General features: G+C 38.1%; 2 protein-coding genes, 1 long non-coding RNA gene and 2 pseudogenes across 3 annotated transcripts in view; 1 reads left to right on the top strand and 4 right to left on the bottom strand.

Annotated features, from left to right (window-relative positions):
• Window positions 1–8,591: 8,591 nt before the first annotated feature.
• LOC149831063 (uncharacterized) lies at window positions 8,592–9,397 on the bottom strand. Its single transcript, XR_016432983.1, has 3 exons — window positions 9,333–9,397; window positions 9,113–9,155; window positions 8,592–8,931 (listed from the first exon to the last, which is right to left on the bottom strand). It is a non-coding gene; the product is annotated as an uncharacterized LOC149831063 (long non-coding RNA).
• A 3,595-nt stretch (window positions 9,398–12,992) lies between these two features.
• On the bottom strand, window positions 12,993–14,585 carry LOC149831062 (pentatricopeptide repeat-containing protein At1g15510, chloroplastic pseudogene; annotated as a pseudogene).
• Window positions 14,586–24,283: 9,698 nt separating this feature from the next.
• On the bottom strand, window positions 24,284–49,037 carry LOC149831061 (uncharacterized). Its single transcript, XM_090011960.1, has 9 exons — window positions 48,896–49,037; window positions 46,832–46,997; window positions 41,296–41,361; window positions 41,020–41,154; window positions 37,977–38,193; window positions 34,397–34,583; window positions 34,045–34,229; window positions 31,170–31,287; window positions 24,284–24,919 (listed from the first exon to the last, which is right to left on the bottom strand). Exons 1-9 carry the CDS (start codon window positions 49,005–49,007, stop codon window positions 24,771–24,773), a joined length of 1,335 nt encoding a protein of 444 aa, XP_089868086.1. The 5' UTR covers window positions 49,008–49,037; the 3' UTR covers window positions 24,284–24,770.
• A 5,384-nt stretch (window positions 49,038–54,421) lies between these two features.
• Window positions 54,422–55,735, top strand: LOC149831060 (myb family transcription factor IPN2-like; annotated as a pseudogene).
• Window positions 55,736–61,313: 5,578 nt separating this feature from the next.
• Window positions 61,314–72,089, bottom strand: part of LOC149831059 (uncharacterized) — an 18,063-nt gene continuing 7,287 nt past the window's right edge. Inside the window, exons 3-8 of the mRNA XM_090013640.1 lie at window positions 71,233–71,517; window positions 69,395–70,881; window positions 67,848–68,429; window positions 65,763–66,885; window positions 62,327–62,614; window positions 61,314–62,013 (exon numbers count right to left, since the gene is read on the bottom strand). Coding sequence (XP_089869766.1) covers window positions 61,621–62,013; window positions 62,327–62,614; window positions 65,763–66,885; window positions 67,848–68,429; window positions 69,395–70,881; window positions 71,233–71,517 — 4,158 coding nt within the window. The 3' untranslated portion in view covers window positions 61,314–61,620. The remainder of the gene's footprint in view (window positions 62,014–62,326; window positions 62,615–65,762; window positions 66,886–67,847; window positions 68,430–69,394; window positions 70,882–71,232; window positions 71,518–72,089) is intronic.

The raw sequence follows: 72,089 nt of genomic DNA, 5'->3' as shown, positions 1-72,089 counted from the left end.
ATAGCTAAGAAGAATTAAGCACACCGAAAAAGGTGGGTGAGGAGAAATCACCCACAAGAAAAATAAAAATGACTCAACTTCACAATTAATATATTAGAATCCCAAGCACCCAACATCAATAATTGAAAATTATATAGTTGAGTTCAAAAAACAAATTTGAATTTGCATACTTAAAATTAAATTTAAGTTCAAAAATCAAATTTAAATTAAAGTGTAACTTAGATATTTCAAATCAAATTAAAATTTGAAATGAGGAGATCAACTTTTCTTAGAAAAATTAGAACTTTTATGCCCAAAATAATAATGGTGTTGTGGTGGCCTGTCTAGGGGATGAGGGTGTGGCCATTTCAGTGGCCGTGCTCCTCTCCCTAGTTCCTCAGGTAGGTCATCAAATGACTCGAGTGCAGTCAGTTCTTAGATCATGTCTGTTTTGTGATAAGGTCGGTCATACGGCCAAAACATGTCAGCAAATCAATTCGGAGTTCCAATCTGGTCCTCCTTATGCTTATCATGCATCTTTGGTGGTGATGGGAGATGATTCATATGGTACCCCCTTCAGGTAACTCACACCACATTTTACAGTACTTGAATGCTTTACTGATTCGCTCGGGCTATCAGGGAAGTGATTCAGTGAAAATCAACCATGAAAAAAGTTTAAAAATCTCTTATATGGGCAACTCTACTTTTCATTCACCCAACCAAATGATCAGACTCATTAAGAGTACCAAGGTCCACGTCTGATCTCTACGTAGAGCATTCATCTCCTCTGCATGGTTAGAACCGACTTTGGTTCCTGATGAACTTTCGGTTTTCGTGTCCCATCTTGAGAGATTGTGATCATAGGATGGGTGCGGAGAGGATATTGGCTTGACAGATCAACAAGGTTACCCTGAATAAAAACTATACCAGTTTTTAAACATTCATTTAAGGATGGCTCATGGACAAGTGAAGGCTCTCTACTGTTACACAACCGTTCAGGTTAAAGTAAAAAAAAAAAACAGTAGACAAAGAAAAAAAAAAAAAAACAGAAGAATATGTAACATGGTTCGGTCAATGTGACAAACATTCATGGTGTACGTTGGTTTTTTTCTTTTGTTCTCTCACATACAGGCTGAATAAGTTCAATTTAGCAAGATGAGAATCAAAAGATTTACAAGGGGAGGAGGATGATAGTCCTTGATTCGTCTTTTTTCCAAAATATGCAGGTCTTTAAGTTTCTCTCAGCATGAAGACCACCTAGGATTGCCTTGGGCATGTTTTTTTTTTCCTTGACTTATCAAAGTGTACTGTTTCTTTGACTTATCAAAGACTTCGTTTAACAACTTGCAAATGAGCAAATGTGGGATCATGCATGAACTAACTAAACATAGTTACCACTAAAAGATATTTTGGGTCCAGTAATGATCAAGTATTGCAAGGCATCAAACAAGCTTTTGCACATAGCGGGATCATGAAATCGTTCATAGAGATTAGATTGGCATTTTTGAGCCATAGGATTAGCAATGACCTTACAATCTTGCATTCGTTCCCGTTCCAATAGATCCTTGGTATATTTTTCTTGACACAATAACATTCCTTGGTTATCGTAGTCAACCTCAATACCCAAAAAAAATGAAGAGGACCCAAATCCTTAACAGGGAACTCCTGTACGATTTTTTCAATAAACCTTTTCATGAGTTCGGTATTGTTCTTCGTCAAAATCATATCATCAATGTATATGAGTAAAATAAGAGTTTCGCAGGTCTTGTGACTAATAAATATAGAAGGATCAGTAGTGCTACAAAGAAATCCTAAATTTGCAAGAAAAACACTTAGTCTGTGAAACTAGGTCGTTGAGGCTTGTTTAAGTCTATAGTGGGCCTTCTTAACTTGAAACATACTCAGGATTAGTAACATCTTTGCATCGAAGAGGCTCTTTCATGAGAACTTCCACTTTCAAAATATAGTGGAAAAAAACATTTTTAACGTCGAGTTGACTATTGTCTCACCCTTTGATAGTAGCAACAGTAAGGATCTCCAGCAGCTCATATGGAGCCAGCGAATTAGACCTCTGTTGAATAGTCTTGACAACATGATCTGATGCTTCTTTGACAACAGGGTCATGACCCATGTTTGTCTAGTTTAGAGAAACCAAACTATTACTACATAATTACTTTGCATTGGCAACATATCAAACATCAGAAAACATGATATTATGTTTCTTGAACAAGCACAAAACCTATCCCAATAACTTGAACAGACATTAACCATAAGAAATTGTTTGGGTCATGAAATAGTTCCAACATCAAAAGCAAAATGGACAGGAATTCCATATATGCAGAAAACAAAGGCACGAACTACACCATCAACAAAATGATGCCATAGTTTATGAGGAAACAAGAAGGCTAGTTATATCTTTTTCAAGCATCAACGACACTCAAGTAGATAAACCAACCAACAATAAGGCATGCTTGACAAAGAGAATGGTGGTGAACGAAGAAAGCCAATCAATAACATTGGCTTGCTACATCAATATCTTATAAATAAAACAAGAGAAACATGAAACAAAACCCAGCAAACAAGAAGAAAAGAATACCAACGAAAAAAAATTAAAAAGATGGTTGAGGCAAGAAAGATATACGAAGCCCTAACATTAGAGCATCAGGTGAAGGGAGAGATCGATTGAGAGAAAGAGGGCACACTTGACCTCCAACGGTTAAGGGTTTGTCGCCGCTCTGGTGACGATCTGCTAGGGTTTCTACAGGCAACGGGTGAGTCCTTCGATGGTTGCAGAGAAGGAGAGGGGAGAGCGAAATGGGAGAAAGAGGGAGATTGCAGGGTGTTGTAGCGAGGGAGAGGGAGAGGGGGTGAAGAAGGACAGGTGATGTGGGCAGGAGGGGCGAAGGGGTGACAGGGAGGGGAGTAGAGCGGTGGGCAAGCGAGAGAGAGAGAGAGAGAGAGAGAGAGGAAGGCAATGGTGGTTACGGCAATAGCACCTGGCTTTGATCGGCTACGGATGGGGAAGGGGGGGATTTGGGGTTAATCATAGAAAGAGAGAGAGAGGGAGAAAGGGAGAATTTCGCACCCATTTTTTTATCGAAAAGTAGCGACAGAACAATTCTATCTCAAAATCCAAAACAATTACTATATATATATTAGTCAACCTAGGTTGACTTTATCTAGCTGTTGGAGGCTAGTCTAATGGCTAGATTGGTGCTCTCTTTATTCCCTCTTCTCTCCTGTTTCTCTACAAATGTGTGGGTGATTGTATGTGTGAAGGTCGAGAGAGTGATGGGTAGACTTAGGCTCTTTTAAGTGCTTTGAGTGTTTTGTATTTTGGTTCTTTGTATTTTGAATTTCATTCTTAACGAAATTATTCATTCATAATACTTGTGTTCCTTTTTTATTTCTTATGGTTAGTTTGTATTCAAATACATTATATTTGGGTTCTTGGTGTTCATTTTGGAGTGCATCGGGATCTGTATCATTTTGCGACACAAGGCTACAGGAGGGCCTTAATATGCTAAAGGTAAGACACCTTATATACACAAGAATGGCAGACAGAGTTCATTTCTACCAACAACTAATGAGGAACCTGCCTCATCCTGAAACCACACATAGAATATGCCAAGTCCTAACCTCTGCAAAAGTATCATGGGTACCAACGGGGGGCTCTGCGTGGTTGGTAGGAGCTGTCAGGTTCAAACCCAGTGGTACGTTGAATAAAAAACTGGTAGGGGTCTGCCTAACCCCAACATGCATTTCAATAAAAAAAAAACATCATGTCTAAACCGTTTGTAGCAGTTGACCATAAAGCATGAAGAAGGTGAAGTGCTGGTATGCAGAGGAAACATACCATAATAATCCAAGGACAAACGATCCATGAACATATGAAAATTTTATGACACAACTCTCAATTGCCAATTTACATAAGGGCTGTACATCAAAGGTAGAAAAAGAGATGAGGGAGGGGAGGAGGAGGAAGCAGAGGTGAGGGATAGGAAGGTGGAAGATAAAAAGGAGAAGATGGACAACAAGAGGAGGTGGGTTGGATAGGAAGGAGCAGAGGAAGAGGAGGGGTGAAAAGAGAAGCAGATGGATTGGGGCAGAAGAAGAAGGTGAAGCACAAATATATATATATATATATATATATATATATATATATATATATATATATATATATATATATATATATAGAGAGAGAGAGAGAGAGAGAGAGAGAGAGAGAGAGAGAGAAAGTATTGGGCTTGACCCCTGACCCATTGTGCTTTAACTTCTAAAAGGAAAAAAATGACAACTAGGATAGCCTAGTCAGTCAACCTGACTAGGAGACTTAGACCTACTCGACAAGCTAATTCTTAGCTCAACTAGACACCTAGTTGATCAACTATGTGCACAGTTAAACATTAAGGTGCACATGACATACAAAATCCAACCAAACTTCACACCCTTTTGGAAAACAACCATATTGTGCTTGTCATACCCATGTCATAACATATACCAACACCCATTACTATGCAATGAGCCTATTAAAGAGAATCCATTTGAACTCCGTAAGTGATAACAACAATCTCAAGGAACCCAAGGCACTGCCCAGCCAAGGAACAGGAAGTCAAGAACAAAGAGGCATACTATTTACCCAACCCAACAATAACCATAAAGGAATTAAAACTGTTTTTCATTAAGTGATTATATGCAATGAGAAGTAAATCATGCACAAAAAATGTGTAAACTATCGTATAAAGATATTGCACTGCTGATCTAACGTGCATATGGTTTTATTTTAAAAGAACCTATGAACACCATTTAGGGTCGCAATAATCGAGTTCATATAGTTCAATGTTCAAACAATTGTTACAAGACAAGAGTCTATAATAAACAGTTAAACCTTAATACTTGTGTAACAAACTGTGGACTGCCCATAACTCCAAGATGTAAAGGTAAATTAAAGATCAACCAAGATGGCAGTTAAAATGGAAAAGGGAATTATGAAAAGGCCAAAGAGCTCTAGCATCACAAACAATAGGAATTGTAAATAAATCCTATACACATCCTTCAATTATGACTGTTATATGATACTAATATGTATCATATTGCATCATAACATCGTTTCGTACATAAGATATAGATGTGATAGCTTGCTAAAACTAGTTTTGAGGATGCATTGTATCTTATTATTAGCCTTCCACATTCCAGTATTGCAATGTATTTCACAAGACATTACAAATTATACAACTTTGGTGACAACTTAACTTTCAGGTCATAAAATCTGTATCTATTGAAGACAATATCAAATAAGCACACATTTAACAAACTGATTATCTTGTTTGTGACAAAAGTAGTGCAAGAGCATGACAGGCTACCTAAACATAGGGCTGGTAAATGAGTTGAACAAGCGAAGCCTGAAGTGTTCAAGCTGGCTTGTTTATAGAAAAAATACATTGGTCTAGAGCTGGTAGAAATAGGATTACAAAAGGATACATGTAAAATATATGTAAAATAAATCTAAAACACATTTTTTAATACCTAACGAGCTTATAAGAGTCAAGCCGAGCTGAGTACCTCTTGTTCATATTCAGCTTGCCGAGCCTATTTTACAAGTTTGAACAAGCTCTTTACGAGCAGAACATGAGCCGAGCCACGAGCGGCTTGGCTTGTTTCCCAGCCTTACATTAACATGCCTAAGATGACCAAGGTGGTTTCAACTTTCAACCATGACCCAATTTTTGGCAGGAAAAAATTTTCCATGACTTTATTGTGACAATTTCATAGATCATGATCTTTCCAACAAAAGATAAATTTACCAGCCCATTTCACGATATTGTGATTTCACCATGATTTTAATGTGAGTTCATTGCAATATTTTTTTATTTTCTTTATGCTCTGAAGAGTTTTTCATTTCTGATTTGTATTCAATCTTATTATTTTTTGAATTTAGCAAGCTTTTCTCATTATTTTCCTTAAAGACAAAGTTTTATCTACTGCAAATTTTCCTTAAGCCCAAGAATACGATTTGTTGGATCTTCCAAAAAATTCCTGCAAATGGTTTCGACCATCGTACAATTAACAAGGAAAATAAAGTTGGAAACTTATCAAAAACACAGGGCATTTTCTAGTATAAACTTGTTCAAGCCTATAATGCCATATGTGCACATTCACAAACACACTACATTAGATATAAATAGAAGGAGATGCTTTATCACCGCAGTTTTGATGAAGCACCAAAAAATCATGATCCTTGGCCAAAACATATTCAAGCATGATTTTATGATGCCTTTCTGTTTACTCAATAGAATCATGCACATTATAGGAGGAAATGTTCTCTAACGAGAAAGGAAAAGGCATAAAATGCACATCGTAGAAGGAAAATATCATAAACTAATTAATAATTTGATGTCCAAGATATCCAAACTATGACCCAACATAAAAAATTCCTTCAAAGGCTATTATCCTGAGAAATTTTGGTGTACTAATAAACCAATGGCTTAAGAAGGCTCTATCTTCTATGTCAAGAGGCCATCCTGAACACACCTAATTGATAATATTATCAGCAAGGTTGTAAATTGTAACTTCACCATTTCCATAGGAGATTGATGAAGGCTAACCAGTTATTAGTTTCATTTCCCTAAAGGTCTCTCCTCAACTCCATATACCAGCCACTGCTTGCTAACCATGATGAACCAACTTGATTTGTTTCTTACTACAATAAATAGAAATGGGAATAAATTTTCAATAGGATCTAATCCACAAAATGAATCCCTACAATATGACAAGTAGGAGCAATTCCAAGCTTTACCCTGATTCTCTTTGAAATATAATATCCTCATCCAACTTTCCCAAAACCCTAGTGTTGTTAACATATTAATCACTTGTACTCAAGAATAAAAAGCAAAACATCTTAGCATGCTAAAGGGGCTTTACTACAGCTCTATGTAGCAAATATTGGTGATATTTTGACATATAGAATGATTTTATCTTGATATTTTCAAACTATTACTTTTTCTCAAAATATCGCATTTTATCATGAACATTAATGCAATAAAAACACTCCTTTTGGTAATTTCATGATTACATTTTCCTTTTTTTCATTTTTATACTTGTACATTTCTATATTGCTGATATTTCTTGAGATTTCCTCAAAGCAACAAAATATTTCAAGCTATTTCTAGATTTTCCCTCATTGAGATTTCCATCCTACCAAGACTCATGAATTGATACACCTCTACCGGTCCATTATATTACTCTGTCAAATAAATCAGCTCATTCATCAAACCCATGGCAAAAGCTGGATCATCTTAATATGGACCACAATTTTGAAATCCTAGATCTCATTCAATATTTTGCTTATGGCTAGTTTTTTTTATAATTAAAAAAAATAGTGGAATACAACAGATGCACCAGAAACTTCTTAACAAACTGAAAAGTGACTGAACCAGAAAAGGATGCAAATTCTCCCATGGCAGGTTAGAAGAAACAACCCATTGAACAATGGCTGAAGTTCAAGTCTCAACTCTTAGGTACGGTGAACACGAAAGATAGCGAATTTGTCAAAGTAAACAAGACAAAATAAAACATTACAACACATCCCCAAAAAACAGAAACAAAGTTAAAGTAGTTGATCTTGAACCATCCATCAGTTCATCCCAAGGTTGCCAAACTAAGAAGCAGAAGCAGAAAACGATACGAGAAGCGGAAGCGAGGCATTTTAAAATTTATAGGAAGCGGGAAGCGAAGTATCAATTTAAAAGCGAAATATTAAAAAAAAATGAAGCAATATGGTAATTGAATAGGAATCGAACAAGAAACAAATAAAAACTAAAATAAAATTGACCATTCTTATATTTCATGATTTTTCAGTAAAAGAATCTATGTAACAGGGATTCGGCTAGCAGGGTGCCGCACACGCGTCAACATGACTCAATGCGGGTGCAGCACCGGGTGCATTGACTGCACCCAGGGTCATTTCGGTCCATTTTTTGGATTTTTAAAAAAAAAAATTTGCCCTATGAAATGGGCTGCGGAATTTTAAAAAAAAATCTTGGGGGAGGGGGGTGCTGCCCCCCTATAACCCCCAGCCAGGGGCGGCCCCCCTTGGACCCCCGCTCGATGACCGCGCAGCGGGACCCGCACCGGGGGAACCCCCTTCTATATATATATTTACATTTTTGCCCCTGCCGCACCCATGGTTTTTGAAAGTGCCGCACCCCCCGCCCCCGCACCCGCACCCATGTGACATAGAAAAGAATTATATTTTTGTTAAAATCTAACAATGGTGGTTACTAATTTAAAGAAAATACATGGAAAGTGAGTGAAAGAGTGAGAGAAAATACATGAAAAAAATGTGAGAAAAGCATATAGGAAGCATAGACCGTGATTGGGAAGCATAGAAAAAGTGTGGGAGAATCGAGATTTTCGAAAGAGATGAGTATCGTGCTTCCTAAGCGAGTTTCCGGGAAGTGAGTTTCCTACCTACCTAAGAAACTTCCGGTAACTCTGGTTCATCATCCATAAGCCTCAGAAACGACAACGACTTACTAAAATCTATGCCAGTGGCGATGGTAACTGTAAGAACTCGAAGATTACCCCTACACACAGTTACTGGAACAATGATCTAGCATTCCAAACATACTAGATAACTCATTATTCCATGTCACATCACAAGATGTACTTTTTGGCCATGGCATATAGCTTCAACTAACAAAACACTAATGAAAGCCGAAAGGGAACCAACAAGGAAACCAAATAAAAGCCTGCCGGTAGCCACCACAACCATCATTCCCTCCCACTAAACGATACGACTAAGAAAACAGCCAAGAACAATTTCAAAATTATTCCCGCGCCAGCGCCAATAAAAATACCGCAATCCTCAACGCCGAAGTCGCAAGTCTCATCCGCATCGCCGCTTGGAAAAAATAAAGGACCAGCATGGAAAACTCACAGAACCGCGATACCCTAGTTCAGGAAGAAGAAGACCAATAACAACAAAATGATCAAGGGGAAGATCAACATGATCAACAACAGCAGAAATCGCAAAAAAACACGGTTTTCTCCTGAACATCAATCTCGAGAACTAATAACACACTCCAACATCGAGAAAAAAGTAAAAACAACAGGCAGTCTAGAACAAACATACCTCTTGAAACAGCGAAAAAACAAACCTCAGAAAATCCTTCAATCTGCAAGAACCAAAGAAAAAAGAAAGAAAGATAAAAAAAGAAACAGATTAGGGTTTCAAGGAACACTGGAAAAACAACAATCAAGAACCAAGAGAAATCAAAAGAAGAATATCGTTTAATAACTCTCTCTATATATATTTGAAATAAAAAAATAAAAGAAATAGAAGAAAAAAGTACCTCCAGGCTCAGCAGAGAAGCCCATGGAGAAGGAGAGAAAGTGTGCCTTCTAAATTGGGTGCCCGTTTTGGGCCAATAACGAAAGGGAACAGAATAGAAATGTTTTTATTTTTTTGGGGATAGTTTGGGGTTTCCACTGAAAAAGCAAAAGCATTGAGGCTTTTTCAAGTCGACACGTTTCAAGACATTGACACGTGGCCGGAGCTGACGGCGGTGATGGTACGGACGGAAGGTGCTGGTTTTTGGTCGTTCGTGGCGGGCCCCACTCGCGTCAGTGGGATGTGGGCGGGTTCCAGCCGTCGTCACCATATCGCCGATATTTTGAAAATATCAGGGTATTATAGGTTTCTTTTTTTCGCAACAGATGATGAAAGTTAAAAAAATCGTGATGTTTTGAAATTATCGGTAAAACATAAATATCGCTATACGTAATGAAATAATACCACGATATTTTTAAGTTATTGAATTGGTACTTTGTGCGTGAGGGTAATCTCAACGGGTTGGATTTGTGATTGGATACGCAGCCGATTGGGATCCGTAATCTTGGGTTTGTAAACAATGAAGACCCTGATAAAAAACATAACGGGTTTTAGGACCTATTGTTTTGAGCTCGACTAGATTCGGGTCCGGATATGAGCAGCTTATAAAGAGATCATTCCAGATACTCACATGAATATATAATATGATTTTAAGAATTGGATCGGATATCCAATTCATACCCACATATACTAAACCTTAAAAACGATCCAAGACAATGGTGAGATACACGGGAACGCACAGTCATTACGCCAACGTATTTTTCATGGATAATTGTGTAAGAAATTTATACATACTAAGCTCTGTCACAAAGACACATGGACACGAGGATGCGTGATGCGGGTTCCACTCTCAAGTTCGAAAATCTTTTGAAAAATAGGACACGAGGACACAAATTGTTTTAAATTTTTAATCAATAAAAATCTATTTTTTTGTACTTTAATGATAAAAATGTATTTTTATTAAAATAAAAAATTAAAACATTAAAAAAAATGTTAAAATATTATAAGCATGTGTCTGTATCAGTGTCCACGTGTCCTAACGTGTCACTAGAGACACAGCGAAACTGGTATGTCGATGAGACATAGATACTAAGCATAGTTGCTAAATCTCAACTTAAATTTTACATGATCTCACTTCTCTAATCGACCAGTGAGCTCTCTCGTATCTTATCTGGGCCAACAACTGCTTGAACCTGGCTAAGGGTGTCAACAGGTCGGGTTTACCCGGACTAAACCCTATAGAGTTCGGGTATGATGACAAATAAGAAGACCTTATTAAGCCCTAGGTCCGATCAGACCCGGGCTCAACCCGAGTTCCAATTAAGACCCACAAATTTTTAATATAAAAATGATAAAAAATATTATTTTACCGGGTATGGTGCGAGTCTGGTTTATATAGTTCTTATCGAGTTCGAGTATGATTTTTATTATAGCAGACTTGATTAGACTCGGGTCTGAACCCAATACCATACCTAAAAATCTAGTCCAAGTTTGGTTTCATTTGGATCCAAACCAAACCCGACCCCTTGACACCCCTTAACCTGGCCACAAGGGCTTTGCACACTTAGCTAGGTGGGTTGACTTGAGGCTTTCAAGTTGAAGGGTGCATGCAAGTAAAAAGAGAAACTGTCCCTAATGGGTCAGAGGGAGAATACTCATGAAGTTTTACAGAATCAGCACCGACTCATATCCACATGGTGACAGCTCTCGGGCCCGTAATATAACGTCCAAACTATGGTAGTAGTTTTCACACATTAACCAAAAAAGAAAAGAAAAGAAAACTATCCGAACCTGAATTCTAGCTTGATTGTGCACTATATAAAAAGGAAAATTTTCCAATAGCTTCAAACTTTTGAGTCTAATTGATGTGCACACCAAAAATTTGAGAGTTTGCAAATTCACACAAAAGTTTTTACTTGGGTTAATCAAATTCCCCCGATCATGAATTAACATTCTTAGTTATTACCTTTGTAACTCATGAGATGAATTACCAATGGGGCTCAGCGTGGTTGGTAAGAGCTGTCAGTGCAACGTCTCCTTGTGATGAGAGGGTGCACGTTCAAAACCCACTGGTACGTTGAAATGAACTAGTAACTGGTGGGGTCTGGTTAACCCCAGCTAGACTTTCCAAAAAAAACCCTCATGAGATGAATTAGTACTTTGTAACTCATAAAATGAATTACTAATTTACCCTTACTCTAGAAGTATAAACAAAGTTTGACGATAAAATGTCAACCAAATGTATTTAACATAAAAAGTCTATTGATTGCAATGATACTCAAACTCTTAACCTCCCAAATATAAAACAAAACATAAACCAGTACAACAAATGTCAACCCTGTTGATTTTGTTGACAGTCCTACTGTCAAACTTTGTTCATCAGCACATGAGCAGGTCATATACTTCACCTGTTGACAGCCCGAATGAGCATCATGACGAGTGCACATAGGGATGCAAACAAGTCGGAGATGGTTTAGGTCATAGAGGAGCCAATACTGAATTTGATTTTAGATCTGGATTTTTCTTGAATCTCATAATGAAGTTCTAAATTCAGATAAGACATAAGACTTTGCGGCACTAGCATATGCTGAAAATGGGTAAAAGTAGACTTTTAGATAAGAAAGACAAAATGGCCGGGTTAAATCCAGCTTCAACAGGACCTAGGCTTATATGCTTATCTTATTTCAATCTGATTCAAATATACTTGACTATACTTGATTTGAGTAAAAAAATATAGGTGAACGATCATGTTCGCAAAAACCAAGTTTTATTATTGGTTAAGGAAGCCGATTTATTTGCTCTTATTATCGTAAATTTATCTAATCTATCCAATAAGCTTCCTTAGTTAAGCCGAATAAATAATCAAAACATACCATAGGACAATTAATTGTTTATATCCTGAGCCTAGCTAAACTCTTCCACACCAAGTAGGCGTAAATATTTGCTACAATTGAAGGTACCGAAATATTGAACTAGAAATCACAGGTGCAAGTAATATTATTCAATCTAACCACAACAACAACAAAACAACAACTACGCCTTCATCCCACAACAATTGGGGTCGGAGATATGAACTAAAAAAGAAAATCATTCTGGGTCTTTGAATCCTTCTCCAAATTCAATCTAACCACAATGATGTTTTAAAGTAATTTGCTTACTACAAAGTTGGGATCAAGTTTTACACAACTTTATCAATCATAATCTTTCTTTCAAAAAAATAAACTTTCTGAATCGTAAAAGAGGAGATCCAGTGATCCGGTAGAGTACCTTGCGACCAGTCAATACTGTATGATGCTTGATTCCATGCCATCCAGTCATTGTGCAACAGTGCAAGGTACCCGGCCAATGACTGAATCAGCTCTCCAAACATTGCCATTATCAGGGGTCAGATCAGGTGACAACTCAAAACGCAAATTCTTTTGTGTCCTGAATTCATCACCGTAGTGGGGCCCACCAAAAAAGCTGATGTCATCATTATACAAAGATGAAGGCTATGGACGGTGATGATTTCAAAACACAAAAAGACTGTGTTTTGACATATCACCTGATCTGATCTCCCACTATCCTGACTGACATCAAGATCATATGCCTTTAACCATATCCACTAAAAAACCCATCAATGTCAATTCTCGAAGGATGCATGCTCACAGGGGATACCACCCTCTCCTTTACAACAACTCGAACCCGTTTGCTTCCTCAACCCATTGTCCCTCATCATAGTCCTCACCTTAGCTGCATCTCCCCATCTGCCTCCATCTGCATATATGTTTGAAAGTAGCACACAGTTAGCAGCATTGTCAGGTTCTATTTCAAACAACTTCTTTGCATCTATCTCAGCTACCAGTACATTTTTATGAACTCTGCATGCCCCAAGAAGTGATCCCCATACAACTGGACTGGGCTTGCACTGCATATGCTCTGCATATTTCAATGCCTCTTCTAAGCGGCCTGCTCGACCTAAAAGATCAACTACACAGGCGTGATGCTCAATGCCAGGCAAAACTTGATACTCGTCCTTCATTCTCTCTGATAATTCTAGGCCTTGCTCAAGCATCCCGGATCGACTGCAAGCAGATAGCACTCCAACAAACGTTACATAGTCTGGCTTAATCCCTGCTTCGAGCATGCCATAGAACAATTCTACCGTACTTGCCCCATCTCCATGCATGCCATAGCCAGAGATCATAGCCGTCCAGCTGATCACGTCCCGCTCTTTTGTTGCATCAAATACCTGACGAGCAGATTTGAGATCTCCACATTTTGCGTACATAACGATTAAAACATTCGAGATGAAGGTAGAATGTGGATAAAGCTGATGTTTTATAGAAAAGGTATGTAGCTCTTTGCCATGGTGCAATGCTGCTAAGTGAGTGCATGAGGGGAGAAGGTTGACAAGGGTAACCAAGTTCGGTTTCAATGAGCAAGCTGGTGAAGAAGATAACGATGACCACGACACCATGTTTCGAAAAAATGAAAGAGCTTCAACGTACTTGCCATTTTCATTATAGCCTGCAATTATACTGTTCCAAGATACAACATTTCTTTGAGGCATTTCATCGAACATCTTGATTGCTAGGCTCATAGCCCCACATTTCGCATACATATCCAAAAGGGCGGTCGCTACATACACATCCGCAAACAATCCCCTTCTAACAGAAAAGCAGTGAATCTCCTTCCCCATCCCAAGCAATCGCAAAGACGAGCACGCAGGCAACACGCTTGCCAGAGTCACCGATGAAGGACGAACTCCCGGAGAATCCGCAAGCATCTCCTTTAACGCATACAACGCCTCCGCATACCAACCGCTCTGAACCAACCCAGATATCAGCGTCGTCCAAGACACCAAATCTCTCTGGGGCATTTCAACAAACACTTTGCGCGCCCCCTCAATCTCGCCGCACTTCGCGTACATAGCCATCACCGAATTGCACACGCTAACATGAGACCGAAACTCGGTTCTCTTGATCGATTCATGAACTTTTCTGCCCATTTCAAGATTGCCCAAATCGGCACACGCCTTGAGAACGAAGGGAAACGTGAAATTATCGGCATCGATTCGCCGTTGGGCCATCTGAGAATACAAATTCAGAGCCGATCGGCAACGCCCATGATCGACTAGGCCTCGAATCATCACGTTCCACGATCGAACGTCCTTCTTGCGGACGCGGCCGAAGACGAGATCGGCGACGGGGAGATGTCCACAAGCAGAGTACATGGCGACGAGGCTGGTTTGAAGATGGGAGTTCTGAGAGAAGCCATTGCTGAGCAGGAGGGCGTGAAGCGATCGGCCCAACGACAGGAGTTTGGCTTCGGTCCATGCTCGTAGGAGGGCAGTATAGGCGGAGGGGTGATGGGCAGGGAAGATTTGTTGCAGGAGAAGAGGGAGTGAAGCGTAAAGGGCGTCGTTGGTAGTGCCACAATAAGAATGGGTTCGAAAATTGCGAATGTGAAGAAGGTGGGAGGAGGAAGAACACATATAGTGCACAATGTGGCTTGCACGTCAAATGCGAACTTCGCCCAAAGGAGATTTTGTTGAAAAAAAGAAGCGCAAACCGAATGCAATCACTTTTCAAACAGAGGCAATGACAACAAAATGCCTAGAAGAAAGAACACTTCTATGTCTTGCACATAACACGAATAACTCCTTCCACCCAACTCCAAAATAAAACCCTTATCATCCAAAAGATAACACAGAAATATATATATACTTTGATTCACAAGAGCAAGAGATAATAAAGAAAATAAAGAACACAATAAGAAAGAGGCACACACCAATTTTAACGTGGAAAACCCTCTCAAAATGAGAGGTAAAAACCACGGGGTTGAGAGCAACCCAACAACAACTCTATTATATGATATAAAGAATGACTACAAAAGAGCATACACAATGCCTACCCACAATAAGCCCACAAATCACCACAATAGAAAAGCATCAAAGCAAATAAAGAGGTAAAAGTGGAAGAATATCACCTAATCAATAGTGATGACCGTCCCACAAAAAGCCCTCTTTCTCTTGCCCTAATCTTTACAAAACAAGAAGGGAATAAAAGAAGATGAAGAACACCAACCAAAGCTTTTCTTCTTACTTTCTCCTTCTCTCCCACTCTCTTTCTCACAATCTTGTGGAAGCCCCACACAAAACAAAAAAGAAGAAACCCTCTTTCTTCTCTCTCTTTCTCTCTTTTCTTCAAAGAGCAAAAAAAAAACTCAAAGAGACTCTTCAAGCCAAAAAGCCATCGTGCCCTCTTTTACCTTTTTCTTTCTTTTTTCACTTTTTTAATTTTAGTCCCTCTTTTCTTACTATTTTCCTCCTTTTAAAAGCCTTTTAAAAAACCTATGGTGAAGTGCCTCTTCACCTTCCTTGGACCGGGTCCTCCACATGGAGGGAACCAAAATCCAACATATCTCCCCCTCACCGACTATGTGGAGGACTTCGCCAAACCGACGATAGAGCAACATACTTCAAGCTTACCACAAGGCAACTCCTTAGTCATCATATCTGCACCATTATCATCTGTATGAATCTTCTCAAGCTCAAGTAACTTTGCATCTAACACATCACGTATCCAATGATACCTCACATCAATGTGCTTCGACCTTGCATGAAAAGTAGAATTCTTGCCAAGATGAATCGCACTCTGACTGTCACAATACAAAACATACTTCTCTTGAGTAAAACCAAGTTCTTGCATAAATTTCTTCATCCACAGTAACTCTTTACTGACCTCTGTCACTGCAATGAACTCTGCCTCTGTAGTCGATAGTGCCACACATTTCTGAAGTCTCGACTGCCAAGACACTGCACCACCAACTGAAGTAATCAAATATCTAGATATAGACTTTCTAGAATCAACATCACCTGCCATATCTAAATCTGTATAACCTACTAAAGTAGGTTTCTGCTCACCAAAACAAAGACACAAATTGCTTGTGCCTCGAAGCTATCTCAAAATCCATTTTACAGCATTCCAATGCTCTCTACCAGGATTTGAGAGAAATCTGCTAACAACCTCAACTGCATGAGCTATATCTGGCCTCGTACACACCATTGCATACATTAAACTGCCAACTGTTGAAGCATAGGGAATCTTTTGCATATCCTCTTTCTCTTTATCTGTAGAAGGACTCTGCTTCGCACTCAACTTGAATTGTACTCCAAGTGGGGTGTTCATTGCCTTTGCCTTGTCCATGTTGAATCTTTGAAGTACTTTCTCAATATACTTCTCTTGTGATAGCCATAACTTCTTTACCTTTCTATCACGAACAATCTTCATGCCCAAAATCTGACTTGCGGCTCCCAAGTCCTTCATGGCAAATGGTTTACCCAACTCTTTCTTTAAGTTAGCAATTCTTGAAATGTTCTTGCCCACAATGAGCATGTCATCAACATAGAGCAACAAAATGACAAAATCATCATTTGAAAATTTCTTCACAAAAACACAATGGTCTGAAGTAGTCTTCTTGTAGCCATGCTCCCCCATAAAAGATTCAAACTTTTTATACCACTGTCTAGGAGCTTGTTTCAAACCATACAAGCTCTTTCTCAATCTGTAGACATAGTCTTCCTTTCCTTTCTTTTCAAATCTTTCAGGTTGCACCATGTATATTTCTTCCTCAAAATCACCATGGAGAAAAGTTGTCTTCACATCCATCTGCTCAACTTCCAAATCAAGACTTGCTGCCAAGCTCAAAGCAACTCTGATAGAAGACATTTTAACAACTGGCGAGAAGATCTCTTCAAAGTCAACACCTTTCTTTTGACTAAAACCTTTTACAACCAACCTAGCTTTATATTGTGGGTGTGACGAATTCTCATCTTGTTTCACTCTAAAAACCCAACGATTCTTCAAAGCCTTTTTACCTTTAGGCAATTGTACAAGCTCAAAAGTATGATTATCATAAAGAGATTGCATCTCATCTTTCATTGCTTCAATCCACTTCTCTTTCTGCACATCTTGCATAGCTTCATCATAGCTCTCAGGTTCTCCACCATCAATCAACAAGACATACTCATGTACAGGATATCTAGTGGATGGTTGTCTCTCTCTAGTAGATCTACGAAGTGGCTCTACGGCTGAAGAGGAACCTGTCTCATGCTGCTCAACATCATCACCATCCGACATATCTGACCTGTCAACATTCTGTTGTGAATCTTCAACATCCTCATGTGTGTCATCTTCAACTGAATTTGGAAAAGATGACAAAGGAACATGATCCATATCAATCAAGCTATCACTGCTCTGAGATTTTTCCTTCACTACTTTTTCAATGTCTTCAATGGTTTGGTCTTCAACAAAGACAACATCTCTGCTTCTGACAAGCTTCTTTTCAATAGGATCATACAACCTGTATCCAAACTCATCCTGACCATATCCCAAGAATATACACTGTCGTGTCTTTGCTTCCAACTTTGTCCTTTCATCTTTAGGAACATGCACAAAAGCTTGGCACCCAAAAACACGCAAATGGTCATAAGAAACATTTTTTCTAAACCAAACTCTGTCAGGAACATCACCATCTAAAAGAACATGAGGAGACAAGTTAATAACATGAGCCACTGTGCATAATGCTTCACCCCAAAAAGGTCTTGACAACTTTGCCTCTGACAACAAACATCTAACTCTTTCAATAATAGTTCTATTCATTCTCTCAGCTACACCATTCAACTGAGGAGTCTTAGGAGGAGTCTTTTGATGCCTTATACCATGTATCTTACAATACTCATCAAATGGTCTCAAATATTCACCTCCATTGTCAGTTCGAATGCACTTCAACTTCTTCTCTGTCTGTCTCTCAACAAGAGCATGAAATTGCTTGAATGCATCAAACACTTGGTCTTTTCTCTTCAAAGCATAGACCCACAACCTTCTTGAATGATCATCAATGAAAGTTACAAAATAAAGTGCACCTCCAAGTGAACTCTCTTTCAAAGGACCGCATACATCTGAGTGAACCAATTCTAAAATTTCATTCTTTCTTGATGGAGGATGACTCTTGAAAGATACTCTCCTTTGTTTTCCAACCAAACAATGAGTACATCTTTTTAGCTTCTCTTTCTTTACTCCAAGAAGTAGATTCTTCTTTATCAAACATTCAATGCCCTTTTCGCTTATATGACTCAACCTCTTGTGTCACAATTCAACTGACTTCTCATTTTCAGTCACATTCACGACATCCTTTGAAATCAATGCCTGCAAAACATACAAACTGTTGCACTTCTTTCCACGAGCCATAACCAATGAGCCTCTAGTGAGTTTCCATTATCCATCATTAAATGTACTACAAAATCCTTCATCATCAAGCTTTCCCGCTGAAATTAAATTCAAGCGAACATCTGGCACATGCCTAACATCTTTAAGCATCAATATAGTTCCATTGGTGGTTTGCAAATTTACATCACCAACACCAACAACTTTAGACAAACCATCATTGCCCATTCTCAACACTCCAAAGTCACCTGGAGTATAAGTAGCAAAGAACTCTCTATTTGAAGTAACATGGAGAGATGCACCACTGTCTATCACCCAACTAGTATCATGACTAGTCAAGTTCACCACATCATCATCATAGACAACAACTAACTCAGTCGAAGTAGTCGCGGTGACACGATCACCATTCTTATTATTCTTCTTTTCTTGCTTTTCATAATTCTTGTTCTCTCTCTTCAACTGAAAACAATATTTCTTAATGTGCCATTTTTTCCACAATGATGACACTCTATATTCTTGTATCTTGATCTTGATTTGCTTCGGCTTTTATCTTTACCCTTCTCACCCTTAAATTTACTTCTCCCCTTATTTTCAGTGACAAATGCCTTTGACTGTGGTGAATATCCTTGAGATTTCCTTCTCATCTCTTCATTGAGGACACCGGCTTTAACAAGCTCCATAGAAACAACACCATTAAGAGCGGAGTTGGTGAGTGAGACCCTAAATGTATCCCAAGAATCCGGTAGAGTAGCAAGCATCCAAAGCCCTACAACTTCATCTTCAAATTTAATACTCATGCCAGACAACTGATTAATAAGTCCTTGAAACTCATTCAAGTGGTCGGCTATAGAGCTCCCTTCTTTATGCTTGAGTTGCATCATCCATCTAAGCAAATACAATTTGTTGTTGCCGGTCTTCGAAGCATACAAATTTTCAAGCTTAGTCCACAATGTCCTTGCATGATTCTCATGTTGAATATGATTGTAGACATTCTCATCAACGAATTGCCGAATAAAACCACACACTTGCTCATACTCAAATTCCCATTCTTCATCACTTTTAGATTCGGGTTTTTGAGTAGCAAACACAGGAAGATGCATAGCCTTAACAAACAAAAGATCTTTCATCTTGTTCTTCCACAAATTGTAATTTGTGCCATTCAAACTAATCATCTGACTTATGCTTATATCCATTCTTGAACCTGAGGCTCTGATACCACTGATGTTGAAAAAAGGAAGCGCAAACCGAATGCAACTACTTTCCAAACAGAGGCAATGATAACAAAATACCTAGAAGAAGAACACTTCTATGTCTTGCACATAACACATAGAATAACTCCTTTCACCCAACTCCAAAATAAAACTCTTATCATCCAAGGGATACCACATAAATATATATACTTTGATTCACAAGAGCAAGAGATAATAAAGAAAATAAAGAACACAATAAGAGAGAGGCACACACCAATTTTAACGTGGAAAACCCTCTCAAAATGAGAGGTAAAAACCACGGAGTTGAGAGCAACCCAACAACAACTCTACTATATGATATAAAAAATGACTACAAAAGGGCATACACAATGCCTACCCACAATAAGCCCACAAATCACCACAATAGAGAAGCATGAAAGCAAATAAAGAGGTAAAAGTGGAAGAATATCACCTAATCAATAGTGATGACCTTCCCACAAAAAGCCCTCTTTCTCTTGCCCTAATCTTTACAAAACAAGAAGGGAATAAAAGAAGATGAAGAACACCAATTAAAGCTTTTCTTCTTACTTTCTCCTTCTCTCCCACTCTCTTTCTCAAAATCTTGTGAAAGCCCCACACAAAACAAAAAAGAAGAAACCTTCTTTATTCTCTCTCTTTCTCTCTTTTCTTCAAAGAGCCAAAAAAAACTCAAAGAGACTCTTCAAGCCAAAAAGCCATCGTGCCTTTTTTTACCTTTTTCTTTCTTTTTTCACTTTTTCAATTTTAGTCCCTCTTTTCTTACTATTTTCCTCCCTTTTCAAGCCTTTTAAAAAACGTATGGTGAAGTGCCTCTTCACCTTCCTTGGACCGGGTCCTCCACGTGGAGGGAACCCAAATCCAACAGATTTCCGGATTGAATGAACCAAAACCTTTTCTGGTTTAGCTATTTGATTACCTCAAAATCTCACAAGTTCGAGATTTTTTTTGACCAAAAAAAGAAAAGAAAAAGAACAGCCTACAAGGATTCAGCTGCCGAGAGACTCGTGAATGTCACCAAGTTGACCTAAGTTTACAGGACGTCACAAGTTCGAAGCCTACGGGTGTCGTCCTTTGCCCTTGAAGCTGAGTGTACGTGAGGACCTCAAGGGTTTTACCAATAGAAGGTCAGACAATGTGCGATCGGTGATAGTTTTTTTTTCTCTTTGGATTATCCTAAAAAAAACTTTTTTGAAAAATGAGATACGAGAGCATTGAATTTTTAATCAATAAAATTTATTTTCTAATATTTTTTAATAACCATCATAAAATCTAATATATACATCAGAAAAACATCACCCAAAAGTCAGTTTGTATTATACTTAATAGGTAGATCAAATCTTAAGGGTCACATGTAAAAAAAATCTGAAAAAATAAAAAATATTACATTTTTTCACTAGGGTTCCTTATCGAGAGGGAATCAAACAGTATCGCTTTTATTGAAATAACATTAAAATTAGTTAAAGAATGATCATGTCTCTGCTGGTCGTGTCACTAGGTGCAAGTGGCCAAAATGGCATGTCCGTTTGACACAGATCCTAAAAATATGACCTATTAAGTTCTGTTTGTTTCATGCAAATTTTATGATAACTTGTTGTGCTGCCATCCTTCTCTAGGAAGCAAATTCAATGATCCGGCCTGAGTACTTCACAAAATAATCAAACTACACAAAACACAGAAGTTCCCTGTGCAGATGACAAGTTTCTGTGTTTTATGTTTACACACAAAATTCAATCACAAGCTCATAGCGAGTTTTTGTATTTGTGTTTTACACAAGATTTATATTGTTGCTGGTATAGAATTTTTCGCAAACCCACAACATATACACTCGTTAGTGTTTTTTTGTCTTTTGTGTAGCCCGAGTACTTTGTAAAGTATACCCAAGCTGATTGCTTAACCATGCCTCTCTTTTCCCTCTCTTTCACTCATAAAGTGCTCTGGCCAATCGCCTAATCATGCCCCGCTCTTTCCTACTATGAGTGAAAACAAATATCAAATCATAAAGTACTTTGTGTTTTTTTGCTTTCGTAGGATGAAGGATGGCAATTGCAAAAGTAGTTGAGATTTAAGGCAAAACAATTACAACCGACAATCATAATCACAACTTGTACTTTTCTCGTGTTTTAACCTTGAGAAAGAGTTGTGATTGTGATTTGCAATCACAAGATCCGCAGAAATCTAAGAATCATAGGGCAACATAACACAAAAATCTTTTCATGCCTCCCCTTTGATGAAAGCATTCTCGTAAGAAGACTGAGATGGTACGAATTTTTAGAAATCCATGTCTTTGTTGAAGGAAAAGAATTTTTTATTAAAGTGATTTTTTTTAGAAATACATGTCATTTCTCAAGAAAGGCCCTTCCCATCCACGAGAATGATAGGCACTTAGAATCTCAAATCCAACGGTCTCTAGTTCGACATCTTTCTCAAACATTCCTAATTCCTTTTAATCTTAGTAAGGAGTTAACCTATAAAATCCCCAACAAAGATTAGCCAGTCCAGCTCCCATATGGTTCAAACCCTCCCAGTTAGGATGGTGTGGAACCACCTGGTCCAGTTATGTCGTTCGACCCAGGTGGGTGATTTGTTCATGTGAAAGGTGGAACCAAGGTTGCCAGGAAGGGAAACGAAAATGAGAAATGTGTTGAGAAACAAAAACGGGAAACAAGACATTTTAAAGTTAACGTGAAATAGGAAACATGACATATACATGTGTGCAGCAAATGCAAAGGTCGATAATCATGAAAATATTACAAGTTTACATAAAAGTTACTTTTTTACTAATATTGTGATAAATAATAAGAATCAATAAATTTTTTATAAAATATATGATTACAATTGACTATAACTACAAAGCTATTATAAAGTTGGTTGTATTTCGTATAAATAAGTGCATAGTTAGCTTACTTTTAATAAAATTATTAAATATCATAAATAAAGTATTTTAATGCAACATATATAGATTTTGATAGAACAAAGAAATAAGAAAAGATAATGTAGTTACGTTATTTTTTTTTATTTTCAATTTCATACAATACATTTCACTAAAAAAAACATTAAAAAAATTGCATTCTTTTAATGTATACAAAATTTAGCTTTTTTAAATAAGTAATTAATTTTTTCAAAAGAAAAAGCTGGGGTTAGGCAGACACCTACCAGTAGATGTGGGCATTGGGCTGGCCCGACCTGGTCCACTAATGGACTGGGCCATTGCTCGGGCTGGGTTTTGTCCCTCTTAATGGGTTCGGGTTTGAAGAGAAGTCCATGGCCCAACTCATTGGCTAAACGGGCCAATGTGAAGCAGGCCAGGTCTGACCCACCCCAGGCTGACCCAATCTTAAAATGCATAAATGCTTGACTGAAAGTATGGGTTAATGAGAGAATAACAAGTTCTCATGCAACTAATTTCTAATCGGTACAACTAATTAAGTAAATAGTAATAATTAACAAATAACAAATTTTCATGCAACTAATTAAGTATATAATAATAGTTATCCAAGTTACTATGTAATAGTTAATTTTCAAAAATTTTATATTATTAAAAAATTTAATAAATCAGTCCCAAGTAGCCTGCGGGCTGGCCCGAGCCCAGGCCACTTATATAATGGGCCGGGTTTCAACCCGGTACCCCACCCCTACCTACCAGTTATACAACGGTACCATTTGGGGTTCAAACTTGCAACATTCTAACAAAATGTGACGTGCACTAAAATTTTGAATAACACATATATCCCAACTTTTTATTAAAAAAATCTTATTTAAAGAAAACTTACAAGAAATGTAGGAAAATATGTTTTCCAAATAAAGAAACGAGTTTTCTATATAAAGTAAATAGGTTTCCCATGTGATGTGAAATGAGTTGTACATGCATTTTCAAAAGTTCCCCACAAATTTTGGAAACACTGGGTCTCTGATTTTGGAAACAGTTTCCCAAGAAATGAGTTTCGCATATGTAAGTAGAGTTTCTGGCAACTCCAGAAATGAGTGGTGAATGCATTTTTAGAAGTTCCCCACAAGTTTTGGAAATGCTAGGTCTCCGATTTCGGAAACAGTTTCCTAAGAAATGAGTTTCTCATATGTAAGTAGAGTTTCTGGCAACCCTGGATGGAACAGATCCAACTGGGACTTACAATCAGTCATACCCGTACCTGATCTTGTGAGCTCATTAGCAGTCTGATGTACATTCGGATCAAGGATTCAGACTTGCATGTTTGGACTTTCAGATTCATATTCAGATTTGTACTGTGTTAGGTCTATATTCGGTTCTGGGTTCTGTCAGTTCGGCTCCAATTCCACTTTGGATGTGGAAAACCCTCGTTCAACCTTTTCAATTGAGTCCAGTACTATCACTTAAATTTGAATTTGGATTGAACCTCCCCTTATCCCTGCTTGATTATAATCAGGTCACGGGTGTGTGCGTATGAGAGAGAGAGAGAGAGAGAGAGCACATTGTATATAATATGATTAACCTAATATAATTTTCAGATAATCAACAGAAATGGCTACACCAGAAGATGCAGTCAAAATGGACTAGAGTAGGTAGACTCAAAAACAGAAGAATCCCATTTACAATTGAAAGAACATCTCCAAGGGGGACCATTTGGTCATGTCAACCTGACATTCCGAATGAGTTAGAGATTATAGGTGTGGTTCATGTTGACCCAATCAGACCTCACAGGTAGATCGAGCATGGTTCAAATGCTAGAGACCAGCTCTTGGATCACAAATTTTCGACCAAAAAACATAATTTTGAGCAGAGAAAATATCACACATTGTGAGCTATTGATTTAAGGATTATAAAATCGTACATACCTATTGGGCGAGCCAAGAGTCGATTCCCACTATCCAAACCATGTAGATCATATCTGTAAGGTTAGTTTCATGAAAAACAACACAAAATTCAATTTGCGCATCATGGCGACCTGGCCAAATCTTAACCCCATCTCCAAGCAGCTAGCAACTTTTTCATAGTACTCGAAGCAAGTAGTTGGTAAGATATGCTCCCTCTGGGTAAGACGGGTCAATAGGATGATCAGAAGCTGCGCCGACTTGACGGAGAACAGTAATTCTCCTTCCTGCCATTGAAGCAGCACCCTGCATCAGCCATTTAAATTATTCAGAAGTCATATCAGATTCATGCAGCGCTGTAAGGGCTTGAAAACAGTCATCCATAAGAGGTTAGAACTTAGAACAAAATATCTTTAAATGCAAAACATTAAGACAAACAAGTGAAACAATCCCCCACTTGACTGACCAACTTTCACCCAAAGTATAGATGTAGATACAAAACATTCTCCTATGAAATTTTTGGATAATAGGGAAAAAACCCTCGTACATTCATTGACATAAAACCTCAGGTTCCTTTGTTCACCAGGGAATACACCCATCTTGCCCACTAGGGAATACATCCATCTTTGGCCTTGCGGCAAAGGACATGCACCCGTGGGTTTCAAACTCATGATGTCGTGTTAACTTGGTGACATTCACGAGTAGTCCTTACCAAATGAGCGAAGTCATCATGGACAGACATGAACTGATTCATTAAATGACAATTCTGGAATCAATACAAGGGAATTCAATTAAATCCAATTCCACCACATAAAGCACTAAGATGTACTTCAAAGCAATGTTGGACATAACAGATCTGGGTCCAACCCATTTGGGTGACCCGGTTTGACACCATTAGTGGGCCACATAATGGGGAGATAGTTGGTGGAAGTTACATACGTAAATGCCTCTTTCCTCATTATATAAGGGGGTTGATTGCTACGAAGATGATGAGTTTCGCTGCAAGTCTACCCAAATTCCACCTACAGATGACGTGGTATAGGGTCTTGCTCATTGTCGACCTAAGGCTTGGGCTCATCGTGGGCGTCGACTGGATGAAGAGAACGCTGAACACCCGCACGCACACTCTGTGGCATCAGCAGATATACTTGCAGGTACGCTTTCTGTGTATGTTGTTTCAGGTAACGCCAACATTGGGTTATGGGCCCACTACCACGCATACCGCTGCGCATGGGTACGTGCAGGCCTGCTGACGTTTGCTGCGACTGTCGCCGTGGGGCGACGTAAGTCACAGGTTGACAACAACAACCACCGTGAGGTGATTGTTTTCTAGTAGTCTATCGTCGTGAGGCGACTGCAACAGACTGGAACTGTCGTCATGGGGCAACAACGTTTCCTCAACCCGTCAACATTGGTCACCAGTAAATGGCTACTGCCACTGTGAGGCAACAACGTTTCCCTGCAGACTGTTGTCATGAGGCAACAACCTTCACCGGCGACATAGCCAACTTGAGGTGACCACCGGTCGCCGTGGGTCGCTGGTCGACGGTAACAATCGTCGTGGGGCGACTGCCATTCCCGGCAGCCGTATGCCGGTTACCTCCCGAAGACCCTCATTAAAAAAAAAAAATAGATCGAGGGTTTAATATGTAGCCGTCGGGCTGCAAGGGTTTTTGTTGGTGCCGGGTTTTGCCTCAGGATGTCGTCGGGGTTGTCACCTGAAGCATTGCCGAGGGGGGGGGGGAGGTTGTCGGCGTCCGCCTGGCGATGCATGTTATCCAGGGATTAAAACCCCCTTTCTCTGCTCCTTCAACCGTGGGGCTGCAATGGATCCATTGCTGGGGGAAACGAGCTGATCGCCATGGAGTGATATGCCGGAAGAGGCGGCAATTGGGTCGCCGCGCCGGCGAAGTCCTTCGATCCCATGGGCCGTCGCCTGAGATCCCCTACGTCGTCGGGTTACAAGGTGGTCGGCCTGCGCCCAAGTCACCGCAGACGTCACCGAGGCTGGAATGGGGTTGAGATCGCCGGATGGCCGGCGTCCGGGGTTTAAAAACCCCATGCTCCTTCAATCGTCGGGCTGCAATCTGGTTTGCTGTCGTCGGAGACCGTCGGGGGAATGATGGTTGGCGGCCTCACCAGCACTGCTGGCAGATGTGATCGATCACCGGAGCACCGACATTCGCCAATGTAGTAATGGTCGACCTCCGGACTGGGTGGCCGATAGAGGAACCCTTTCGTAGGAAAGGGGGGTGACCTTCGTTGGGGATTACCATAGAGCCCTCGCCGGTATGCATCGTCGGCTGGGCACCGGTGTCCGTCGTCATACGTCATCGTGGGGTTGATCGGCGGCGTGGGTCGCTGTCAATCAAGATGTTTCGGTTTCCTGAGAAACAGAATGCATTCGATTTTTCAGGAAACTGAATGCATTCGATTTTTCAGGAAACCGAATGCACGTCTTATACGGTTCTTATTGGGTGACCCGGGTCGGATCGGGTATTTCAACCCGGTGGAGACCCGATCTGACCCATTTTGGGTGGATCGGGTCTGCCAAGATCCACCTGGATCCGGTCTGCGGTTTTGTCCCAGGATCGGACCCATAAGGCATCAGGTATGGGTTGGATCTTATAGTCCCAGACCCATTCAGCACCGGGTCCGGGTATGGGTCAGAACCAGCGTTTTGGATCAGACTAAGGATTCGATCCCTTAGATGGACCCGGTTGGAACGAAGCCATACCCATTTGGTTTTGGGTCTGGTCTGATCCGGTTTAACCAGGTCAAGATCCAAAATATTTTGGACCAGGTTGTGATCCAGACCCATCAAGTATTTGGGTCTGGGTCTAATTCGAAAGACCCAGATTCAGTTTTGGATCGGGTTATTGTCCGAACCCATTTGGTTACGGGTCTGGTCCAATCCGATTGAACCGGGTTAAGACCCAGATCTATTCGGATCGGATTATGGTCCGAACCCACTAGGTATTCGGGTCTGAATCTAATAGGAGGCCCAGATCCGGTTTATACAGGGTCAGACCCGGATTCAGTTTATACCGGGTTAGACCCGGATCCAACTTATACCGGGTCAGACCTAGATCTAATATGAACCGGATCAGGATCTTGGCACTGTTTGAAACTGAACCAGATCTATGACTGATTAGGCCCTTTTCCGGGATCGGTTCAAAGCCGTTTTTTACCGATTCCTTCCAGTTTTTCACCAGTTCCGAGAAGCTAAGACCCTGTTTTCATAAATCTATGAAGATACAAGGATTTTAGCATACGGTTATAGAGTTTTATGAACTTTTGTTCATACTTGACATCGATTCATAAGGTTCAGAACCGGTTTGAAACCTTAGATGATCAGTTTAAGGCCATTTAAAACTGGTTCAGAGTGTTTTCAGACCGGTTCGGGGTCGTGTAAGACTGGTTCTTGCTTGAGGACTCTAGGTTTTACCCATATGAGCTTGCTATTGTTATTTTTCATGCTTTATAAAGATTTTATTGCATGAAAAGCATGACTTATGCATATTAATTCATGTGTTCCATGTTGGTTAAGTCATGCATGATGGTTTTACGCATTAAGCATGAATTATGACTAAATTCATGACATTTTATCATCAAAATTAGTTTATGCATATAAGTGGAAGCATGAACTTGTATTTTTTGATATAAAGTATATCTTGTCATGAATATACAAGCATTTATATGTGTGCATGGGCATGCTCCATAATACGAATATATTTTCGGTAAAAGATCTTGATTGACTGATTTATGTTATCACCAAAGTGATATGAGTCGTATTGATTAAGGATTCTTTGGACCGTATTAAGATTCGCTATTATGATTGTGTGTGCGTTTATGAAACATCGATTATACCCAAAGGTAGGTCGTTGTGTTCCAAATTCACACAGGGTGTTATAGTAGATGTGTTTTCCAGTCCATGAAGCATGTTTGTACCCAAAGGTACAATGCTGATTTGCCTTTGGTTATATGATCTGCTAGTTTCACCAATTGAAGTCAATTACTTAAGAATTGAAGAGACGGAGCAACTATCAATATTGTTGTTTCCACCAAAGTGGAATGATAATGGCTCAACTATGTTTGTTTCAGAAAAGGTGAAAATAAAATGTCTCACTTTTATCTTTTTAAATCTCGTATAGAGCGATTTATCTCCCACTCATACGGAGAATAAAACAACCATTTTGAAGGTTGTCTATGAGAAATGAGAGCGCTCAAAATGATGTTCATTAGAAGTGAGAGTATTCGAATATTCTTAGCATGTTGCTTTTTGTAATCGCAAGTAGCTCAGAATATTTGAGGTGTCATCTCTCACTGTAAGACAGTGAAAGAATTTCTGAAATCCATTAGGACAGAAATTATTGATTTTATACGAAGTTTTATTTCAGGCCATTTGGATAAGAAGTTTTATTATGGATCTTGGGTTCTATTGAGAATCCACTAAAGATCTTTTGTGATAATGAAACAGCCGTGTCCTTTTCAAATAACAAGAGCTCAATCTCGTGTCGACATATAGAGTTAAAACAATTTGTTGTTAAAGAAAGGATTGAGAATCATCTGGTATGTATTGATACAATTGGGACGAAGGAAATGTCTCTAGATCCCCTTACTAAAGGGCTAGCACCAGGATTGTATTCTCAACATGTAAAGGGGATGAGTCTTTTTTATTTCTTTTTATGTATGACAATACATTATGTGATCACATTTGATTTTATACGGCTTTGTAAATTGTTGATTTTGCATAAAAAATCTCTCCTATGGGTTAGAGAGAATAGCAGAATAACAATATTAAAGGACCAATAGAAGAATAGGTAAGAGACCAACCTATTCATAAAGGTAATTTTAACATGTTAAATCACTGAAGGTGAATTATAGTGTAATACATGAGAATATGACATTTCATAAAAGAGTGTTCATCTTTATAACTCATATGATTCATCCTTATGATAAAGGGTAGCATGTGAACCCACATGAAGAATTAAATCGAGATAACGGTATAAACCTCGATTTAGTGCACTTTTGGTGTCAATGGATCAAGTGAGAGAATGTTGGACATAACGGATCTGGGTCCAACCCATTTAGGTGATCCAGTTTGACACCATTAGTGGGCCACATTAGTTGACCACATAATGGGACGATAGTGGGCGAAAGTTACATACGTAACTGCCTCTTTTCTCATTATATAAGGGGGTTGGCTGCTACAAAAATGATGACAGTTTCGCTGCAAGTCTACCCAAATTCCACATACAGATGACGTGGTATAGGGCAGAGTTACCGAAAGCGCCTAGGCGCATGGAGAAGCGCAAAACGGCGCGCTTTCAAAACATGCAGGGAAGCACGTTTTTTTTTTGGGGGGGAAAGCACGCTTCCCATAAATGGCAAGCGCGCTCCCCCACGCTTCCCCATTTATTTATTTATTTATTTATTTATTTTTTGCTTCCCCCTCGCTTTCGGTTCGCTTCCTAGGTCACTTCTGAAACGGTTCATAATTTTCTTCTAAGTCATCCCACGCTTCCCGCTTCCTAAAATTTTGAAAGTGCCTCGCTTCCCGCTCTCGCTTCCTCTACTGGTAACTCAGGCATAGGATCCTGCTCACCATCGACCTAAGGCCCGGGCTCATCGTGGGCGTCGACCGGATGAGGAGAACGCCAAACACCCGCACGCACACTCTGTGGCATCAGCAGATACACTTGCAGGTACGCTTTTTGTGCATGTTGTTTCAGGTAACGCCAACAAGCAAATGTTCCTAATTTAGTGAATAATGGAGTGAAAGCGTGCACTTTCTCGCAAATGAAAAAGAGAAAAAGATCAATAAAATTAATGTCCTACAGAAATAACTGAATACACCAAAAGAAACTTGGTTACAAAAATGCAACTCTTTTCAGGTTAAAACCTAAATGTCTATATTAGACAAAAGATCCGCAGGTGAAGGATTCAACTCATTTATAAAAACCAAGATGTACTCATGCTTCCTGCCATAAATAGATTCACAGAACAGTGAGATAAAGAGCATAATAAGTTGAGAATGTAGTTGGTATCAGGTCATAGGATCATTATAACTGACTCCATCGAGTTCACCACCATAGAACTCAACAGTTACACCCACTTGTTCGACACTATACTTTGATTCTGCCCTTCTAAAAGGAACATCAGCTCTCACAATTCTGTCTCCATCTACCAAAACTACCGGAAATGTTTCAAAGAAGGTAAACCATTGAAAAGGCAACATAATTAAAAGATTATAGCACATCATAAACCAGTGAGCCTGAAAAATTATCACAAGCAACTATGATAGTGACAAAAAAAAATCCAATTAATGCCCCATTGAAAGCTTTTGAAGGCTATAAACCTCTGGAATAACTACGCTTAAATCAAAGCACAGAGAAGAATAATGCGTGTGTACTGTTCTGACAAAGAAACATTTTATGTCATCTTTCATGTGCCAAATGAAACGCAAAACAAAATGCCAAGAACATGGATATATGGTTCAAAACAAGATAATTCCATGAACTAGTAAGTGATAAGTATAACGTGAACAACTTTCCTGAAGAGTTTGCAAAAATGTCCCACTTTGGGTCATAGCGCCTGAGCATGAACAGGTCATAAGGAGAACCCCTTCCCTTGTTATCCTCATAGCTAAAGAATTTAAGCTTCTGTACATACCAGATGCACGCTGAAGAACCTAAAAATATGTCAAATAGTCAACAGAATGTCACCGAGTGATTCAAGGCATTGTGGATGACCAATTACTTCAAACAGATCAATTTGACTGGCTATGAAGACGTACAGAAACAAACATTTCAAAAGCAAGATTTCTGGCCATAAGCAAATGAATGAAGATAAGCGATGAGGACAAAAGACAAGCGCCTAAAATACAAGTTTGCTACCTCATATTCTTCAAGGTGACTAAAAGGAAATGTTCTGTGGCTTACCTTGGAAGGTTCTAGAAATCAAGAAGAGTTGCAGATAAAAAATAGCTGCTAGAAGTTATTGTACGCATATATTCATGCCATAGAGTACAATAGAAATTGTCATTTTAGACATAATTAGCAGCCATCTACAAATATATTGGTATCCAAGCAGATAATGAATTTTGCCTTTCAGAAAATAACAATAACAACAAGAAAATAATGTAACGGCATGCACTTATAATTGTGAAATTTATCCACATCGAAAATTCTCATGGCCATAAAAATTAAGCTTCTGAACCATTATACTATGGTCCATCAGCATTTATCTCAGAAATATCATGTCATGATTTATTTTTTTTGGAATAATTTAGGAATAAGTGACTCCCCTTGTGAAATGACATTTTAAAAAGTAACAATAAAATTAAAAACCCTAACGTCTCAAGAAAGATCACAAAAATTTCATTTTGAAGTTTTTAAAAAATATTGCACTACAATTTTTTCTTTTAAAACACACTTAAAAGCCTGATATTCTTATAATATTGTGATGGTTGGTAACTAATCATTTGACATCCATTCAAGCAGAAATCTTCTGCAATAACGACTCTTGCTGTTAGATGGTTCTATGGTAAAGACTCACTTCTGCTGAAGAAACAAACAATTAGCAATGAATCTGAGCAAAAGATGGTGTGCAGAGAACAAAGAGAGATAGAGCCATACATGAGTGGATCAGGTTTCGTCGACTTGTTAACAATTGTAAGGTTAGCTGGAGGAATCCCTATCCTCAGTTGTATCAGGCGCTCCTATTATTACACAAGGTAGAAGTGTTGTACTCACATCATAAACCTGCTAGACGAAGTCCTTTTTTTGGGGACATAATGACTAACTAATTAATGAGTTAAAGAGGGGGGCCTTAGACCTCCAGTATGCTTATAAAGATATGACTTTTGCAAAAGATAAATATAAAAAAATCACCATGTTAAAATATAACCAAAGCATAATCATTGCAACAATACCATCATGAGATCTTTTTAAGAAACAACTTGTTAAGATTTTTAATAATGTTGAAAAACCAATATTTTCCCAAGAAAACCAGTTGTTTTTTAAGTTCAGAAGAAAACCGTCACCAACAATTATCATGACCAATATGGGTGACCATGACCCATACACATACAATCCAAAAAAGATATATGCAAAACACTTCAAATCAACACATTATGAAAAATAGAAAGGAAATTGATTTATATGAACTCTATCAAAATGGATCCAAAAGATTGAAATAGGATTTTATTTTTCACACAAGCTATTAAGAACTTCAGAAAAGCATTTGAGTTTAGAAATCACTTTAAACTTTCGCAAAAAACCATAACTAATATGATACAACATTGTCGTGGTGGGCAAGAAATTGGATAATCCACATTGCAGTATTTCCAATAGGAAACAAAAGAAATTCTCCAATACCCAGCACCATACATGGCCAGCCTAAATGTCATACACATTCTTATGAGACAAAGTAGGTCCAAATTCATTAGTTCAATGTCAGAGTTTCGTAATAATCACCAAGCCATCACTGACTCACAGGGATTGGATAACCAGCGACCTACTGACAAGTGACAACCTATTCCATTATAATCAATCACCCACTAAGTTTCTTACTTGAAGTGATTTTAAAATTCACAAAATACATCAGCAAGGCCATACTACAAAGTAATGGCTCTATATCTACGTTGGTATAAAACTAGCCTTAATAAAAGGGTAAATTTCCCCTGACGTTTACTAATGATAATTTTTATAATGATTTTAACTTTTTCTGTAACCAATACCAATACTTAAGATAAACAGAGGAAAGAACACAAATGTAGATATTCATATGTTTCATTCAACACATGCAAATATTGTTAATACTATCTTCATATAAGAAATTGAATTTGACAAATGCACAATAACATGAATAACAATGACAAACTTTATTTAACTAGATTAGTCCAAATAGCCTTACAGGGCCACAACATTTTCATAGAACTCCTACTTTGTCCATCTTCGAAAGAAGCATGTCAGGTGGCATGGGTAAGAACAAATGAACTTTCAATCAGAGTCTATTACAATGTATGACAACACTGAAAACATGCACTATGTTGGATACCTCATTTATGAGATTCTCTATTTGGGGCAATGAATGTTGACACAGTACTTGACTGTAAATTTTCTAGCATAACTAACAAAGGAGAGATGAAAGTGAGTAGAAGATAGAGAAAAGATATATAAATTACCCTTAGCCCCTAAAGTTTCATCTGTAGATGAGAGGTGGCACCTAAGAACTTTATTTACATATGAAACCCTTATTTTAAGATAATAAACTATATCCTTGTCATTCACAAGTGGCGCAAGCAAACAAATAAAAGAAAAACAGAAATTACATAAACTGTCCCCAGAAAGGTGACGCCTTAGACAATAGGAATGTCCTTTTTTTTCCTGAAGCAAAACATATCATACATCAATCTGAGGTTGATAAAACTATAGCAGGAAGGTACCTTTCGAGAAGGTGCTAGTTTTGGTGGATCCAAGATTATCAGATCCCATGATTCTTTTCTAGAAGCAGCATTTTTCATGAATTCTGCTGCATCTTCCTTCAAAAATGATATCCTTTGAGGGTCAAGATTATTAAGAAGAATATTTTCCGTTGCAAGCTCTATAGCAGCTGATGAGGAATCGATCCCTGAATACAATAATGTTTGTCTTCCAATTATGAAGACCAGGTAGCAGAAATTTTACATGTGGTGCACAAGTTTGTAGATCAAGACTTTTTACTCATTAAAGCGTGCTTTCTCAAACCTAGTGCCAACAAATTTAAAGATCTTAAACAATGAACAACCAGACACCTACCAATGACACCAGCTGCTCCACCAGATGCAACATTAAGTGCAAATCCTCCACTATAGCAGCAAAGATCAAGAACCCTCTGATGCTTAGAAATTCTGGATATGAAACAGCGACTTTCACGCTGATCTGCATAGAATCCAGTCTTCTGCCCATCAAGGGAGACTGAATAATAAATACTATTCTCCATGACCTGAAAATTTAACCACAATTTTGAGCATCACTTATTACTTACAGTAAAACAATACGTGAACCTTCATGACATTGAGAGAGTTACAAGATACGGAAAGTAAAATTGGTTGCATCTAGATATCACCACTAGGAAGCCCATTGAGCATTGAATTCTTGTCATCTATCAATCCATCTGCACGTATTACCCTATTACGGTTGGAATAACTGTTTTGAAATGTTCCTTATCCAAAAAACAGAGAAAAAGAAAAAAATTGTCAGGAAGTGCCAGCACAACCACTTCGATAGCAGTTAGCAGTTTCTAACGGAATCACAGTACGCTTTTCCACCATTTAAGGGGCATTTAAATGCGATGATAAAATTCCAGCAGGACTTTTCCCCTGAAATTGGTGTGGGGCCTCTACATGCATCAAAAACAGTAGAAAATCTTTGTGCATTTAAGCAATTTTTTTATCATAAAAAAAGAGAAAAATGTCAAAGCTCCTACCCTCGACTTTTTCCCCAAGTCTAAAATATCATTAGAACCAGTGTTGTAAGTATCGTACTATATGGTACGATACGTATCATTAGTTTTGGGTTTTGCGATACTATTCACACGTGTATTGCGATACGAGTGTGTATCGTACCTGTATCAGGTGTATCATACGATACACCCCTTTATCGACCTGTATTGTACGATATAGGGTATATCATACAATATGGTATCAACACACTTTAAAAAGGCAGAAAGTTACTTTTTCATTTTGAGTTTTAAATATCTTTTGAGAGATGACTTCTCCATTTGTCTAGAGGTCATTAGAAGAGAACCCATGCACCTTAGCAACCGTGAAAGCGATTTGTACGCTAGGAAGAGGGCTTTTGCGATTTTCTCAAATAAGAGTGCAATTCCACCGTTTTTCCACTAAAGAAAGTGGGTTAAGGTAAAAAATACCTAATCTTTGCTTCATATTGAGTTTTTTTTGGAAGACGGCATCAGAGGATCCGACATGGCAATGGGGCACTTAAGTAGTGAGTGAAAACCAATTAAAAATCAAGTGCAACTATTGCTAAAATACTTTTTCGAGTGGTATCTCTTAGTTGAAGCATCATTTAACTGGAACACATCTTAATGTAGCTGCATGCACGTCAAAGAAATTGCTAGACATCGTGAAATGGGAATACCAACAATTACTTGATAGTTTGATCCAAAAAAAAGACAAGAAAGAGAGATGAATGAGGTAGAAATAGAGTATGCAGAGCCTTGAGAGGATGTGTATGACGAAGATGAGCTCCCTATTTCTGATCCTACAACTCCTAACATAGAATCAAAAGTAGGAAGTTCTTAAGCAAAGAAGAAAGGTATGGTTGGTGCCAGTAATAGTGCCATTGTGGGTACAAAAAGAAGATGAGGAGAAGGAAATTCTTCAAGAAGAGATAGAGCTAGAGGCTCTATTAGGAGATTATTTTAAAGATTGCCCATGTGGGGCTGCTATAACTCCTCAACATTTAGTCGAGTAGGCAAATATCGCGGTTGAGAGATAGTTATATGATGCTTGCATTTCTTTCAATGTGATAAATTTATTTTATTTTTAAGCTATGATAGATGTCATAACCAATATCGGGCTTGTATATAAACTGACATTATATCATGCTTTGAGAGAAAAAGTTTTAGATACTAACGTGAAAGAAGTGAAGGCATATTGTGATGAGATGAGACAATTATAGAGAAAAACTAAGTGTAGCATCATGGCAGATGGGTGGATATACATAAAGTCAAGGACCTTGATAAATTTCTTTGGCTATTGCCCCAAATGAACCATGTTTTTTAAGTCAATTGATTGGTCTCATACGCTCAAGACGACATATGTATTGCTCAGAGTTTTGATCAGGTTGTGCAAGAGGTTGAACCTCAAAATATAGTAGTTGGATTTGAGCAAAGTCATCATGACCTTGCTTTGTTTGTGTTTTCCTTTGTGAAAATGCATATCACTTCTCTATATAGATGATATGATACTCACAGAAGATGACTTCGAAAGAGTTAAGGAGACCAAGAAAAAGTTGGCTAGCATATTTGAGATAAAAGACCTAGGGCATCTGAAATATTTTTTTGGTCTGAACATAACTTACTTTGCAAGGGAATTGTACTTGTCCCAACATAAATATGTGACAAATTTGGTGGTAAAAGCAAGATTGATATATGATTCAAGAAGAGTCAATTCTCCTATGGATGCAAATTTAAAGAGAGTTAGATAATATTGTAGTATTCAGACAACTAGTTGAGAGTCTCGTATACTTGACCATATACAGGCCAAATATTACCTATGTTGTTCATGTAGTCAGTCAATTTATGAGTGCTCCTAGGATAGTTATCACAGTGTAAAGAGCCTTTTATGATGCAGATTTCGGAGGCTTTATTCGAGATCGTCTCTCCACTACAGATTTTTGTATTTTTCTTGAAAGCTCCCTGATTTCATCAACAAGCAAGAAACAACAGAGACTTGCCTTGTCCACAACAGAAACTGAATATAGAGCTATGGGTTGTCACTGCTGAGATTATTTGGATACGATGGTTATTGGATGAGTTGGGAGTCTCCGTTATGGAGATGACTTATTTATATTGTGACAATATGAGTGTTATTCATATTGCAAAGAATCCAGAGTTTCATGAGTGAACTAAACACATTTAAATAAATTGTCACTATAAAAGAAGGCTTATGAAGATGGAGTTATTGCTTTGAAACATATAAGCTCAAAGAATCAGATTATAGATATATTTACTAAGAGTTTTGCTCCTCATTTCAACTCATTCTTTTCCAAACTCTGAATGATTCCATTAAATCATCCCAAGTTTGAAGGGGAGTGTTCAGAATTATGTAAAATAGTGTATTACTAATCATGTGCTGCCTCCTCACCTTAAGTATTATTTTGTACATTATAGCATTAGCAGGGGTAGTTTTGTCATGTACAATTTTATTTTTATTTTGTCTTTACTTAGTGGGGGTCGACTCTTATAAGGAACTCGCTTTTCTTTTACGTAAACCTAATGAGAACTTTGAGTTGTTCTCTTCCCTCCTTGTGTTCTTCTTGTCCCCTCTTCATAGTTCTTGCCGTTTGAATAGAAAATTGGTCAATAAAATTGAATGTTATAGCCCAAACTGCATACTATATCAATCATATGGTAACACATTGTCAATTAGCCAATTTTATGTGCATAGCCCATCATGCACTAAAATCATGCAGGCAATGTCCTGGCTTCCATGAAAAGTGGTGAAAAAACGCATTAGGACAACTCAATTTATGTATCTTCCATAAGACAAGATGGAAGCAATAAGAGTATATGGTAGGAAAGACATTCACAAGAAGCATTACAATCATAACTTAAGAAATAATGCACCAACTTGTACTCAAGAGGTTACACCTTAATTATGTTGCTGGGAATGGATAAATCATGGTTCTTTGCTCCTAAATCCAGTCCTTCTTTTAAGATGTCAATAGATGGCCTCCAGCAGGTGCGACTAATCTTATGGATCTTACTCAACAACAACTCTATACTTGATCTATACTTCTCAACCCATGCAGCAGATGATGCAATAACAGCAAAATCATCAAAAACATCAACAATTAGACCTGACAACCTGCACCAAAACTACTCGCCACAATATAAAGTTAGCAAGCTAATCAGCTACAAGATGGAAAGAGAAAGCAAGAAATTGAATTCACATAATCTGCTGCTTGAACTGGCAATAATTCAAGTTCAAGCTTAACTAAGCAAACACTTCTAGAATGCATGCCGCTAATTATTGTAGTATCAAATTACATATTAAATATGTAGAAATATGGCACTAAAATTGCAAACTGGACATAGATCAGAAAGGTTGAAATAAATAAGTACCCAATGTAACTAGTTCAAACAACCTTGTTTGATATTTCAGTTTAGAATTTATATGTAATTAAATAGATGCAAAGATCCTGTATAAACTAATAAACTCTTGCAACATACCCATATCATTTGGGAACAACTGCATAGAGTAATCTTTTTTTTTTTGAAAGGCAAGCTGGGGTTAGGCGGACCCCTACCAGAACAACAGCTGCCCCATGCGGCAGAGGGATTCGATCCTGGGCCTTCAGCTTGACACAGGACCCGGCTTACCACATGGGATACCACCTCGGTGGTACTGCATAGAGTAATCTTTGCCACACATATTTCTGTACCAAGAGCAATGTGTACACAAAAATAGGAAATGCATATATTATATGCACATGCATGCTTATAATGTGTTCAATCATGATATGGATTTTAGGCTTTTCAATAATTTCTTTTTTGTGAGAAATTAGGCTTTCCAATAGTATTAAAACATCATTTATACTGATTTTGTCAGACTACATTTACATTAGGTCCAGAAATTAAAGCATTGAGACTTTCCCCAAGCTTTAACAAGACAGAAATATGCAGTACCAAGCTCTTCATGAGGACAAACAGCTTGAAGAGTAGTGAATGAGAATGGTGCATTACCATATCATGCCTGGGCAATGATATTATCAACGGTTCAGTGCTGCTTTGTTGATTTTTAATGTATTTACCATATTGTCTGTTTACCCTTGGCAATGCGCCTATAGACAAGTTTAGAAATCTAATCTACAATTTCCTAACAATGTCTTTATTTTATCCTTTTATGAGATGGTTGAATGTAATTAAATTTTGTTTATATCCCTTTATTTTATTTAACGCACCAAGGTGTCATTTGGATAAACAGTTTATTGTTTATGATTAAGAAAAATGTACAAATATAACTGGCCAAGAAAAAGGGTCCTGTCCTTATTACCTTATTCTTAGGATAAGTAGTACAAATACTACTTGAGTCCAACCATCCTATGTCCAACTCGCATAAGTACAAGGCATACAAGATCTTTATTAGTAATGCAGACATGATGCAATTCTATATGTGAATTGTATTAGTTTTTCAAATTAGATTGGCCTAATCACTAGAATATTACTAAATTTCCTTTTGCACTGAACGTAAGATTCCCAGATCCCGAATGCTGTATATCATTTATTCCATTAAACATCAAAATGGCAAGATAACATTTATGGCCAGCAAGAGCTAAACACAGGCTCTCCAATGCGGTAACAGAGATTACTATTAAGGCCTTGTTCAAATCGGGTTGTCTTTAGGCAGATTTAATAGTCAGAGGAAGGGGTGGGGGTTGGGAATCATACAAGGCATGTATAAATTCAACAACTCGAACTAGAAGTTGCCTCAAATTCTACACTTTATCATTTTTTATGAACCAAGCTCTAATGCAGCTTATACTTCTGATATAGTTCTTCAGCACAATCGATGTGATAAAATAGAACACTTCCAAGATTATCTAAAAAAATTGACATCTCATTTTAGCTCCATGGGCAAAGAAATGCATATCTAAATGGAATCTAATTTGGCAATAGTGGACATTCCAAGCAAGATGGATAATATGGCAGATGAGGAACTGAAGGATATTTGATGGGCTCATACATGAAGTTGAAAGTCTACACCCAAGGCTTCAATGTTAGAAGTTCCTATATGCAATCAATAGATCCCATGGCTTAGACATTTCTTGGATTGTGTCTCTAAGGATTGGGAAATATTGAATGTCCTAGTCATCTACTGTTTTGTTTCTTTGTTTACGATGTTGGTCTGCTTTGTCTATTTCAATGAGACCTTGCCACTATATTCTTCCAGAAGAATCATAACATTGACATACCTTCAACAATACAATAGACTGAAACATATTTTTCCTTAAAGATCTTCATCGACAACAAAGATATAGTCTGTTAGCAGAAAGTGAAGTACTCAGGTGCTTGTTCACTGCATTGTTGGCATCATGTGATGATCTTCTGAGATTCCACCACAGTGTGAATATGGATGAGGATGCAGAACATGAAAACAATAGGAACTATGATTATAAGCCTAAAAGTTTGCTTCACATTAAGTTTGACTTAGAAAAAAAATTGCTTCACATTGGGTTTGATCCAAGGAAAAAAAATTGCTTCACATTGAGAAAGATAAGGAAAACAAGAGAAAAGGCACAAAGATGAAGGAGCAAAGAATGAAGAGAAAATATAGCAAGCAGGAGCAGCAGAAAAGACACTAAAGCTGAGTTTGTTACTACGCTGGTTCATCCTACTAGCAATTAGAACATGTGATCATAGAACCCTTACATATTAGAGACTAACAAAAGCGGCAACTCAAACACATAAAGGACAAACATAGCCCCGGCCACCAATGAAAATACAATGAAATTATATTATTTTTTCTCCAGCAAGTCAATTTTTATTTCATGGATCAAACTTAAACTTATCTTAACAGTACATTCAAATTTGATGCCCTTGTTGCAATGCAAGTTTGTCCCATGCATTTAAGCCTGTTTTTGCTTAATAAATAAAAAAAAATGTTCATGATTAAATCAAAAATGGCACATGCCTATCTCCTTCACTATTCACAAGCCGGAAGGCATTCGTATCTTCATTAGGAAGCCCCAAACATGTCCATAAATCAACAGCATCATTTAACCTTGTCTCAAGCAATCTTTCCATGTTGAACACACACGATGGATCTCTACAATGAACACACAGAAGTAACAGTAATGAGAACAAAGCACAACTGTATCTATAATAAAAAAAATGAGAAAGGAGAATGGCCAAGCATAGCACTAGTGGACATGCCAAATTACAGATTCATTTAAAAGAATAACTATACTGTCTTGCGTCATCCTCTAGTTGCATTATACGGACACAAAACATTGAAAAGGAATTGTACAAGCCCCTGTAAAATTGTCTACGAAGAGACAATACGCATACAAGCACAAATACTTTATAAAAGAAGTGCACGAAAGCACTCTCACAACACTTGAACAAAATACGCAAAAAGCGTATAAATAATAAACATGCAATAATGCATGTATTTCATAAAATAGAAGCAAATGCTTTAGACTCTCAAGCTTGAGAAATACAAGGGGGGAACACCCCTATTTATACAAATGCAAGAAGGTGCAAAGGGGGGGCTCCCAAAGGAGTCGTTGGGAGCCCCCAACGGTCACATTTGTGACCGTTGGGGGGCCCCAACGACTCTATTGGGGGACCCCCAATGCACATTAAAAAATATCAAAAAATAAAAAGAAAAAAAGAATTACAAAAAATAAAAAAGAAAGTTACAACATATTCCAAAAGGGAATATGCGCAGAACAGGAAATGACAAAAATACCCTTTCGGGTAAATATATATAAATATATATATTTATATATATAGAGATATATGTACATATAATATATTATATGTAAATATATCTCTATGTATATAAATATATATATTTATATTTACAATAATGATTTTTAAGAGCTACATTTTAACACCCCCCCTCAAACTTACGGTGTGATAACTGCAAGTTTGTCAAGAAGAAAATGAAATCTGGGCGAACATAGAGCTTTTGTGAAGAAGTCGGCAAGTTGATACTCAGATGTCACATATGGTAGATCAATGACCTTCTTCAAGTATTCCTCTCGAACATAATGACAATCCATCTCTATATGCTTTGTTCGCTCGTGAAAGGTGTGGTTCTTGGCAATGTAGATTGCACTTTTATTGTCACAGCATAGCTTTGTTGGTTCTTTGACAACTACTCCCATATCTTCCAAAAGACGTCGAATCCATACTATTTCCATGGTGGTAGATGTCATGGCTCTGTATTCGGCTTCAGTGGATGATAAGGAGACCTTCTGTTGCTTTTTACATCGCCACGAGATCAAAAATTCTCCTAAGAAAATACAAAAACCAGTGGTGGAGTGACGGTTACTAGGGTCACCTCCCCAATCTGAGTCAGTATAAGCAAGCAATTTTAATTCAGAAGAAGAGGATAAGAATACTCCCTTATTCACCGTTCCCTTCAAGTATCTGATGATGCGAAGCACATCACTCATATGAACGGTTGTAGGAGCATGCTGAAACTGACTGGCGATGTGTCGTCAATCTTCATTTTTGCTCCCACAACTTCAGAAGTTTCGCATATTTTGTCATCAGAAATTCCTGATCTGTCAATAATCTCACAAGCAAGCTTAGACTGAGATAGAAAATAACCACGTTGCGAATAGGCAACCTCAATTCCAAGAAAATATGTCAGAAAACCCAAGTCTGACATCTCAAATTTTGAAGTCAAGACGGACTTAATACCCTTGACTCCTTGAACATCATCACCTGTAATTAACATGTCATCAACATATAGTAATAATATTACAATCTTTGCCTTAGATTTTCTAGTAAATAGAGCAGTGTCAGTATAACATGAGGAGAAACCATTTTCCAGCATTACACTGGTAAATCTGTCATACCAGGCTTTGGGGGCCTGTTTCAAACCATAAAGAGCCTTTCGAAGACGAAGAGCCTTATCTTTAGGGATCTCCATGCCTGGTGGAGCATCCATATACACTTCTTCATTAAGATCACCATTTAAAAAAGCATTTTTTACATCCATTTGAAAAATATTTCAATTTTTATTAGATGCAATAGTGATAAGACATCTAACTGTAACCATTAAGGCTACAGGAGCAAAAGTTTCTTCATAATCAATTTCATACTCTTGCCCATACCCTTTTGCAACTAAGCGAGCTTTATACCTTTCAAGGGATCCGTCGCTCTTAGTTTTAACCTTAAAAACCCATCGACAACCTATAGTTTTTTCTCCTATGGGTAGAGTTTGGAAATCCCAAGTTTCAGCCCTTTTAAGAGCATTAAGTTCATTTTGCATAGCTTCTTGCTATTCTATACATTTTTTAGCTTCTTCAAAATTTCTTGGTTCAAAATAAGAATGAATGGCACTAAGACAAGCCCTATATCGGGGTGAAAAGGAATCAAAAGAGACAAAACGAGTTGGAGGTCTCCTATTCCTCTCAGATCTTCGGTGATCGAGAACAGAAACAAGTTCACTATATTGATCAATAGCACTTCTAAAGGTGTCTTAGTTTCTACGTGAGTATGTTATTGGATCACTTGAAATCCTGTCTTCTTGTTGGTTATGCTCTTCGACATCACCCTTAATGTCCTCATCATGGTTTGATGATACATTATCATCACTAAATATATCATCATTACTAGACAATAAGTCAAAAAGGAAGGAGTAATCAAAATTTTCTTTTTGAGAAACATTTTTTTCAAATCCACTTTCATTTTCCAAAAAGGTTACATTTCTAGAGACATATAACTTATCTTCTCGAAGATCATAACACCGAAATCCCTTTTGAGTTTCAGAATATCCAAGAAAAGCGCAGGGGATAGCCTTGGGAGAGAGTTTGTCATTCTTATACGTAAGTATGAAACACTTACACCCGAAGACTCGTAACCTATTATAATCCGGTTCGAGTTTATATAAAATCTCAAAAGAGGATATTTTCCCTAATATTCTAGAAGGTAAGCGATTTATCAGATAAACAGAAGCAAGAGCTGCTTCAACCCAAAAATTTTTAGGGATGTTTTGGGAAATAAGAAGGGTTCTAGTGGTCTCAATGATATGCCTATGTTTTCTTTCGGCCAACCCATTCTGTTGAGGGGTTTTAGGACAAGATCTTTGGTGAATGATTCCGTGATCTTCAAGATATATTTTAAATTGGTTGGAGAGATATTCTCCTCCAGAATCACTTCTAAAAATCTTTATGTTACTGTTAAATTGATTCTTGATCATTAAAAGGAAGGTTCTAAAGCACGAAAAAACTTCATGTTTGAACTTAAGAAAAAAGATCCATGAATATCTAGAGAAATCATCCACAAAAATAACATAATAAGAAAAGCCTCCTTTTGAGACAACAGGTGCGGGTCCCCAAACATTGAAATAAACAATTTCAAAGGTTTTAGATGAGAACATAGTTCTTTGCTCAAAAGGTAAACTTTTCATTTTTCCGAGAATACAGTCATTACAAGAAAAAGAACTTTTACATAGGTCCTTTGCAAAATGCAAATAAGATAACTTGGTGATATTAGGATGACCACGTCTTTTGTGCCACACATTTATATCTTTGTTTCGGGCAACATTACAAAAGGATTTTGGAACTTGAAGAGATTCCATATAATATAAATCGCCTTTTCTAAAGCCTTCCCCAATCAATTTCCCGGACCGGCGATCCTGTATTAAACATTTATCACATGAAAATTTAATATCGCAACCATGGTCCGAGAGTTGAGAAACAGAGAGAAGGTTTAAGTTAAGTTTAGGTATAAATCTAATTTTTGAAATAAAAAAATCTTGAGTTTCAAAATTACCTATTCCTTTAATTTCAAGAGAGGTTCCATCCGCAGTAGAAACAAAGGATGGAGAAACATTTTTTGAATAATCGGAAAGTGAAAACATGTTTGGGGACATATGAAAAGATGCACCTGAGTCCAAAAGCCAAGAAACTTTACCTGGAATGGAAGAAGTAGACACGGCGGCACCGGATGTAGCTCCCTTGAGAAGAGGTTGAAGGGCTTCCATTATTTGGTTCAACGAGAGTGACCCACTTGATGATGCCTCTTCCTTTTGTGGTGCACCGGTTGTGGCCATAGCGAGAAGCTTCTTCCATTTGGGACATACGGGCTTGATATGCCCCGATTCTTTACAAAAATGACATATAGTCTTGCTATAGTCCCTCTTTCCTCTTTGTCCACCATCTCCTCCTTGATTTTGGAATTTAAAATGAGGAGGACGATAGGTCTTTACATTATTTTCGGGTCTTGATACGGCATTGACCTCATGATTACAAGGAACCATAAGAACACTTGATCCTTGTTTACATAAACTCATACGAGTCTCCTCACCACTTAATTTGGTGACAACATCTTCAAGAGAGGGAGGAGTAAATGAGGATAGAAGTGATGACCTTATTTGCTCAAATTCCGGTCTCAACCCATTCAAAAAATTGAAGAACCGATCTTCTTCAAGTTGCTTGTGGCGGAGTTCAATTGCCTCTCCACTCCATTTTGGTTCAAGCATAGAAAGCTCATCCCAAATAGAGGAAAGATCAGCAAAATATTCCCTAATAGACATTTCACCTTGAATAAGGGAGAGGGCCTTCTTTTGAAGGTAATACTTATGGGATAGATCTCTTGATGTATACATTTTCTCGAGATAATGCCAAGCTTCCGATGCTTTTTTGAACTTGATAATGTTGGCATTAATCTTTGTTTCGACGGATGCAAAGAACCAAGAAAGAATCTTGAAGTTCTTCATTTCCCATTCGTCGTGCTTCTTGGAGTATTCTTCAAGAGCTTTGATCATTTCCTCTCCCTCAAGAATCTTGATTTCACTTCCGTCCATTACGGTTATTTTGGGTTCCGGTTCCAGAATTGTGCCTTGCACATAACCCCACAATCATTTTCCTTTTATCTGAGCCTCCATATTCCCGACCCAAATATGATAGTTGGACCCATTCAACTTGAAGCCAAGGGCAAAGTGAGACTCTTTCTCACCCATTAATGCGTAAAGAGAAGGAGAAAAAGGGCGTACCAACACAATGTTTCAACTTCTAGTTTGCACAAGATCCTTCTAAAATATTTGAGAAGCAAGATCTACCACTTCAATCTCTAAAGATCTGAAGGCACAGTTTTCGAGGCACTCGAACAAAGGAGGATCCCACGATCTTCAATCACCAACCGAGCTCTGATACCATGTAAAATTGTCTATGAAGAAACAATACGCATACAAGCACAAATACTTTATAAAAGAAGTGCACGAAAGCACTCTCACAACACTTGAACAAAATACGCAAAAAGCGTATAAATAATAAACATGCAATAATGCATGTATTTCATAAAATAGAAGCAAATGCTTGAGACTCTCAAGCTTGAGAAATACAAGGGGGGAACACCCCTATTTATACAAATGCAAGAAGGTGCAAAGGGGGGGCTCCCAAAGGAGTCGTTGGGAGCCCCCAACGGTCACATTTGTGACCGTTGGGGGGCCCCAACGACTCTATTGGGGGACCCTCAATGCACATTAAAAAATATCAAAAAATAAAAAGAAAAAAAGAATTACAAAAAATAAAAAAGAAAGTTACAACATATTCTAAAAGGGAATATGCGCAAAACAGGAAATGACAAAAATACCCTTTCGGGTAAATATATATAAATATATATATATATATATATATATATATATATATTTATATATAGAGAGATATATGTACATATAATATATTATATGTAAATATATCTCTATGTATATAAATATATATAGTTATATTTACAATAATGATTTTTAGGAGCTACATTTTAACAGCCCCCACCCAATTGGCTTTTCGGATCCATCTGTCACCAGCACAATATCTCCAGTCTTGGGAGGAGGCCTACCAACTATTCTGTCAACAGCACCACTATACACCATTGGACTTCCATTTCGAAACAACTGTGTTTTCCCTTTCTTCAAAACAACCTTTGGTATACCTGTAGTACCAGAGATCTGGTCACAAAATTAATGTTGGTATAAAGCGTGGAGAACTCATATAGATACCACAATATACAAGGAACTATTTACAAGAAAGATAAATGATTGCACAGAAAAGGAAACCAGTCTGTCACTTAAATAGTAGTGGAAGACCTATGGTTCATTTATGGAAATAGAAGAAATCATGAAGAAGAATGTACAACCCCAGTAAATGTTAACCATACAGGTACCTGCCATGTAGAACGGAATGAACTAAAACAGTCTATTATGATTAAAATGGTGCAATATTATTGTTGTTGTTATGATGGTGGTATAAAAAAAGTGTTAGTGATCATATTTTGTTTGTGGAAAAAGTTGGAAGATACTGATCTTCACAATATATATGAATAATATCATAGAAACAGATGTTGGTAAAGAAACTCAAAGACTAAAAGTGTATATAAATCAAGTGTTTGACAGATAAGGTCTAAGAACACAACACTACTTTCTAGGTATAGAAGTTGCGACATCTCAACCAGATGTTATATCTCAAACAAAGTATGTCCATGATCTTCTTAAGAAGACTTAGATGTTGTGATAATAAGGCAGTGGATACTCCAAGTGAGCAAAACCATAAATTGATGGCAAAGAACTCAAATGAACCAAAGAAGTTTTTCCAGCCTATTTCATTATCTTTCTTTATTTGCTCACACTGCTGGATTTCTTCTAAAATTTTGCTACTTTTCCTTTTGTCTTCTCATTCTCCAACTTTTACTTAAATATCAACCCCATTACGCTTTAGAGAGTTTCAACAACTCTTTGCTTAAGCCACTAAGGTTTCTTTGTTGTTGAGCAATGATGGCCTTGGTTGAATGCAGAGTTGTGGTGTGCCACATGGTGTTCACACTGTCTTAAGTGTTTTAAGATACCCAAGAGCAATTAGCTGAAAAAAATTCCTAGAAAGCATGTGAGAAGAATCATGATAACCCGACGTGTTGCGAGTTGGCAACTCCACTAGTGTCGGTGAAAATATACCTTATCTGTTGTCAAGTCCTATGTCATATGACAACAAGGAAAACGTCGAGTTCCTTTACAATGTTATCCTCAAAAGGTACTGATTGAAATAACGATATAGACACTAACAGGAAAATATGTTGATATTTGAGCCTGATCAACTGACGAGAAAATTGCAAGCAATCCCTCACTGCATCAAATACTATTTCGAGTGGTAGTTGAAAAAGATAAAAATGCCTTTGTTAATGCTCAAGCACCTTTTCATATGAGACAGAGTAACGATTTCTTCATATGTTGCCTTGAAAGGTCTCTATTTACTATATAGAGAACAACAATAGTTGGAAACATCAAACACTTGAACTACAGACCGTACGTCTCCATCATCCGCAATGTATTGGACGGAAAAAGAGAAAAGCGAGGAATCCCCAAAAACTCACAAAAAAGACGATAGCAAAAATTCAAACCTTACCATCAAAATTTATGAGCTATGGTGGAAATATTGGACGAAATAACGAATACAAGGAGATTGGGGGGTGCTTAATTTCCATTAATCGCTAATATTTTGGTATTGTATAAATCAACATTTTGACAATAATGTGCAAAAAAGAGCAATAGAGTGAACAACCAGCAAATACACAACTAGAACTTCATATTTTAGTTCCATTTCATGGTCATTTCAATACGAATCAGGATTACTGCCTCAGGTGAGGTTTTATAAGCATAGAAAGCACGCTCTGCACTTATAGCTTTATTTGAAAAGCAAAATGCTCCGAATGAATCGTGTTCTCTGCGCCGACAATCCATTATCTACAACGGAAAGCAAGTCATATTGGGCTTCCTCTTTTTTTCAAGAGAAGCTAATGAAAGATGGCTGCTACCCACAAAAGTTTAGAGAGAGAGAGACCTGGGGTGGCGGCAGCAGCTTCTTGGAGGGGGCTTGGGGAGTTGGTGGTGGAGGAGGAAGAAAGAGAGGCAACGATGAGAGGTTTCAACAGAAGGGAGGTGGGGCACTGCATTTGCTTCTTTACACTCAGAAAGAGGCTAGCTGGTGCGAAGGCTAGCATCCTCTTCTTCAGGTGACGCTGCTGCTGGTGAGAGCATGAGGCCTATAAAAGAATCAGGAAGCAGAAGTTGCAAACCAGGGCGGGAGCAGATCCAGTGATCAGTTATGGGCCGGTTCATAACCGATCCGAACGTTAATCTAAAATGTATATTTTCTTGGTATTATAACTAGTGATGCAAACGGTTTAGTTTCGGGTCGAATGTAGCCAACATAGAATCTAACTAATCCGATATTGACTAATTGGACTTGGATTTGGATGAGAAAAAGCTAATGCCATATCTGGAAAACCACATATATTCGGATTCGATTAGGATATGCATCAAAATCGGAAATTGGTAGGGGTCACTCATGAAATCCTAAACCCAATTTGGATCCAATTAGTATTTGGATTCAGTTTTCTTAATCAAATCCAACTAATCGGGTTGAGAATCAGACCAAATATCGGATATTTGAAATCCATTGACATCCCTAACTGCAACATATATTTTGGATCTGGGATCATATTCGTATTTATTACAGTTCGGAGATGGCTCGGCTCATAAAGAGCTCATTCAAACTTCTAAAATGAGCTCGGTAAGCCAAACATGAAAAATAGGTGTTCAGCTGGACTCAGCTCATATAAGCTCGTTTAAGTTGTAAAAATAGTTTAGATCAAATGATTAAAGCACTTGGTTTGCAAACAATAGGTTTGAAGATGAAATCTTATTGCTTAGAGGTATGAAACAATGCATTTTTTGTAATATCCTATTACTTTTAGCTCTAAAACTTTTTTTTTAAAGGCAAGCCAGCTCGAGTGTGGCTCATTTAGTTAGAGCTCAAATATAATGTGAGAAATCTTGCAACAAATTAAATTTCTGTTCCTTGAATTATCTTTTAAGAGAGTTCTTGCAAATGATTTAAGTTACTGCCAGCTCGAGGAATTGGTTGTTCTTATGAGTGATATTTCTTCTTTTTTTTGGATAATCCAACCAAAAAAAAAATGACTGACAGTACATTGGCTGGCCTCCAGTTGGTAAAACCCTGAGGTCTCTCTGCTCACCAAGGGGTACGCCATCTTCGACCTTGCAGAAAGATGCCACCTGTGGGTTTCAAACTTGTGACGTCCTGTCAACTTGGTAACATTCACAAGTCGCACCTAACGGATGAGCAGAGCCCTTGTGGGCTGTTATTTCTCCTTTAGTTTCAAGGATCATGCGAAAACTCGGGAGTTACCTAATGAAAACTGAACTTGATCAACCATCAGTTAGGTTCCAAATATGACTCCAGGATTGGTAAATTGTCCAAGTTAACTTGGAATCTTTGCTTGCCTATGGGCCCTTTACTGGGTGAGTCCTGCTCAAAGACTTACTGTCAAGAATGTAATTCACAAAATTTTATATTTGATGTCCAAAAGACTTGGGCAAACCCATATTCCTATTTAAGTTTTCTTTTCTTTTTGCATCTCTCTCGCTGTAGTTGGTTAGTTTATATAAAATAGAGTTGGAAAATAATATATTCAAGCAGCATGCTCTCAATCTAACAGTACAAAAATGTCCAACACTGTTTGTGTGTTGAAGCATCCTGCACAAGTGCAGGCACACATTTCTAGGAGTCATGGTAACCAAAAATCTAGTTAATGGGTTGCCAATATTGGCTTCTTTTGGAAATTGTGAAACATGTGAAAGATGCAAAACATGGAAAGGCACATGGCCTTCCATTTGATTGATAGGTCTTCCGCTACATGCAAGGCTCTATTAGATCTTATTCATAGTGACTTGATAGGACCTTGTGCCACACCAGCCTATTCAGGTCTTCCATACGTGCTTGTTTTTCATTTATGATTTTATAAGATACACTTTGGTTTATTGTGTATAGAAGCATGAAGCATTCTTCAGATTCAAAGAGTTTAAAATGACTATTGAGAGAGAAATTAAAAGTTTAAAGACTGATAATGAAAGAGAATTCACATATATTGAGTTCTCTTCTTTTTGTCAAAAAAATGAGATTAAAAGAGTTAACATGTGCCTACATCACAACAAAATTTTTAAGTTTCTTTTATCTATTCATTGAGCACCCGTGCCACCTATCATATCACCGTAGCAGAAGAGGGAATGACAGACAAGGTAGAATATCAAACTAATCTCTATATCCACGACATATAACCTAAAACTCCTCTCTAAAGTCAAGTCTTTTATGTTAAGAGATGTTCTTATTCCTCAAAGCAAGAAAAAAATATTTTATATCTGCTTGGTTTACACATGATAACAATTATATTTTTAAGTTTCACCCCCATGTGTTTCTATGTTAAGGATCGAAATAACAGGGAGAGCAGGGCTACCCTCTTAAAGGGGCAAAGTGAAGGAGGACCATACATCTTAAACCAAGAAAACAAGAAACCAAGAAAAAGAGTAGGGGCGTTTCATGCTCAGAAAGATAAATTGTTGATGATGAAACCTTGGAATGGTTGTCGGGAAGGTGGCATGCCCCCAACTAAATGAAATGTTGTTGCTGTACTGTTTCCTTTTTTGTTGTTGAAGGGGCTGCAACCGTGCAAGTAGTTATCTTCTTGGTCGAGAACAGGAAGGTCGATAAGCGGCTGCATCCACTACAAGAATAGTTACCAGAAAAAGCTCATGCTAATGGTGCAAAAAATTAACTAAATTAGCACCTGGCGCTAAAAAAGTGCTAGAAAAGGCTTTTTGAGCTTTTCCAGGGTAATAAGAAGTTTTTTTTTTTGGCACTAAAATAAGATGTTATTTCTTCAAGCCACAGCAACACCTCAACTATTACTAAAATGGATTTAGGCCCTGCATGAATATATACATGTTCTTTATTTTACAAAATTATTCAATTTCTTGCACCATTAGCATGAGCCTTTTCTTTCCGCTCATGCCCAAGGGCTGTAAACGGATATTCAGATATCCGATCCAAGTTCGACATGTTGTTTTTTTAATATGGATCCATTAAGTAAAATCTGAATGTGGATTCTGATCTATTCATTCGGATCACTTTCAGATTCTGATCAGTATTTTAATTTGAACATGGAGGTGGTCCGAACCAAAATCTGAACTGAATGCAGTTTTTACACGTAGCATTAGGCACGAAATATGTGGAAGTAGACTATTACACAAGGACACGGGAGAGGTAGCAATACGCCCAAATGAAGATTGAAGTCGCGCTGGATTTCTGGCCAGCTCCTTTTGTTGAAATCTATATTGAGCATGGTAGAACCATACATTAATATACATTAATAGGTTGAATATGAGAACGACATCAGATATTGTGGCCATTGCGGGGCCATTACACACTCCTCAGATCGATGTCAAGATCGGGCAACTCCGATAGTAGCAGGTCAACTGTAGGATGACGAGGGATGGCTCCAGCTGAAGGTAATCTGGAAGCAAGCATGACAAGGTAAGTCCGGTGAACCCATTTAGACTTCTTTCAGAGGTCAGGTAGGAAAGGAAGAGGGTTCCAAGGGAGTTCGCGACCACGGTGTCCTGAATCAGCCAACGACCTAAGGAAAATAGATGTTGCCTTTGAGCATCATCTCCAAACTCGAGCACATATTTTGTAGGTTTCTTTTGGAGTGGTGGTGATGATAATGACCACCTACACCTCATGGCATGAGACCGACTTGTGGCGCTTAGGATGCAGGCTTGGCAAGCTTAGATGAAGAGCGGCATGCAGGAGCAATCTCGGAAAGCAACGCGAGGTGGTACACACGATTGGGGAGGCCACTATTGAAGGCCATCGTGTGAGAGCGGATGCCCAATCATTGCTCAGAGCTAGCGGTGGCAAAATCTGACCCGACCCACCAACCCGACCCACCAACCCGACCCGCCAACTCGCTTCTTAGCCGGGTTAGGGTTTGGCTTAAATAGGTTCGTGTCGTAAACGGGTCGACATGCCTAACCCGTTTATTAAACGGGTCATGTTCGTGTTAGGGGTATGCCAACCCGCCAACCCGTTTGACCCGTTTAATAAACGGGTTAGGCGGGCGGGTCAACCCGTTTATACGAACCCATCAACCCGCAACCCATATATATATATATATTAATTTATCGTGTTACTCGGTTCGATTATCGTGTCTATGTTATCGGGTTGCTGGTTACTCGGGTCGGTTATCGTGTCTATGTTATCGGGTTGACCCGTTTAATAAACGGGTCGCCGTGTCGTGTCGACCCGACCCATTTATTAAACGGGTTAACCGTCATGTCGAGTTACCCGTTTAATAAACAAGTCGTGTTCGTGTTGAGGTATTCTGACCTGCCAACCCGCCAACTTGACCCGCCGACCCGACCTGATTGCCACCCCTACTCAGAGCACTTGAAAGGCCCAATTAGATATAGAACTCAGGGACAAGTCCGAAAGAGGGCTGAATCGAGCTTACCTGGATTTCTTGGCCATCGAAGTCCTTAGCCAGCATTCACTATGGGTTGGGTTGTTCATGTATGTCAAGTACTTGCAAGGAAATAACCTATGGTCTTTTGGACAAGTCCATCGTGGTCTGTGGGCTTGGTGCGGCATTGTGTGGGGTTGGCAATCAGTTTCACATCTTATGGTGTGGAAAATAAATGACAGTCGTATCTGTGGTGCAACTCCCTCAACATGACCCTGCTTTACATATTGTGGGTTATTTATTGCTCCTGGAAGTTGTGTCCCTCCTAAGGACATCAGGTTTGGGACTGAATAGGCTTAGAGGTGTCAATGGGTCGGGTTTACCCAGATCCGACCCATACCAAACCCTCAATAAAACACAATATTTTACCAGGTATGGCTTGGGTTCTGTTCACGTAGTTCTTATTGTGTTCGAGTACAGTTTCTCTTAAGGTGGGTCCGATTAAACCCAGGTCCAAACCCAATACCATACTCAAAAATCAGGGCCAGGTCTGGTCCCACTTGGGTCCGAACCAAACCTGCCCCGTTGACACCCCTAATAGGCTCATTTGAAGTGATACCCTCTCTGCTAGTACTAGATAGCTAGTGCATGACTGAAAGATCTAAGATCGCAGGTATACTTTCTAGTTTCTTCCAAATGGTCCCATCAATATTTTATACCTTGAACTACTTTAATCTCTCTCTCTCACTGCTTTTGCGTGCTGAGAAAAGAGCAAAGCAAAGGATTGCATGTTGGAGTCGGTTGCTTTTTCCACAGTCGACCATGACCACCCAATCCCTCGAAAACAACCTTCCCATTAATCTCTGCAACTTATTCCTCAGCCCTAGAGAGAGAAACCCACTTCAAATCTTTCCCTTTCATATTCAACTCAAGACGGAGAACTAAAATGCGTGATAAGAGAGAACATTACTCTTCAAGCATAGCCACCATATTCATTTCCTCTTCTCTTCAAAAATAGCTTCTAGAAGAGCTCTGTCTCTCTAAGAATGTTCCATCCAAATAAGCCAAGTATGTTTTCCCAAGATAGGCAGGTGTGTGTTCATGGTGATTCTGGACTTGTCCTGACAACTGACCCAAAGCCCAGACTGAGGTGGACTGTGGAATTGCATGACCGCTTTGTTGATGCAGTCACTCAATAGGGAGGCCCTAACAGTACTCACTTGTTTTGTTTCTTACTGCTATTTTATCTCTTGCCTTTTGTTTCTTGTACTAGATGGAAAATGGTATGTTAACTGGGATGCATGATTCAATTTCTGTAGAGGCAACTCAAAAGACCATCATGAGAGTTATGGGTGTCAAGGGTCTTACTCTTTACCATCTTAAGAGCCATCTTCAGGTCGGTTTAGAGAACCAAAAAAAAGAAAGAAAATCTGAGGCCATTCCATCACTTCTATTTTCTAGCCTATTTGCTTAAATAACTTTCTCATCATGAATTTACCTCTAATTCATTGACTTGTTATCCTTAATTTTTTTGGTACCTCTGCTATCTAGAAATTCAGGCTAGGAAAGCAACCACACAAGGAATTCAATGATCATTCAGTTAAGGACAGCGAGACAGGTGCATAAGAATATGAATCTCTGTGTGTGTGTGTGTGTGTGTGTGTGTGTTTCATTAATAGAAGAGAGGGTGTTTCTTGACAGCAACAACTTTAGAACTCCAAAGAAATACAAGTTCGTCATCAGGAATGATTGGTCGGAATGCAAATGAGTAAGAACTTTCATGATTTGTTGGTCATTGATAGAAAAGATAAACGGACCAACTTTAAGCTTGTGCATCTTTTTATAGTAATCAAGGTTGTGCTTGTTTGTTTTATTGGAAATGCTTTGTTAGGAACGTGCACATAACGAAAGCCTTTAGACTGCAAATGGAGGTACAAAGAAGATTGCATGAGCATCTAGAGGTAGTCAAATTCTGATTAAGAAAAATAGCCGTATAGGAGAAGTATAAATACAAAATCATGCTTTTATGTCTAACCATATGGTTATGGATACAGGTGAAAAAACATCTCCAGTTGAGAATAGAAGCTCAAGGGAGGTACATGCAAACCATACTTGAAAAAGCCTGCCAGACCCTATCAGGTGACCCTATGGCATTGAAGGGTAGTGGGAATTGTGTTGGTGGTAACCAAGGGATGATAGATATGGGGAAAATGAAAGAGTTGAATCCTGACATGAATTTGCCTTCTATGCAAGACCTCCAAATCATCTGTGGAGATGGCATACAACAGCATCGGATTGATAGGCCACTGGATGGAATATTCTTTTCAACCAATGACAATGTTTGCATAGGTAAGAATTAAGAGACATACTAGTTATTCATACTTTTGGTAGTATCAAAGATCCATTAGTATGTGCAGATGAATTTAGACTGCGAGATTTGAGTATAGCAGCACCATGCATGGGATCCACTCAATCTCAAGAGGAAGATGAAAGTTTACAAGCTGCACCAACTAGCACAACTGACACCAGAAATGAAATAGGATCCGTGGAAGATATTTATGAAGCCAAGCTTATCCTATTAGCTAAAAGGATTGATATTTGTAGAAAAATTCGATCCTGCTGACAATTAATTTCACCATTGATGATACATGGGAGGAGGATCTGCATCTTTACCTCTAGAAAAAAAATTATATTGTTAAGGTTTAATATCCTCATCTTCCTCAGCTTCATAAATGTAGTGTCAATTGCTAGTTATCAAATTAATAAAAGTTGGATCAATGACATATGGAATTATTTATCACATAGCCTTATCATATTTGGACAATTTGTAACTTGATAGAAGGTACTGTATTAGATGGTCAGGTAGAACCAAATGGGAGCGGAGGGACTGCCTGAAAAAGAAATCTCTTGTGAAGGACAGATCCCCACCGCACATCTCACTTGATCACGATATGCGTGGGGCCACTCAGGATTCTCAAGTGAGATGTGTGGTGAGGATTGAATACACTGGATGATCAGTTATATTCAATATGACATGATCTGCTTTTTTTCTTAAGGCTTTAATGGTTAATTTGTACATCATAAGTGAAACACTTTACGCAGGAATTCTTTTATTTATAATTTGAGGTTATAGAAAGTATAGAGGGTAGACCAAGTGCAATCACATTGCACAAAAAATGTGCACCACCTGTCCGATTTAGACTGACGGCTCAACAATCATTACCAGCTCATTGGCAATGTGAGGCCCAGCAGCATGTGCAGTGATATGGGCCTCACATTTTTGTGCTGAGGGGTTTTAACCATTGACGTGAGCCTATATCAGGCTCACATTCCTTCGCAGGCCCCTCCACTTGAACCAGGGTTCTTGTTAAATACCAAAAAAAAGGTTGTCACCAGGATAAGAAACTACCTACATTAATTCTTTTAGGAAGATTGATGTTAAGTGTCTCGAAACATCTCTCTCTCTCTCTCTCTCTCTCTCTCTCTCTCTCTCTCTCTCTCTCTCTCTCGTATATTCATGTGATTACTCTACAGAACTACAAGAGCTAGAGATTTCATACCTTGTGTGTATGTGGTCGATCGCACGTTCAGAAGCATATAAAAACATGTTCAGATCTTTCGCTCTCTTTCATATGAGAACGATAAGGGAAATTGATATGAAATGATAAGGTCCTTCTCTTTTTTCTGTGTCATGAGAAGGAGAATTAGAAAAAATAAAGTGTCTTGTTTTTTTCCTTTTTTCTTCTTTTCTCATTGTATGCGTAGGAATAGTAATGCAAGAATAAAACCGCTTTTTAGGTAGCGCTGAATATGGTTGGCTGGTTGTGAACAAAACTCCGATAAAGCAAGAGAGGGTGGCAAAGAAAAAAGGAAAAGCAGAGTGTTGCACATAATCCCATGCTTACAGTTATCAAGGAAACTTAGCATCTTTAGCTCTTCTGTGTTGATCTATTTGTGTGTGTGCACGCGCGTGTGTTTGTGTTTGGAGAAAAATGTGCAAGAGAAAAAGACAACACACAAATGTAGTTAAAACTCAATTTGTATTTAAAATAAAATTTAAACAACCAAGGAAGCAAGTAGGAAGCACCATAAAAATGTAGTTAAACTCAAGTTTTCATTTAGAATAAAGTTTAAGCATTCTTATAACTAATATTCATTGCATGATGTAGGTTTTACAATTAAAGTATAAATTCGAAAAAAGAAAGTATAGTTATTTTAGCATTAAAAAGATATTTCCAATATAAGGAAGTTCATTTTCATATCAAGAGAAGCAAGTCTTCTATTTTTCAGAAGTGAGTTTCTTATAAAGCTTAAGAAGCATGTAGTTTTTATGCTTTTGAACTGGGCTTTTTAAGAAACAATATTTCAATGTTTTGAGAAGCTTCTACTAACTATGGACCAATCATATGGTGCTTTAATTTTTATACCCTACACTAGCTGAATGGAGTCCCCACTTAAAGTGGCATAAAGTGATTGGTCCTATGATCACCTAAGCTATGAGACATGAGAGCATTGGATCCTAACTCTTGACCAAGTGATGCCTAAAAGTTGCATAGGTCATGGAGGTTTCTGAAGTAGGGAAGGAGGCAAATGGCCGTATGCATTCGAAAACCTCAATGAAAAGCTTTAGTAGCAGTAGACTGCCCCACCTACTAAGATGGAATCCAATGATGGTTTGATTACATGATTTTATATATCCAAATATAATCAAGTTGGCTGCCAATGTGATGCAACACATCAAGATGATATCCAAGAGAACATGATGAACACACATTCGAGGAAAATATACTATCAACCCGAATGCTAAAGCCAAGCTCAAGTCAACCCTGAAACGGCTGAACAAAACATAAAAAATTGTTAATTTTGAGCTTCAAAAATTTATTTCAACATTTCTAGATATTGTTTTTGTCCGGATTAATGACATCGTATTTTACTTTATTAGAAGGTATTGTTAGGACAAGAATAATATTTTCAGGAAATCTTTTGTGTCTTGTGCGTAAAGTGATGTTTTTACGTGTTTAAGAGGCATTCATCAAGTGTTTGGTGAAATACCTCAATGAACTTGAATGCCTTATATGAATCTAAATTTTCTCCTACATTCTTAGATTAATTTAATATTATATTTGCATATATTTGGTAATTATTTTTGGATAATCCAGATGCACAAATAGGCTTTTCAAAATCAGCCTATACTCATTTTTAGTTTTGGTGTTGCTCGCATGTGCACATGATTTTAGTTTAGGATAAGGTAGTGTATACTCATTTGTTGTGTTGAATTCTTGTTTGCATGTATTAGAATATAAGTGAAGGAGAAACACCCAGAAGGTAGATGCAGTCAATGCTCCCACTGCGCAGATGACGACAAAGGATGTTCCAGCGGCAGTAGATAACGACAAAGGGTGCTCCGGCAGCAACAGATGATGACAAATGGTACATTGCCAAAAGTAGCTCCTGTTACAGCAGATGGTGCATCGTCAAAGGTGATCCGACAACAGCATAGTTGTTTACTGCTTAGAGCAAAAACGAAACGTTTGGACTTTAAAAAGTTAAGATCATCTTCTTTTTTTTAGATGGAAGACATTTTTGTCCTTTTCTCGAATCATCGTTTTATGATGAAAATGATAGAAAAATGTACTTAAGTATTTGCAACCGCACCGGACTCTGACGCTAAGTGATGTTGACACACACGAGGATACAAGTCTCATGTGCTTATATACGTGGCGCTCATTCAGACCCCTAAACACGCAGCGTAGGGGGGGGGGCATATAACCTGCTTTGCAACTTATTCATTGTTTATTCCACATGTATAACTGGTAGGATTCTTACTAATACTAACACCAGCTTGCCTTTAAAAAAAAAGACGTGGAAAACACGTTTCAAGCTTGCATTTTACGTGGACCCCACACTCTTTACATGTTCAGATTTTTCTAAAACCTACTGCTGCCCACGAAGAGTCAATGAGCCTCCGGCCCCACCACGCCCTGCTAGGTAGAAGTGCCATGGTGACATAAGCTTAGGTTGGGAAAATAGAGCCAAGCTTTTTTGTTTTTTTTTTGAGAAATTAAACTTTTAATGTTTCTCAGGTTTCATTCACCAACAAAATTAATTAAATATAAAAGTTATTTAATAAGTTTCATGAAAACAGTTTTCACCAATTCTTGCTTTTCTAACGGGGTAAGGTGAAGATCACATTTTGTCGTAATTTGTTGAAAGAAAAATGAAGATATTTGTCACATTTGCAGTGGGGCCCACATAAAATGTGTGAGTGGCCACAAGTTAGCGAAAAAAAGTCATGATAGTTGCTTGTTGCCACGGCTATATTTTATCCCATCTGAACATCTCATTCAGTGATGTCAACAGGATGGATTTGGGCATTGCCGAATCCAACTTAATCAGATCTGACCTAATCAGATTTGGTGTCGGATGTAAAAAGAGAAAACTGAATCCAGATCCAGCTAGACTAAAATCCAATGTTTACACTTACTCGGATTCAAATTTTAGTCAAATTCGTGTTTTAATCCGATTCAAGTTGGGATTTCAATGCAAAAACAATATCAAATCGAAATCCGATTTTTAATAGGATCCAGATTTGGTGAACGAATCCAACCAATAGGATTTAAATTCAAGTAGGATATCAGGTTACATCTGACCCGTGGACATTTTCATCCACTCTTTCGAGTTAGTTGCCAACGTGCTGATTTTTTTATGACCGGCAGCATGGCATGTAGAGACTTTGACTTTTTTTTTTTGCTAGATCACCTCAACTTATTCATTGTTTATCCTTCATAATTTAAAAGGAAAGCACAAGGAATCCTTTGCTTGTCTTTCTTTGACTTGGCATTGTTCAATCATAGATTTTTAATCTTTCTTCAATTCCATGATTCCCATGTTGAACGCAACACCATATGACTGTTCAAGCACCAGCCAAACCTCACGAGTCAATAAATAGCGATTAATTTAACCCAACATTGGTTTAGTGAGAGTGGTTTCAATCCAACTCAAAGCCAGTTGATCCATACCACAAATTCTTGTTTTGGAGATGAGCCTTGCCCTCCAATGAACTGAGTTAGTTTTTTTGATGATCCATCTCCATATTTGATCAAATCCTAACCAAACATTGGAAGACTCATATGAGGTAATTCATTCTATTCAACTTTAACAGTTCACTAATTCTTTGGCCCTTTTGCAAGTCCTCACTGTGTCTATGAAGGTAGATATGCCACGCCGATCCAGTTCTTTGTAGAGCTGGCCCATGAAGCAATTGGGGGTGTCCTTCCCATTGATGGGAGGTACAATTGCTCTACCATCCATTTATTGCTGAGTGGAAGCACAACTAGAAAGCCTCTCACGATGCTTTGGTTGAAAAATGGCGTCCATAAATGTGATAGTTGCTTGCTGCCACGTAACATGTTCTGTCCAACCTGTAAAACCTCATATACAGGTTGGTAGGAGCTGTCAGTGCACGTCTCCTTGTGGTGGGACGTTGCAAGTTCAAACCCCAGTTTGCCTTAAAAAAAAAAAAACATGTACCTGACTGTTTAACACGCACACATGCTGGGTCACATCAAGAAACTACCAATTTTCCCATGAAAATAATGCGGGCATAGCTAAGAAACCTTTACTCAAAAGTACGAATCCACAAATCAAATTTTTGAAACTTCTCAAAAGGGTATGGACAATTCAGTTTCATCAAAGTTCCAACACAACCACCGTTCAAGTTGAAAAACAGGCAGTAACTCCCAGTCACACACTGTGGTCTCCCCTGGGGCATGGCCCTAAACCAAGTTAGAATCAGGGTCAGTCAATCGGCGATCAGGTGTCTTTTTGGTACAAAAGAGGGAACCATTCCCAATGAACAAGAGCACAATACTTGGCATAAGTGGCCAGCCCAACAACCCCTATAAGGAAAGCAGGCACAGAAAAAACAAAAAAAATCCAACACAAAACATGAATCTTTTGAAGCTGCACAGAAGTAGCATACTTATAAATCATTCAAACAGACAAATAGTCCAAGGTCTTCAGATGAGCATAACTCAGAAGGATAGAAGGTGTCGCTGCCCAGTGAGGGCTCTGACTATTATAAAATCCTATTTACATCATCACCAGTAAATTAAAAGGGTCCATGGTCCAGGCAAAAGGATCGACTAGATGTTCAAAACGAAGACAACTGCATTGCAAAAGTCTACTTGCACCATGAATCAGTTGATGGCTAACTACCATCTCTGGGGGTCCAAAAGTTTCTCATTCAAATTCTCATTGAAATCATTAGGTTCTTTAAGCCACCTAATGAATCAGGAATTCTTCTTAGGTCAGAGCATCCCTCAAGGTCAAGTTGTTCTAGGGATTTCAAGTCCCCTAGCCGTTCTGGCAAAACAGAAATTCTTATGCAATTTTTAAGGACGAGGACTTGAAGCAAGCTCAGCTCACACAGACTGTTTGGCAATTCTTTTAGTTTCTCACAATCATCCATACTCAAGAAAACCAGCTTCTTAAGACGCCCGATTGTTTCATCAATTTCTTTCAGTGAGGAACATTTGTCCAGCACCAGCTTTTCCAGGCACTGGAGATGAGTGAAATCAGGAGTGCGGACGAGTCTTACACAGTAAGAGAGATCGAGGACCTTTAGCCTTGGAAGCACCTGCAGATCATTATTATTATTATTAACAAAAACATTATATGCATCAGAAAAATATGAGAAACTGGGAGTAAAAGAAAAGGTGACCTAGTTCAATGTTCATCACTAGGATGAACACATGCATGACTCAAATTCCCATGACCAAATGGCCATCACTCATTCTTGGTACCTTAATCAAAGGCATAAAACTCGTTGGCTCCGCCTAAAATAGAAATTTGAATCATGGGGTGCTTGCTGCTTTTCCATATTTTATTTTGCATACTGAAGATGGAAATGCATGAGTGTTTTTATTCTTACTATTTTTGTGACTACTAACCATGTTACCCATTGCGATTTCTCGAAATTCACTATGACTTAGGTCGAGGACAACGAGTCCCTTCAGGCAATGGTTACGAAACCGAACTGTATCCGAGCGACCACAATACAATGTCAGATATTTTAGATTCCTTGGGAGGTGTATGGACCCATCATCTTCATTCCCATAGTAGCCTATGTCAAGAATCTTGAGCCTGCTCATTGCTTCAGATGCCTCCTTGCTCAAATGCTTATGTCCGTTGCCCATATTCCGAAAAGTCATGCCTTGGATGAGACGGAGCTCGGATGGCTGCACAAATAAGGAAACAGACCGAATCAAGTAAACAAGAATGCGAGAACATGCATGCACCAACTCATCCACAAACTTGACTGACTCGATTTTCTGACCTTCACCGAATCTCTGCAATCAAACTAGAGGGGGATGGCCTCATTGAATTGGAATGAATACGCTGAACTGAACCTATTCAAATAGAAATCAGTTGTAACAGAGACTCTTCTTAGGGATCTTATGTTTTCAATTCATTTCTTTCTCGTGCATTTGTTAGGAAACGACCTATCCATGGATCAAAGAAACAAGTACGAAAAAAGCAAAAGGCAAGGATTTTACGTGGTGGTTCGGCAAAAACTATCAACGTCCACGACTTAGCCTTCTTCTTTCATTGATTGAGATACACAATAAAGGGGAGGATGTTTCCTTAAATAAGAGGAGTCTACGCATTTTACTTACTATTGTTGCTGGATATATAACAAGGAGTCAAAGGTAAAATTACTGTAAAAAATTTACAAAAGAAAACCCACAACCAAATAATGTCCCTTTTATAGACCTAAGAACCCTAACTCTAAAACTCAAATTCTTTAAGGATTCTAAGGCATACTACCTCTATTGAAACTAAAATCTTATTGAGACTCACCTACCTTAAAGACTCTTTGTACTCTCATACCTCAACCAAAACTCTAAGACTTAGACATTGATCGTATCTTGGACTTATCTCGATCCTCAAACCCATGTGTTTTATATCAAGACCTTAGTGTAACAGAATTGCTGGTCCCTACTAGTTACAATGATGACTCAAGCCGTCACCATTACCTTTTTAACAACCGCAGCCATGGCCGTCTCCACAGGGGCGTAGCTAGGATTCATGTGAGGGGGGGGGCAAACAGGGGTGTAGGAAAAAGAAATATATTTGTGCGATAGTCAGGGGTTCAGGGGCAGCGGCCCCAAAAAATTTTGTTTTGAGATAAAATAAAAAATGGCTACAATTATTAATAAAAATCTATTTCATATGGACAAATCAAACTATTTGCTGCAGTCAGGGCTGGGCTAGGACTGGACTGGGCTACAAAAATGGATAAAAATCTATTTCATATGGAATCAGGGCTGGGCTAGGACTGGGCTTTTAAAAAAAAAACAAAAAAAATTAACTGTTTCGGGAGGCAGGACTGGGCTACCCCCCCCTAGCTACGCCCTTGCGTCTCCAATGACTGCCACTGGCGTATGAATATCTGGCAATAACATTTTGCGTCATAAACCATTTACATCTTACAATCCAGCCGTAGACAAGTGCTATCCAGATCATATGTATCCGTTGACTTCACATAGAGATATGAAAAAATAAGTTATTCAATATTTGGAAGAATTTGGAACAACATCAACCCACTAGAAAACTTAATGTACCCTCTTAATGCTTATTTTGAGCTATCCAGTTCATATGTATCCGTTGACTTCACATAGAGATATGAAAAAATAAATTATTCAATATTTATTCCTATCAAATAAACTATGTGATGCATCTATCAGGTCTGATTGGCACTATTAGTTGCTAGTAGGTGGTCTTATTATTGTTTTATATATATATGGATTTTGAAAACCTCCCCTTGAAAAAATGTTGCAAATACATGGTTTCAAACCTATTTTTGACTAAGCAAACTAATGGTTAGATCTACCAAAAGTGTTTTCTATTATATTGCATGTACAAACGACTATAGCAGTTGTGTCTGCGTTCGTGCATATGCTCGCAGAGTAAAGGAAACTTATATTGAATGGGGGTATTGGATTTTTACCAAAATGGATGGATTTTGCAAAGCCATGTTGGGTTTTTACCGTTTTAATTATGCTCTTGTGTTTTCAATTATGCTCTTGTGTTTCAATTATGCTCTCGTCACCAACTAGCCCTACTTGTACTAATTCTTCCTAACCTCTTTGTTTTTCCTTCATATATATATATATATATATATATATATATATATATATATATATATATATATATATATATATATATATATATATATATATATTAGCTTGTGGACCAGTTAAGCCTAGTTTAGTACTTGGGCCTTACGGATAGGCAATGAGTCAGGCATATGCGCTGGGCATGGCCCCTTGTCCAGACCTATTAAAGATGCATATAAGATGTTGCATTATTCCAAACTAAAAATGCGTATTCTTAGTCCCCGTTTGGATAACATCAGGCAAAACTAGTTTCTTAGAAACTAAGATTGATTTCAAATAGGTCGGCAAAATATAGATTTGTAAAAACGTGGAGATTTTCTTGGCACGTGGAGATTTTATAAAAACTTTGTTTACATGAGACATTCTTATAAAATATAGATTTTGTCAAAAATTATTATACATAAGTAAAAAACTACCACCAAAAGTTTATAATAGATACTTATGGGTGGCTGAGATGATATCTTAATGTGAATAAGATATTGATTGGATATGAGTACAAGGATGCAAAAGTAGCCCAATATCGATGAGGAAAAAGAGTCCTTGCCTTTTCCAACTCTAGCTAAAAATGAACTCTCTTTGCTTGGCAACATACTTGAAATTTGAAATGGTTGGACCATTCATGTGGGCTAATAAATCGGATTGCTCACATGGAGTTTTCCCACGTCAGCAATACTTTTTGGAACATTTTTTTTCACTAATTTGTTTGTTGTTGACGAGGTTTTATCATTTGAAGTTATGTTAATATTGAGATATTTTTGCCATAATTTCACAAAATATTAAGATTATGAGAGATTTTGAAAGCCTCACGATATTAACGGGATTTTAAGGCTTTGGAAATAAGTCTACAAAATATTGCGCCACTTTCAAAATCTTGGCATTATTTGTTACTATCTGTATGTATATAGACAAGTGCGCTATGATGGCTAGAAGTAGTCCATTATCTAGATTCCATTGTTTTACTGTAAATTTACCAATCTTAATTTAGGCCAAGTTTATGAACTTTTGACCAAGAAACAATGTTGTCTAATTTATTAGCTAGCTCAATATTCACTCAACCTGTGCCTATGAAATCAATCTTGTGTTAGTGACCAACTTTGTAATATTATGAAAAATAAAAGATATATAGAATACGCCATAATCATTCTTATGCCAATATTCAAAGTTCTAATACTATAAAAATAAAGATAGAAATTAGTTTAGATCATACCTCTGCTTTCTCCAACACCTTTTCTATGTCATCGGCATCCCATAGCCTGCTGTAATTTTGAGGTCTGAAATTGCCTTCTTTTCGAACTATAGTCCTTCCCATATCTCGAATTTGGTCACGCATTCTAAAAGTATTATCATCATCAATACTAATAAGAGACTTGTGTTCGAGAACTTTGAGTGACACGCTTGGGAAATAACCGCAATCCTCCCACATGTAAACTGGAAATTGTTTCCTCTTTCCAACAAAAAAACATGCTATGTCTAAAAATATGCACTTCTCCTCTTGTTTTAGTGACTCATAACTTATTTTTAACCTTCCATGAATATCTTCAGGTTGAACTCGTTTCAGTTTTGTCAACTTTTCCCGCCATTCTTTTTCATCTCTTATATCATAAAAGTGCCACCCAAGTACTTGAAGAGCTAGTGGTAGGCCCCCTGTTACTTTCACAACTTCGTTAGAAAGATCTTTAAACTCTGCCTTTGTTTCGTCATTCCAAAATGCATGGTGACTGAATAGCTGAAGTGAATGCTCATCGTCCAGTTCTTTAACGGCATAAATTTGGTTTTCCTTCAGTCCATGCTTTAGGAGTACGCCTTTGTCCCTTGTTGTAACAATAATCTTACTTCCCGCACCAAACCATTCCTTTTGCTTCAAATATTTTCGGTGGGCTATAAAAGCATCAAGTTGCTCCTTGTCATCCACGTCATCAAGAATTAGGAGAACTTTCTTACGACTCATTCTATCCTTGATCAAGCTAATTCCTTGTTTAACATCATGGATATCAATTTTTTCTTTTAAAATGTCAGAAATTAGCTTAGCTTGTAGTTTGGGAAGTCCCTTATGACGCTTGGCATTTTGACGAATATCTTGGATGAAGCAACAACTACCATCATATTTAGTAGATAGCTTATTATAGATGGCCTCCGCAATTGTCGTCTTTCCGATGCCACCTTGCCCACAAATTCCAATAAGAGAAACAACATTTGTTTCCCTGTTCAACATCTCCAACACTTCATTTAATTGAGAATTGATACCAATTAAAGGATCTATGTGAAAATTGTCCGTTCTTAATAAATTAGATACCGCCTTGCCTATACGTGTGATCACTTCTGCCTCATCCCTGCACATTGATGACAACAACAAATAAGTAATAATTCCAAAGCTTGAAGAACATTATCCAACTTATATATATATATATATATATATATATATATATATATATATATATATATATATATATATATATATATATAGAGAGAGAGAGAGAGGGTAAATATTGGCTACTAACGAAGGTAAGGAACTAATGAGTAAAAAACACTTTCTTCTTTTCTTAAAAGAATTCTAATTTTTGTAGATCAAATTGTTCAAAAGTCAACGGCCCACATTGTGCCAAAGCTTCAGAAACTCAAAAGAGCTATTAAAGGCATAGAGCGATTGCGCTGGAAATCATAGGTTTAAGCTTTATTGACTCAGTTTGAGTATATAGATGTGTTCAACACAGTTTCTATGAGAAAGATCAAAACTTAGATCATATTATTTCGATTTAAAAATAAGACTTTTGAGTTGTGAACTTTAGTATTGACTTTTTTGAGCCTTTAAAAAACCTACTTACATGTCACAATTTTAGAACTACAAAAATCATGCTTTACATCAGAAAAATACAATTCAAGGCTTAATCCTTTCTAAACAAACCATATTGAATACAACTACGTAATTTGGTTGAGTTGATACATCTCCCACCTATGATTTTTAGCCCGTTAGTTCATTACCTTTATAGTGGTGGGGGGATATATGGTTGCTCTTGTTCGGCTTGTCTCATTCAGGGACAAACTGAGCTTGATTGCAGGCAGCTATACACAAGCATGAACCGAGTTATGAGCTTATTCGACTGTCAGACGAGTTGAGCCTGAACAGGCTCTTCATTCGACACATTTACTAGCCCTAATTGGGTACATTGTGGCAAAGGGATGGTCTTGGCCAAGAATCTATACCCAACCACCCTAATAAGCTTATTCCCTTTCTCATGAGAGAATCGCACACACAAACAAAGAGAGAGATAGAGATAGAGAGGTTGTTACTGACCAATTTGTATCAAGGAGACAGTACCCAGAAAACTGTGCAGCTCTTCTCAGGGCGTTTCTCCACTCATTAACATCCAATTCTTTATTGTTCTCGTGCTTTTGAAAAGCGGCTTCAAATGATCCCCTTTGATGTTGGACATCAGAAGGAGAAACATCAAAGAACACAGGAATGATTGTCCTCTTTCTTTTAGCCGCATCGGCAATCTCCACCATCTTGGCTATCTCCATTAAACACCACTTGGAGTCTGCATAGTTTTTGGAGAAGATGGGCACAAAAATCTTTGATTCCTCGATGTACTTCAACAGTTCATCGATTCTTTGGCCCTTTGGCAAGTCCTCTTGGCCCATTTTTGATCGCTTGATGTACTCGAATAGTACACTGAGTTTGATGGCTTTTATGCCACGCTGAACCAGTTCTTTGCAGAGGTGGCTCGTGAAGCCCTTGAGGGTGTCCTTCCGTCTAAAACTTAAAAACACATCAAACTCAAACCAACCCAGATTTGATGGCATCATTGATTGAGAATCGATCCCAATTAGAAGACGTATGTGAGGTGGGAGCTTGCTTAATAAATTAGATACCGCCCTGCAAATTGATGACAACAACAAATAAGTAATTCCAAAGATTGAAGGACATTATCCAACTGATATATATTAGCTACTAATGAAGGTAAGGAACTATTCAGTAGAAATCACTCTTTTTCTTCTTAAAAGAATTCTAATTTTTGTAGATCAATCTTTTCAAAAGTCAACGGTCAACAATGCATTGTACCAAAGTTTCTTAACTCAAAAGAGCTATTAAAGGCATAGAGCGATTGTGTTGGAAATCATAGGTTTAAGCTTTATTCACTCAATTTGAGTATATAGATGTGTTCAACACAGTTTATCTGCAAAGGATAAAAAATTAGATCATATTATTTCAATCTAAAGATAAGACTTTTGAGTTGTGAACTTTAGTATTGACTTTTTTGAGCCTTTAAAAAACCTACTTACATGTCACAATTCAATTATTTAAAACTCATTTAATGGTCCATAATGTGGGCCAAAATTTAAGAACTCAAAAAATCATGCTTTACATCAGAAAAATACAATTCAAAGCTTAATCCTTTCTAAACAAACCATATTGAACACATATACGTAATTAGGTTGAGTTGATACATCTCTCACCTATTATTTTTAGACCGTTAGTTCATTACCTTTACATGTATACTGTGTGAGGTGGGGGGATATATTAAATTCCTTAAACGCTTCAGGTTTGAGATGTCTGATATTTTACTCAAAGCAGTACAATCTGAGAGATCGATGGTAACAAGAGATGAGTAAAGCGGAGGAAGAGACTCGAGCCTCGAGAGGCCACGCAAGGTAAGATGTTCTAATACGGAAAAGGCACCAATAAAATTCAGATGGAGTTCCTCAAAGGCTCTTGAAGATGGCTCAGGAAGGAAATCAACGTCTAGCACCATAAAAATTTTCAAACATCCAATGGAATCTAGAAATTGTTCGAGCGAATTGCAAACCACTAGGTATAGATGAGTTAGGCTCGTTAAGTACCTAATGGAAGTGCAGCCCTTCAGGTTGAGCTCTTCCAAAGACTCCAATCTACCGATGGAATCAGGAATTTCTTCCAGAAAGGAACAATCTTCTAGAGAGAAGATACCAAGCTTCTTCAAGTCCCCTATGGAATCAGGTATCCCTTTCATTGAAGTGCAGCCCTTCAGGTTGAGCTCTTCCAAACACTCCAACCCACCGATGGAATCGGGAATTCTTTTCAGAGAGCGGCAATCTTCTAGAGAGAAAATTCGAAGCTTCTTCAAGTCCCCTATGGAATCAGGTATCCATTTCATTGAAGTGCAGCACATCAGGTAGAGCTTTTCCAAAGACTCCAACCTTCCAATGGAATCAGGTATTCGTGCTATTGAAGTGCAGCAGATAAGAGAGAGTTCTTTCAAAGACTCCAACCTTTCAATGGAATTGGGAATTCCTTCAAGTGACTCACAATCATTTAGATATAAAATACGAAGCTTCTTCAAGTCCCCTAACGAATCAGGTATCCCTTTCATTGAAGTGCAGCCCATCAGGTAGAGCTCTTCCAAAGACTCCAACCGACCGATGGAATTGGGGATTATTTTCAGAGAGCGACAATCTTTTAGAGAGAAAATACGAAGCTTCTTCAAGTCCCCTAACGAATCAGGTATCCCTTTCATTGAAGTGCAGCCCGTCAGGTAGAGCTTTTCCAAAGACTCCAACCCACCAATGGAATTGGGAATTTCTTCTAGAGAGGAACAATATTCTAGAGAGAAAATACGAAGCTTCTTCAAGTGCCCTATTGAATTAGGTATCCCTTTCATTGAAGTGCAGCCCTTCAGGTTGAGCTTTTCCAAAGACACTAACCGACCTATGGTGTCGGGTACTTTTTGAAGTGATTTACAACCATTAAGGATGAGTCTCTCTAAAGATTCCAACATTCCTATAGAGTTTGGTACTTGCTTCAATGATTCACAGCCTTTTAGAGACAACACAGAAAGGTTCTTTAAGTCTCCTAATGAATCGGGTAGCAGCCTTAACGAACAATATTCATCAAGTTTCAGCACCCGTAAAGACGTGAATTTTCCGATGAAGATTGGTAACTGTTCCAATGAACTGCGGCACTCTAGAAGCAATTGAGGCAGGTTCCTTAAGCCTTCTAATGAATCAGGTATTCTTCTTAGGCCAGAGCATCCCTTAAGGTCAAGACATTTTAGGGATTTCAAGTCCCCTAGCCGTTCTGGCAGAAGAGAAATTCTTCTGCAATATTTAAGGACGAGGACTTGAAGCGACTTCAGCTCACACAGACTGTTTGGCAGTCCTTTTAGTTTCTTACATTTCTCCATACTCAAGAAAACCAGCTTCTTAAGACGCCCGATTGATTCATCAATTTCTTCCAGTGACAAACATTCATCCAGCACCAACCTTTCCAGGCACTGGAGATGAGTGAAATCAGGAGTGCGGACGAGTTCTTCACAGCCAGTGAGATCGAGGACCTTTAGCCTTGGAAGCACCTGCAGATCAATATTATTATTATTATTATTATTATTATTATTATTTATATTAACAAAAACATTATATGCATAAAAAACATATGAGAAACTGGGAGTAAAAGAAAAGGCGACCTTGGTCAATGTTGTTCTATCCCTAGGATGAACACATACATGCATGTGACTCAAATTCCCATGACCAAATGGCCATCACTCATTCTTGGTACCTTAATCAAAAGGCACAAAACGCGTTGGCTCCGCCTAAAATAGGCATTTGAATCATGGGATGCTTGCCGCTTTTCCATATTTGATTTTGCACACTGAATATGGAAATGCATCAGTGTTTTTATTCTTACTATTTTTGTGACTACTAACCATGTTACCCATGTCTTCAATGCGACCACCACGTAGGTCGAGGACAACGAGTCCCTTAAGGCGATCTTCACAAAACGAAACCCTATCCGAACCACCATAATAATTCAAGCTCAGATATTTTAGATTCCTTGGGAGGTGTATGGGCCCATCATCTTCAGACCCATACTTGATGTTATCAAGGATCTTGAGATTGGTCATTGCTTCAGATGCATGCTTGCTCAAATGCTTATGTCCGTTGCCCATATTCCGAAAAGTGATGCCTTGGATGAGAGGGAGCTTGGATCCCTGCACAAATAAGAAAGGAAACAGACTGAATCAGGTTACCAAGAATCCGAGAACGTGCATGTTTGGACTCATCAAGCAGACTTGAGGATCGCATGCACCAACTCATCCACAAAGTTGTCTGACTCAAATTTCTGAACTTCAACCGATTCAAATAGAAACAATGTTGAAAGGGAGACTCTTCTTAAGGGTCTTATGTTTTCAATTCATTTCTTTGTCATGCTAACATATTTGAAGAAACAAGCAAGAAAAAATCTAAAATACAAAGCAAATGACGTCCCTTTTATAGACCGAAGAATCCTTTCTCTTAAAACTTAAATTATTTAAGGATTCTAAGCCATACTTCTGATCTTGAAACTAAAATGTTATTGACACTCACCTACCTTAAAGACTCATTGTACCCTCATACTTAAACCAAAACTCTAAGACTTAGACATTGATCCTATCTTCGACTTATCTTGATTCTCTAGAAAGTTCCAACCCATGTGTTTTATATCAAGACCTTATTGAAACAGACATAGTGACAAAAGTCTTTCTTATTGAAACAGACATAGTGACAAAAGTCTTTATCGGCA

This window comes from Nuphar pumila, chromosome 7 (genome assembly GCF_984573655.1).
Source record: "Nuphar pumila chromosome 7, dmNupPumi1.hap1.1, whole genome shotgun sequence".
Taxonomy (NCBI): domain Eukaryota; kingdom Viridiplantae; phylum Streptophyta; class Magnoliopsida; order Nymphaeales; family Nymphaeaceae; genus Nuphar; species Nuphar pumila.
Note: the sequence above shows the minus strand (reverse complement) of the source record. Positions and strands in the feature narration are given on the sequence as shown.

Excerpts from the sequence above, each read along its gene's own strand:
- LOC149831061 (XM_090011960.1), bottom strand. The coding sequence starts at position 49,007 with ATGCAGTGCCCCACCTCCCTTCTGTTGAAACCTCTCATCGTTGCCTCT. Across the intron at positions 46,998-48,895 it reads AGCTGCTGCCGCCACCCCAG|GTATACCAAAGGTTGTTTTG; the intron begins GTCTCTCTCTCT and ends CTGGTACTACAG. Across the intron at positions 31,288-34,044 it reads AACTAGCACCTTCTCGAAAG|GTTCTTCAGCGTGCATCTGG; the intron begins GTACCTTCCTGC and ends ACATATTTTTAG.